At 38.6% G+C, this 72089-nt stretch overlaps 1 pseudogene across 1 annotated transcript; it reads left to right on the top strand.

Annotated features, from left to right (window-relative positions):
* The first annotated feature begins 47096 nt into the window (after nt 1-47096).
* On the top strand, nt 47097-48527 carry LOC308633308 (protein SET-like; annotated as a pseudogene). The gene has a single exon. The product of its transcript is annotated as a protein SET-like (transcript).
* The last annotated feature ends 23562 nt before the right edge of the window (nt 48528-72089 follow it).

The following is a 72089-nucleotide window of genomic DNA, read 5'->3' as shown; positions in this document are numbered from 1 at the left end:
CAGGAATATAAATAATAAAAATGCTGGATAAGATGTTGAGATGGGACTTTGATGGGACTCTAAATTAGTACAACCACTGTGGAAATCAATATGGTGGTTCCTCAAAACACTAGGCTTGGGAACACCATATGATCCAGCTATACTACTCGTCAATATTTATTCTAAATAATTTAAGTCACCATACTGTAATGATACATTCATATCCATGTTTATAGCAGCATAATTCACATTAGCCAAACTATGAAACCAGCTTACATGTCTATCAACAAATGAATGGATAAAGAAAATGTGGCATATATACACAATGGAGTTTTATTCAGCCATAAATAACAATATAATATCATTTGCAGGGAAATAGATGGAACTAGAGATCATTATATTAAACAAAATAAGCCAAACTCAGAAGGTCAAGGGTCATATATTTTCTCTCATATGTGGAAGTGAGTGAGCCAAAAGGAAAAGTAAATGGATCTCACGAAAATCAAAAGATCAGTAGAGGAAAGGGACCAGGTGGAGGGTGAGAGGGAGGGGGACAGTGCTAAGGAATGATAATGGCCAAATTATATTTTTATATTGTTGGGGGCTAGGGCTATGAGGACATTGCTAAGGAGTGATAATGGCCAAATTATATTTTTTATACTATAGGGGGCTAGGGCTATAACTGTAACGCACCAATAAAAAAATGTGGAAAGAGAAAGAGAACTGTTAAACTAAAAATCTACCCAGTGAATATATTCTCAAGGAGTGAAAAAGCAATCAAGAGATCCTCAGTTGAAAGAAAACTGAAAGTATTTGTCACTATGGGCCACACAAAAGGAATGACTGCAGGAAGTTTACTGAACAGAAAGGAAATTATAAAAGAAGGAAGGTTGAGATATCATTAAGGAAAAATAATATAATAAGAAAATGTGCAATAGGCCTTCCTTCTCCACTTGGGTCTTCTAAGTTACACTGGATAGTTGAAACAAAATTCACAACAGTCCAATGGGTCCTACATGTATGCAGAGGACATGATGAAGACAAGTGTACCACAAGTGATGTCATTGGAGGCAGGTCTTCTAGAAGTCATAGAAAATTAATAGTCATGGTACAATAACAGAGCAATAAACTGTGATCAGTTATATAATGTGATAGCTACAAAAAAGCACTTAAAAAGTTATATAATGAAATGTAAAAAAAAAAACACTATAGGGGGCTAAGGCTATAGCTCAGCGGTAATAGCACTTGCTTAGCAAGTGCAAGGCACTGGGTTCAAGCCTCAGCACCACATAAAAATAAATAAGTAAATAAAACAAAGGTATTAAAAAAACACTATAGATAAATGAAAATGGCATTCTAAATAAATGCTCAAGAAACTCACAAGAAAGAAGGAAAAAGAAAAAGGGAAAGCAGAGAACAAAGAAATATCAAAAAAATAACATGACAGACTTAACCTCTAACATGTCAGTAAATACATTAAATAAAAATTATCTAGCTATAATTCAACTATATACTGCCTACAGGAAACTCACTTCAAACATAACCATAAGCAAAAGGATGGGAAAATATACATCATGCAAACCTTCATCAAAAGGATATAGGAATAGCTAGATTAATATCTAATAAGATGACTTAAGAGTAAAGAAAATTACCAGAGACAGAGAAGGACATTATATAATGATAAGGTCAATTCATCGAGAAGGCACAGCAATCCTGATGTATGTGTGCAACAACAACAGAGCCACAAAATCATGTGTGGCAAAAATTAATCAAAACTGACAGGAGAAATAAACTAATCCATAATTATTGTTGGAGATTTTAATATCTCTTTCTCAACAATTGCCAAGACAACTATCGTTAGGGCTAGTGGAATAAACCAACAGCATATTGATGAACAGTTTCTGATCAATAGAAAAATGGGGTTATATTAAACTAAGAATACCCCACACCACAACAGCAGAATATGCTTTGTTTTAAGAGAAAATATACCAAGATAGACCATATCCTGTGCCACACACACACAAAAAAAATCAGCAAACATAATAGAATTAAAATCATACACTCTCTGACCACAGTGAAAACAAACCAGAAATATCCAAATACTTGGAAACAAACAAAAAAAAAAAAAACCTCTCTGAAATATGTCTAAAATTCCAAAGGTCAAAAAAGAAACCTCCAGGGAAATAAAAAATACAATGAGTACTATGAAAATGAAAATATACCAAAATCTGGGGGACACAGCTACAGTAGTGCTAGAAGGGGAATTTAAACTACTAAATGCATGTATTGGGGGGAAAAAAGGCTGTATATCCTAAAATGAAACTAGACCCTTATCTCTCAACATACACAAACATCAACTCAAAATGGATCAAAGATCAAATGTAAGAGCTGAAATATGGAACAACTAAAAGAAAACATGAAGGAGACGCTTCAAGACAGCATATAGATAATATGGGGGGGGGATGTCTTTTTACATTTTTATTTTTTGGAAAAGATTCCAAAAGCTCAAGCAACAAAAGTGAAAATTAAAAAATGGGATTATGTTAAACTAAGAAGCTTCTACACAGCAAAGAAAAAAGTCAACAGAGTGAAGAGACAGCTGAATACAGGGAGAAAATATTTCCAGACTATTCATCTGATAAGGAATTAATATCCAGACTATAAAAGAAACTCAAGGGGCTGGGTTTGTGGCTCAAGGGTCGAGTTCTTGTCAAACAGGTGAGAGGCACTGGGTTCAATCCTCAGTACCACATAAAATATTAAATAAATAAAATAAAGGTATAAAAAATGAACCCAATTACTGTGTAATACTATATGCTCTAATAAAAAATGAAAAATAGTTTTTAAAAAAAACTCAAAAAATTTAACAGAAAAAGCACAATCTAATTTAAATTGGGCAAAAGATCTGAATAGACCTTTTTCAAAAGAAGATATAAGGGCTGGGGATGTGGCTCAAGCAGTAGTGCGCTCGCCTGGCATGCGTGCGGCCCAGGTTCGATCCTCAGCACCACATACAAACAAAGATGTTGTGTCTGCCGAAAACTAAAAAATAAATATTAAATTAAAAAAAGAAGATATAAAACAAAACAGCCAACAAATATATGAAAAATATACTGAACATCACTAACCATCAGGAAAATACAAATCAAAACTCTTATGAAATATCATCTCAAGTCAGTTCAAATGACTATTATCAAGCAAAAAGAAAAAAGAAATATTTGCAAGGATATATAAAAAGGGAAACTCATATGCTGTTGTGAGGACATAAATTAGCACAGTCATTATAGAAAGCAGTGTGGAGGCTCCTTGGAAAACTAGAAACAGAACTACCATACGATCTAACAACTTCACTTCCAGGTATGCGTCCAAAAGAAATCAAATCAATATTTCAAAGAGATACCTGAATACCCATGCTTATTGCAGCACAATTCACAATAACTAAGATATGGAATCAACCAAGATGTCCATCAGCAGATAAATTGATAAAGAAAGTGTTACACATACACACACACAGACACAGGGATATTATTCAGCCACAAAAAGAATGAAATCCTGTCATTTGTGGTGATATGGATGGAACTAGAGGGCATTTAGTGAAATAAGTCAAGCACAAAAAAGATAGGTTGAAACATTTTTCACTCATATATGGAAACTGAAACAATTGATCTCATAAAAGAAGAAAAAGTAGAATAGTGATTATTAGAGGCTAGGAAAGATGGAGGGAGGGGGAATAGAGGGAGGTTGGATAATGCGTGCAAAAAATACAGTTAGATAACAGGAAGAATAATTATAAGGTTCTACTGCACAGTAGAGTGATAACAGTTTGCAACAACTTAATATTTTTTTATAAAGAACTAGCAGGAGTTTGAAGGCTTTAAACACACACAAAAAAGATAGATGTTTAAAGAGATGGAGATGTTAATTACGATGATTTGATCACTGCACTTTATGCCTATGTATTGATTTATGTATTATGCATATGTATTGACTTATCACACTCTACCCCTAAAAATATGTACAATTGCCATCAATTAAAAACAAATAAAAAATAGAATTAGAAAATTTTCAAATCAATAATTTACCCTCCCATCTTAAGAACATAGAGAACAAAGAAAAAATTACCTGAAAGCAAAATAAGTGAGAATATCAATGAAACAAAGAGTTAATACTTTGAAAGCATTAACAAAATTGGCAAACTTTTAGCAAAAGTGACAAAAACTCCAAACAGCAATATTAGGAAGAAAATTGTTGAGACCAATTTCCCTGCATACATCCAAAGGATAATAAGGGAATACAACAAACAATTCTACACATTTAAATTTGGCAAATTAGATTAAATGGAACAATTCCCCAACTTAATCAATACTAAATAATTTGATTAGCCTTATAACTAATAAGACAAATTCATAATTAGCAAACTCCCCAAAAAAAGGCAATATTTAGATCCAGGTGATATCATGGGAAAGTTCTATCAAATTAAAGATTTGAAAATAATTTTATAATAATCATTTCTTAAAACAGAAGAGAACAAAATATTTCTGAGTTCAAAACTAGACATACACAGCACAACAACAGAAAACCACAGGCTAATGTTCCTCATGAATGTGGTATGAAAATCCTTAATAAGTTACTAGCAATTAGAAGTCTGCAAAATGTGCAAAGAATTACACACAATGGCAGGTTGGGTTTTATTTCAGATGCAAATTTGGCTCAGTATTTGAAAATCAAATACTGATTTTTCAAGGGCACTCAACCACAGAGCCACATCCCCAGCTCTATTTTGTATTTTATTTAGAGACAGGGTCTCACTGAGTTGCTTAGAGACAGGGTCTCATTGAGTTGCTCAGCTTTTGCTGAGGCTGGCTTTGAATTCGCAGCCCTCCTGCCTCAGCCTCCTGAGCCGCTGGATTATAGGCACGTGCCACCACACCAGGCTGACATACAAATTAAATACAATTCCTACCATAACTTCAGTAAGGTTTTTTTTATCGATTTAAACAAGTTGCAAAGGAAATTTAATGACATAAAAATAGCCTACCACCAAATAATGCTAGAGCATTGAACACCTATAGGCAAAAGATAAGAAAAAGAACCTACATTTAGGTTGCAAAAGATGTCATGAACTCAAATTTAAAAAATAAAATTAATATACTTCTAGGAAAATCCACAAGAGAAATTTTCATGATCTAGTACTCAGCAAAGAATTCAGCTGTGGTAATTGTTCTATGGCTTTGCAAGATATTACCATTGGCAAAAAAAAAAAATGGGGAAAGGGTACACAACCTCTCTATTCTTTTTTACAACTGCATATGAACCTGTGATTATTTCAAAATATAAAATTTTATTTTTAAAAAGTTAGCAACAACTCATTGGTGCCAAAGCCCAAAAGGAATAAAGAAAAAGGATTCTTGGCAATTTTTATTCCTTCCTATCTCCAATCTCCTGCAATTGAAAAGGGTCCATCTTTTATGAACATTCTGCAAGGCTATGGAACAAATTACTTACTTGGGCATTCAATACCATGTTCTTTCCTCTCAGTAGCATAGAGTGTTCCTTGATACAGAGAACACAAAGGTTTGACTGCAAAAACAGAGACGAGAGACAAACTCTAGCCTGAAGTTGGAAGTGCCTCTAAAATCAGTGACCTGGGACAAGTCATTGACTCTCTTAGATCTTAATTTCTCCACCTACAAACTATATCCAAATGCTGCCATCACATCATAAACCAAATTCGACAGAATTAACATGTCAGGCCACTATAAAGAAATTTCCTCTTCTATGCCTCCTCTTTTATGAATCATTAGTCAGGAAGCAATTAAATGTAGAAGGGAGACCAGTAGAGTAAAGGGAACAGGGGAAAGGGAAAGAGAGGTGCTTGATAAAATTAACCAAAATATGTTACATGCTTGTTCAAATATGTCACAGTGAATCCTACTATTATGTGCAATTATAATATGCACCAATAAAAATTAATTCAAAAAAAGCAAGTAATGCTAATATTCTTTACCCTTTTCCTTAAGTCAAAGTTTGCTCTCTAAGCCACCATCTCTGCCCTTCATTTGAGCCCCACTCCCTCCATCAGCTGGAAGGATTTCAATCTGCTGGGGACGATTCCAACATCCTGATTGTACAGATCCACACATGACAAAATCCAACGTAAATGATTTTGGGTGATAAATGAAGCCAATGGTCTAAGAACAAAAAAACATCTTTGCAACAACAATAATTAGAGTTATAATTTGTGGGGTACTTGTATTAATAAATTCTGCTTTTCAATAGTTTCTTAGACTTCAATCAAATGAAGTTTCTTTCAGCATCCCCACTTCAAAATAAGGACACAAAGACCCAGAGGGGCAAACCGGCTGCTAGCGGTACACCACACATGCACTCAGAATGAAAAGCAGCCACTCGGGCAGCAGAGGCCACACCTGCACTGAACTCACTGAAGGTTGGCGGAGTTCCTGCTTTCCTGAGCTTGAACAGAGAAAGACAGCTCTGGGGCCAAAGAATCCCAGGGTTGAGGCCATGCAGGAAGGACCTGAACCGCACTGACTCACCCAGAGCCACTGACTCCCACAGCCACCACATCTGATTCCAGTGACTTTTTCTTTGAACCCAAGTGTTCATTTAAAAATCAAATATCCACTACTATATTTTTCTTTCTTTCTATGATCCATAATAAACAAAGGCTCACTGTCGGCCTTCAAAGTTGATTATGTCATCCTTTATTATGGGAGATTTTAACCCTGCTGCTCACACTAGTCTGATTTTAAATGACTCCATGGCAGGAGTTTTACTAATGGTCTTTGAAACGTGTGTCCTGTTAGCCAATGTGAAGGAGAACAAGTCGTCCAACTCCTGTCCTCCTGTTGTACCCTTGTTGCAACCACATCCCCTTAGAGTGTAAGACCTGATGGCCAGGCTCACTTTAATGACAGATGAAGACATTCCAAATTTCTCATTTGGCCCATTAGGGCAAGAATCTTGTCCTAGGTTGGGCCCCCTTGGGGGAGCACTGCCCCATGGGTCAACACGGTTCCGGGGCAGAGCAGAAGGCATCTGCTGAGAAGGTTATGCCTCTCCACCATGCCCAAGACTGGGTCTGCAGCACAGCAGCAGCACAGCATGTGCAAAAATAAACAACTAAACCCGAGCTGAGGGAGCAAGAAGGACAGAACTGGCTCGATCACAAATGTGTATACAGTCATCCTGTACATTTACAGTCTGGAAGCTGCAAAATTTGGAATCAAGCTTGTTTTATGGTTCTATAGGAGCCAAATATGACATTTAAATGATCCATTCCATTAATGTTGTATCACTGTGTCAATCTGGAATGCATTTTAATCAAAAGGGCCTCCTTGAAATGGTCTCCTTTGTTGTATTTTCTTGTTGGCTCGTTTTATCAACATCTGCTATGTTTAGACAATATGAATTAAAACTGAGGAATGCTGTTTGTACTCAGCTACTTTTGTTGAGAGTGTAACATCCCAAGATTGGCAGTGTTTATGTAAATCAGTGTGGCTGACACAGCCATCATAAACAAATGAGGAAAATATAACAAACACATTGTTCACGCAGGAAATGTTTGTTTTGAGAGTTGGCTTTGGTCTCCCCAGATTGATGAAGAGCTGCTGATATTGCAGATCTGGACAGCACTGTACACCAGGCCACCTCCACTGGCAGGCCCTGCACGGCCTCCCACCCACAGCCTGCAGCCGGCGGAACAAGGACCCCGAACCTCACCCTGAGGCATCTTCTTGAGGTTCAACCAGCTGAAGCTTAAATGGCCAGACGCATTTTGACACTGGATGCGGCAGAGAGCTGGTAACTGCCCTGCAGCTCCACAGGACAGTTAGAATGGGAAAGGATGCAGCAAGGCCCTGTGACCCTGAGTCCCCATTCTCATTCAGAAAGAAAGGACGACAGAGAAATCATCATGCAAAGACACAGCGACACGTATGTGCAATGATGTTCTGGGTTGTTTATAGGCACAAAAGTCCAGAAACTACCTACACATCCATCCCTGAAGAATTGGTTAGATGGTAGAACTTCTAAACCATGGCACACCACACAGTAAGGCACAAGTTATGTGCTGATCGTCTCCACCTGTCATAGACATGGGAACAAACAGCATGCAAGATGGCATAAAACACATTCCCAGTTGTGTTCTTTTTAAAAAGGATTTGTATACTGCGGCCGTAGCTCAATGACACAATGCTTGCCTAGCATGTTCAAGGCCTTGGGTTCCATTCCCATCAGTGCAAAAAAAAATCATATGTATATATATATTTGTTTATATAGGTTTAAGATATTTTCCAGAAGGATCTTAAACAACTCATAGTTACCTTGGAGAGGTACTGAGAGACCTCAAGTTAAAATCAGAGGGAGACTTGCTTGTCATTTTATACTGCTTTATACTGTTGTATTTTGTTGTTGTTGTTATGTGCAGGACACAAAGCATTTCTTATAAAAACAAGACCCACTAGAATGGCTATGATCAAAAAGACAATAACTATAAATGATGACAAGAATGAGGAAAAATTGGAATCCTCATACACTGCTGGTGAGGGTGGAAATTGATGCAACTTTGGAAAAGACTGGAAGTTTCTCAAAAAGTTAAACATAGAGTTCCCATTAGACCCTGCAATTTCACACTTAAGTATGTATCCAAAAGAAATAAAAACACATTCGCAGAAAAAAATCTTGTCCATGAATGTTCATTACAAGCATTGTTCAAAAGAGCCAAAAAGAAAAAAACACCCTAAAATCCCTTCAACTAATAAAGAGTGGATAAACAAAATGTTCTATGTTCATGCAATATTATTTAGGAATAAAAAGGAATAAAATGTGAATGTGAGTGAACCTTGAAAACATTATGCAAAGTAAAAGAAGCCCGTCACAAAAGGTCACATGTTGTAGATTCCATGTATATGAATGTTCAGAATAGGAACATTCATAAGATTTTGTTGTATTTATTTTTTTCTTTTTTCTTTTTATTTATTTATTTATATATGACAGGGGAATGCATTACAATTCTTATTACACATATAGAGCACCATTTTTCATATCTCTGATCGTATACAAAGTATATTCACACCAATTCGTGTCTTCATACATATTCTTTGGATAATAATGATCATCATGTTCCACCATCATTTCTAACCCCATGCCCCCTCCCTTCCCCTCCCACCCCTCTGCCCTATCTAGAATTCGCCTATTCCTCCCATGCTCCCTCTCCCTATCCCACTATGAATCAGCCTCCTGATATCAAAGAAAACATTCAGCATTTGGTTTTTTGGAATCGGCTAACTTCGTTTAGCATTATCTTCTCTAACTCCATCCATTTACCTGCAAATGCCATGATTTTATTCCTTTTATTGCGGAGTAATATTCCATTATGTATATATGCCACATTTTTTATCGATTCATCTATTAAAGGGCATCTAGTCCTTAATAAGATTCCTTTGGTGCAAGAATTAAAATCAAGAATCAATAAATGGGATGGACTCAAACTAAAAAGTTTCTTCTCAGCAAAAGAAACAACCTGTGAGGTGAATAGAGAGCCTACATCTTGGGAGCAAATTTTCACCCCTCACACATCAGACAGAGCACTGCTCTCTGGGGTATATAAAGAACTCAAAAAAATTAAACACCAAAAAAACAAATAACCCAATCAATAAATGGGCTAAGGAATTGAACAGATACAATCAATCAACAAATACATGAAAAAAATTTTCAGCATCTTTAGCAATTAGAGAAATGAAAATCAAAACCACTCTAAGATTTCATCTCACTCCTGTCAGAATGTCAATCATCAAGAATATGAACAATAAATGTTGGCTAGGATGTGGGGAAAAGGTATACTCATACAGTGCTGGTGGGACTGCAAATTGGTGCAGACAATATGGAAAGCAGTATGGAGATTTCTTGGAAAATTGAGATTTTGTTTTTAAAAAGAAAAGAAAAAAAGGTTCATATTAAAAAAGATCAGGAATGAAATTAAAGAGGAAGTGGTTGCTTTAAAGTTTTCCCTTTTGCATGATGAAAATGTTCTAAAATTGACTTCAGTGATCGTTGTACAATTCTGTGGGCTGAGAATGTAGCTCAGTAAAATAGCATTTGCCAAGAATGTGCAAGGCTCTGAGTTCAATCCTGTACCACCAAAAATAAATAAGTAATGTTTAAAAGTCAGGTGCTGTGATGCACACCTGTGCTTCCAGTGGCTTAGGAAGCCAAGGCAGGAGGATCACAAATTTGAGGCCCGCCTCAGCAACTTAATGAGACCCTGTCTAAAAATTAAGAATAAAAAGGGTTGAGGATGTTGTTCAGTGGGAGAATGTCCCAAGTTTTAATCCCCAGTACTGCAAATAATAATACTAATAGTAATATTAGTAATAATAGTAGTAATAATAACCATTGTATTCTTTAAAGAGGTATATTTTATGATATGTGAATTGTGAATCACATAGAGCTTTTTCTTAAAATAAAAGCAAGCATTAACAGATCTTAACATTTTGAAACAAAAACAAAAATATAAGAAAGTGGTGATGCTTCGCCCTCTTTACTCAAAAGCACCACATCTACCTATCTAAACTTTCTGGACTACACTGCATTGTACTGTACTTTACAATACTGAACTACCCTTTATTACATTGTCCTATACTATACATGCTACATTGTGTATGCCACATTGTATTATACTCTACTGCTTTACACTACATCATAAAACCTCCCTGCATAGCGCAGCTCAGATTAAGCTGAGTAGCTCATTGTTTGCACTTATTTCCTTGGTGAACACTTGCCCTCTTGCTTGACCCCTTGTTCTCTGGCACTGGGATGCCCAGGAGAATCTGTGGTAATTCTTTCCCTCCAGCAAACAGTCTCACCTGCTAACTGCCCTATCCCTGCATCTGCCTGAGTCACTACCACAATGTAGATTTTTTCCAACCATCTAGAAGACTTTGACCTAGACTTACGTTGTAGCAAATTCCTCCAACTCAAAAGTAAACACTGGTCATTCTCCATTTCCTCTGGTTTCTTCCTCCAGTGGAGTAAGGAAAACACCTCTGCATTGCAAAAGATGTGCATAGATCTCAGCACAGAGATATTTCCTACATCCACAAGAGTGGAATCTGGGGCTCAGAGACCCACCAGGGTAGGACCAGTGCTCAATCACTGTGACCTAATGGACTAGAAGCCAAGAGCCCTGGTTGGCCATGTAACTCAGTGGAAGAGCACTGACCTAGCATACAGGGGGCCCTGGGTTCCTCCCCAGTTCCAGAAAAAATACAAAGAAACTTGAGTTATACCTCTCTTTTGCCTCATGGGATCTCCAATTTGTTATCCAAACAGTAAAGAGGTTAATGAGCTTTTGGTGCCCATACTGGCCTCTGAGTGCCTCTTTAGGAGAGACACATGCTGTCCTCTCCCTCCCCCAGTCACCTGAACCCTTGGCTCTGTGCCCATAAATAAACACGAGGCACTGCTTGCCTTGTGAGCTCTGTCGTGTTAGCTTCTCCAAAGGCCAACAGCACCGGGAGAAGAGGTAGTTCATGCAAAGACCAGGCCCATCTTCACATGGCATGGTGGTCACTATTGCCAAGGACCTGAGAAGGAGGTGGAACTTTAATCCTTTAAATTAAGACTCCCCCATTCCCGATTAGCATAGGCCTGACCCCTTTGCTTTTCCACCTACCCCTCATCTACTCTTCTTTCCTGAACAATAATGTGACACCTACAACAAAGGGTTAAGGTGCCTCCACCCTAAATGAAGTTTTTGTTTGAACCAAGAAGCAAACCAAGAGAATGATACCTCAGAAACGAAGGTCTCATGGTAAAATTTCAGTGGTCTATTCTCTGGTTGGAAGAGGACGTACAAAGGCTGATCCGAATAAGCCTAAAATTCCCCCGACAAGGTGGGCAATGAGCTGATGTTCTGAAGCATGAGGTTGAAGCTGCTGTGAGATTGATTCCAGGACTTCAGCCATGTCTCTTGGAACCCTGACTCAGCCTGAGTCCAGCTACTGGGCAGGCCTACAAGCGTGTGTTCAGAGCCCCCTGACATGTTCCCACGCTTGGCCTCATGATGCTACATTGTGGGCATTGCTCACATCCTGGCCCTCTCTAACCCCCCAACTCAAGAGCCCCACATCCATGAGCAATTGGTCCACAGGGAAATCAACAAGTAGGTGGAGGTGAAAAGAGTCCAAGAACGGGAAGCTTCTGTGGCGGCCAAGCAGAGGTCAACAGAGTGGCAGTTCTGGCTCCAAGTCTCGGCACACTGAAGGTCACTGATATTGTGTTGCTCCGGAGCAGAGGCTGGAACATGTGTTGTTGACCACAGCTGTTAACCACAGCTCTGGGCCGCCTGTAGGACATCACCCCTCAAACAGTACCTTCATGACAGTGAGAGGAGAACACACCACCTCTTGTCCTCTATGTCCCCAGGCTCCATTATTTCTGCTCCCTTATTACCCTTACAAATGAAGTCCCTGCATCCCATCCTTTGCTCAGGGGTCAAAACCAAGAGAAAGGAGGCTTTTTTCCATAGATGGCAGAATAGAGAAAGTAGCGGGTGGTGAACTGGCTTTGGATGCTCATAGGCAGGAATATTCACAGTCAGTACATAGAGCAGGAGCTCGTGTAATGCAGGGCTCATGATGGAGGTTTGTGTGAAAGAATGTTATGCCCAAAGACACATAAGAACTGCGAATGATGATTCCAAATGGGAAAAATGATGTCAGGGAAATGCCTGGGATTGCTGTAACCCCAGATTGCAAAATATCCACCAAGATCAATAGCAAGTAGCATCCAATCATTGATATTCCTTGAAAGCTCTTGAGCAGTAACACCATCTCCTTTTCATACATGAGATCCCTATCTACACACAAAGCTCTACTCTTCCTTCTCCTGGGGAGAGAGCAAGAGCTTTCTGCTGTGACTTCAAAAGGATGTTGTGCTGAAAGCCACAGACCTTCTGTGAAGCAATGCAGGAAATCAGAGAAAGGAAGTGGATGAGCTCGATATATTGGGTCATGATGAAAGAGTTAGATGACCATTTGCTGTTGCTTTGTTTGACAGAAGGAAATAATTAGCTGTGAAGCTCACTCTTTGCTTTGCAAGAGAAATAACACCTCCTCTCCAGACCTTGGGAATGTTCTCAGCAATTTTTGGCCACAGAATATTTCTTAGTACCTAGAGTAAGACTGCAATGCTACCATATTTCTGGAATAGAATCTCTTTATTCCAAGAAAACAAAGGAAATAAGTCCCATTGCTCTTAAAATACATTTGTGACTACAGTATTCCGCCTTGTATAAGATGCAACCTTTTTAGCAAAAGAATGCTAAAATAGTATCGTGTTATTAAAGTTGTGAGGATATAAAAGCACAACCATGTCCACTGAGCCATTTCACCCTGACTCTAAGACTTCATTCACCTTTGCTATTTCACATGTAGATTCTTTCATCAATAAACTTGACAAGTATATCAATTAATCAATTTATCAAATATTAATTGAAAATCCAGTATTACAACAGACACTAGTATGGCAGTATGTAAAAACGTGGATGTGTAACTGATGTGATTCTGCAATCTGTATACAGGGTAAAAATGGGAGTTCATAACCCACTTGAATCAAATGTATGAAATATGATATGTCAAGAGCTTTGTAATGTTTTGAACAACTAATAATAAAAAAACATATCCTAAAAAAAGAAAATCCAGTATTAAAGGAATTTATTACTGTCTGAAAGTTATCACAGTCATTCTGTTATTATCAACCTGAAGAGGCCTTAATAAGGATATCTGCCCCAAACCTCCCTAAAAATAGTAACCAAGTCCATTTTTAGTGTTTATGAAGTTTCTTGGCGCATGAGCATTTTTATAACCAAGTCACAGCATAAAACCCTCCTTATCTAAAATATGCATGACTAGGGGGAACAGAATGGTGTTAGACTATCTTATCCACATTGACATTTCTATACCTCAGAAGATCCAGCACCTATGAATAGATGGATGCATGCATATGCATGAAGGCTCTCAGAAAAAAGAAAAAGGTGGGTGGGGGGAGATTAATGAGACTCAGAGTAACAACCTGATACTTTGAAGGTTGTGTTCGTCCGCTTTCCATTGTTTTGTCAAAATACTGGAAATAATCAACTTTTAAGGAGAAAAGGTTTATTTTGGCTCATGGTTTCAGAGGTCTTCATCTATGGTTGGTTGGTTTTATTGATTGGGGGGCCTTTGGTGGTGCAGAATATCATGATGGGAGCACATGGCAGAGGAAACTGTTCACCTCATGGCAGCCAGAAGGCAGAGAGAGAGTGCGGGGCGGGGGCGGGGGGAGGATATGCCAAGATCTTAATATCCCCTTCAAAGAATATCCTCTGTGACCTAACTTCCTTCTGCTAGGCTCCGCCCCTTAAAGGTCCCACCACTTTCCAATAGCACCATGGGCTGGGGACCAAGCTTTTAGTATATGGGCCTTTGGGGGACCCTTATGCAAACCACAGCAAAGGTGGGACAGGAAAAGCAGGAAATAAGCTCCCTCTTCTCTTCAGCAAGAAACATCTAAACTGTATTAGCTGAAGGACACAAAGAAAGGCTAGTGCTACCCCCAATAAATAGACATACACAAACACTTCCCATGTTCAGAGACCCCTATCTTTTTTAGTAAACCATGCAACAATTCATCTTCAGTCTTGGCTGTTTCAACCAGAGGGAGCTGGGTTTGCTGGTAAACACCTATTATTACAATGACTCAGAAGACTGGGGCAGGAGGATGGCGTGTTCAAGGCCAGCCTCAGCAACTTAGTGAGGCCCTAAGCAACTTAGTGAGACCCTGTCTCAAAATAAATAAAAGGAACTGGGAATGTAACTCAGTGGTAAAGTGCCCTGGATTCAATCCCCAGTATCCAAACAAAACCAAAAAAATCGAGCAGAGGAAAAAGGATGAACATTATGTAAACAAGACTTTTATCAGAGGTTCAAGTGTTTGGTGAAGCCACAGAATATACATTCTCCCACTTCTTGCTGATGGGTCCTTATTTTTAAGCCTCTTCTGAAGGAAGATAAGTGGCACCAGCTTACTTGGCACAGGAGCTGGATAAGATCTTTGAACATCAAATCTCCTAAGCATACATTCATGGGAAACAGGACACATCTGAATGCTCTGGAGCTTAGGAGTGGAAGAAATAGTCCTTCTGTGTCATGGCGGTGCTAGAAGATGCCAGTGATGATATCTTACACCATTAGCCACGGCAACAGCAAAGCAGAACACCACACAACAGAGATCTTACTCATCTCTATAACCCTTGCCCTGGAGGAAAGAAAGCACTCAAGGCACTTTGACATTATTACCTTGGAAATAAAGTCAGATGGGTTTTGTGCCTTTACTTCCTGCAAGTGAAACAATAAAGTTCATTTGTAAGTGAATGTGAATGGAATTATCAAATCACATCCTAGGAAAGTAGATTTAGCATGGAAAGGATGCATAAAACAGGTAGGTGTGGATGGATAGAGAGGGAGACTGGTGACAGGACAGAGGGGCTCAAGGACATTTCTACTTCCTCCACCGTTTGCAGGGCCAGTCGTGACACTAAACAGAGGCTCTGTCCACTTGGGAAAGCAGACCTGTTCTGGCTTGGTTCATCACCAGCAGGTGTGCCCACTGAGGATATCAAGTAGTAGGGAAAGTTTTAAACTCCTGGGGATGGAACTTGCAAAAGGAATAACCACCTTTTAGAAATGGTATGATGAAGATGGAAGTCTGAAGCAAGAAAGGAAATCTGTGAGGTTGCACTTCGCAAAGATGTTCTAAACCCAAACACTTGGGAACTGAGGGCTCAATGTGGACCTCAGAGACTGACCTCACCTATGCGCTATTGCAGGACGAGAGAATGAGGCTTAGCTTGGTTCAGAGTCCTCAGCCAAGTCCAAGCAATGAACACCAAGACCTGGATTCCAATCTCTCAATTCACAGTCTAATTGTCTCTCCTTGATTCCAGGAAAAGCCCTAAGGACAGTTTTGAAAGAACATGAAAAGTGTCATTTCTTTTCTGCATATCACACTATGAGAAAGCTTCCAAAAGAGGGCCCTTAATCAAACTCAGAGTTCAGCCTTAAGTGAACTCAGAAGAGCTACTTCAAGCCTCTCATTTTACAAAAGAGAGAGCAGCCCCCAAGTACTTCATTCCATCCTGTCAAGGAGCCACTGAACATCAGAATAAGGACCTGGGCTAGCCTTCCACATCATACCTCTCCATCTGCAACCAGGAAAGACTGGCTTTTTAGCATCATGGACAGGTATGCCTAGTGCTGGGGAACCACAAAAAAAAAGGCCAAGGTCACTGTTCTGCAAAGTCAAGTTCAGAGAAGATAACACATTCTAGAAGATTCAAGAGAGCTTTCTTCCTACTCCAGGTTGCTGTGGCTATCCCTTCAAGAGCACTCTGGCTGTTTGAGCGCAGCCAAGGGCTGCTGCTTATAAGCATCATCATCTTTCCTGGGCAACTGGCCATCTTACACAGAGTGAACACTGTCAGTCATAATCACTTGTATATAAATCAGACCCTATGAACATCTGTTTATCAAGAATGATGAAATGCAGACCGTCTGAATCTCAAAAAAAAATTCACATCTTCATATCTGTGCTGGAAAAGTTCTCAAATATGTACACAAAAGGAGTTTCAAGATATTCATAGCAGCAATATTTGTAGTATGACCAATCAGGAAAACCTAAGAATGTGTCAAAATATGTGTCATTAGTGAAAAGAGCTAAATTAACTATGTATTATAAGACAGCTGCTAAACAGATGCAGAAAGATCCTAAGATTAAAATGTCAAGTATGAAAGCCAGTTTGCAGAACAACATGTATAACATGATACCATACGTGGTTTTCCATCAGTACACATGATGTTCTGATGTACACATGTAATGCGTACACACACACACACACTACAAAGAAAATTGAGTTTAGTTTTGGAAAAAGGATAGAATTGTAAATGAGAGTGGTTACAAATCTTTTGCCTTTTTTATAATTTGTATTGTTACTTTATTCATGTCAGGCATTTTTCTGCAGCTGGTGATACAAATTTCCATTTGTTTTCTAGAATGAACATAAACATTTTCATTTGTTTGCTATCATGAACAGCATAAATAATAGTGAAATAAATATCCCATGTCACTTCTTTATAAAAACACGTGAGGAGTGAAACTGATGATTCATGGGGTATGGGCATTTTTTTGTATTTTATTTTCTATCTTTCAGAGTTTTTATGTAAAATTGTGCATATTTATGGAGTCTCATATGATGTTTTCTTTTTGGTTTTGTTTTCATTTTGGTACAGGGGATGGCACCCAAAGCCTGGCTTATGCCAGGCAAGTATTGCTTATGATGTTCTGATATATGTACACATTGTGTAAACATTCAAATCAGGGTAAACATCTCTCTCTCTCTCTCTCTCTCTCTCTCTCTCTCTCTCTCTCTCTCTCTCTCTCTCTCTCTCTCTTTCTCCAAACATTTATCCCTTCTTTGTGGCAAAAACATCCCAGATCCATTCTCCTAGGCTTTTGAAATAGACAATACATTGTTATTATCTCAGTAACCATCCTGTTTGATAGCACACCAGAGCCTCTTGCTCTTATCCAACTGTACCTCAGTACCCTTGATCAACTGTTCCTCCTCCCTCCCTGCCCCCCCACTCTTCCCAGACTCTGGAAACCACCATTCTGCTCTCAGCTTTCAGGTAGTCTGCTTTTTTAGATTTCACATATGAGTGACAGCATATAGTAAGACTCCTTTTTGTGTTTGGTTTATTTCACTTAACATAATGCCCTCCAGTTCCATCCACAAATGACAGTGTTTCATCCTTTTTCAAGGCCGAATTTCATCATGCATATATATATACCACATTTTCTTTATCCATTCTTCCGTTGATGAACACTCAGATTGTTTCCGATCACTGTGAACAGTGAAGGTGAACAGCAATGCAATGAACGTGGGAATGCAGATGTCGTCTTGACACACTGGTCACATCATCTTTGAATATACATTCACCCAATAATGGGATCACTGGATCATGTGGGAGTTCTATTCCCAGTTTTTTGAGGATGGTATATTTTATATATATATATACTGGAATGTATCACCAATGTAATTAAAAATAAATTCAACAGAATAAAATAAAAACAAGCAAAGTGCTAGATGTTGGAATCAAGGCATAGGAAGCAAGATGTCAACTTGGAGAGAGGCAGAGGTGTCTACTCAGTCAGAGACCTGGTCTCACACCAAAAATGTGCATGAAGACAAAGTTAGGCCTTAGGGGGAACCTGCCACGCTCCATGCCAGTCCCTTACCCTTCTTGTCACGTTCTCTCTGTCCTCTTCCCCCAGGCTCTGCATTTTGCCTGCTGGTCTTTACCCCATGCTCTGACCGCCCCCTTTGGACATGTTTCTTCAACTTAACCCCAGCATGATCGGTTGATTCCAAGGTGGTACCTGCCCTCCAGCCCAGGACACTTCACACTGTCACTGAAGGGGCACAACTGTTCACTTTCACCCCAGCCCAGTAGATTCTCCCAGACTAATGAGAAGAATCACGTCTACAGTCCTCAGAAACCAGAGTGAAGATGGATAGCTGAAAATGGCGCTGGCTGAAGCATACAGGAGTCAATTCCCAAACTAGATTAAGTATGCAACTCATAAACAAAGTTAAAAACATGAAACTCCTATACTGAGTTAAAGGCCCAACCTTTCCTTGTTTGTGCACTGCTTCTTGTTTTCATCCAGGTCTTGCACCTTCCTGACTCAAGGATTCACTGGATACTAAACCTTCACAATTCGTATGTCTGGTATCGACAACTAATTATAAAAATGTTCCATCCATACCCATAAACATATGCTGGCATTCTCTCTAGGGAGAAGTCCCTGAACCACCAGATCCTGGTCAGACCCACTAGGTACCCCTAACACAACCCAGTTTGCACAGCTTGCCCCAGAAAGGAATAGCCACTGCCAGAGCTCTGTCTGTCAGCCCCCCTGATATAGTTCTTGATGGCTTTCTGTCACAGGGCAATACAGCTGTGGTAAGTGGGGGAAAACGGGAGGAAAAGCAATAATGACCAATCTGAAGGGACCGTTTTCCACTCTTACATCTTTCTTGGTCAGTGGTTCTGCTGATGGAAGTAGTTGGCTTTATAGTGTATTTTATGTGGTTTCTTTTTATCATCTCTGTAATGTTGGGCCATGATGTTCCTGGGACTCTCCTACCACCCGACTTTGAAGAAGCAGAGCGTTAGAGACCTGCCAGCATTCAGGAATCAGACAGTGCCAGGCCTTACCATGCAGCCCTGCAGAGTCCCAGCCTTCAGAGTGTGGGGCCAAGCAAAGCCCTGATGGAGCAGAGCTCAATCCTTGGGGAGCCTTGCAGTGCTAGGCCCCTGACATGCTGTAGCTGTTGCTCATGCCTGACTCCCCCACCCAGGATGTACAGGGAGGAGGCCAAGTGCTTCTGAATTCCTCAGAAGTCTTCATGAAGATGGCCTGCCTGGGATGGATACACAGGAGGACCTTTAATCACAAACTAGAATTATGTCTTAGCCTCAAGTTAAAAAAAAATCACAAAATATTAGTTTAACCTTTTCCAAATAGAAAGTGAAAACATTTCTACAGAATCCTAAAAAGCACCTTTGTTCCTGCTTCCATTACCAATGCAAAGAAAATGCCTAAAGACTGACTTGTCCTAAAATGTCTATCCAACTTCTTTTATAATTAAAATGCACTATATTATGTTCTGTATTTTTTTTTTTGGCAGGGAGGTGGTTACCAAGGATTGAACTCAGGGCCACTTGACCACTGAGCCACATCCCCAGCCCTATTTTGTATTTTATTTAGAGACAGGGTCTCACTGAGTTGCTTAGTGCCTTGCCATTGATGAGAATGGCTTTGAACTCATGATCCTCCTCCCTCAGCCTCCCGAGCTGCTGGGATTACAGGCGTGTGCCCCAACACCTGGCTTATATTCTATATTTCTGATGGCAGGCTCCCCAGTCAAGCTGACCAAGTCTCTTACTGAAGGTCAGCATCTCAAAGTGAGCACAGAAAGGTCTCTTTATGCTGATTCCTTGCCCAAGACTCGGTAACAATGATAGTAGTGTCTGTAGAGTGAGAACGAGAACTGGGGACACAGTCACAGATCTGCTACTTCAGTAAGCTCCTTGGGTTTTGAGACTACGTCTCCTCTCTAAAAGAGGGCCGATGGTAACACGTTTTCATATGGCACCAGGAGAGCCAGAGGGGTGACGTGCTCTCCTAATAGATTTTCACTGAATCCACCATCCCAGACATCACCTGACAGACCTGTCCTTCTGCCAATGGCCACATAGTCTGTTCTGTGGAAATGTCTCCTCCCCAACCCCAAATTTCCCTTTGTGCACCCATTGTGCACGTGAGCTCCCTTCCCCAGGCACCAATAGACTCCGCACATAGGTAGAGACATCACCTGAGCCCCTCACACATTCTTTTTCTATTATTTTAATTTTTGACTTTTTTATCTGTTCTTTTTAGATCTACATGACAGTAGAGTGTATTTTGACATATTGTACATACATGGAGTATAGCTTATTCTAATTAGGGTCCCCTTCTTGTGGTTGTGCATGATGTGGAGTTTCACTGGTCATGTCTTCATATTATGAACATAGGAAATTCATTCTATTGTCTTTTCTATTCCCATCCACCCTCCATTCCCTTCATTCTCCTTTGCTCTTACACATTCTTCTCATAGTCCTGCCTAAGCCCTTCCCACCCCTCCCCTATTCCATGCTCCTCCACTCACACACTCACATACTAACAAGCACATGCACACCCGTTCACACACCCACTCAGACACACGAATAGGCATACACACATTATCAACAAACACACTCACACTGGATATCCACACACTCTCTCAAACATGTATACACACTCAGACACACACTCGGATACACAGTAACACACTCTTACACTCGATATCCATACACTGACATATACACATGCACACACAAACATGCAACACATAAATCCATACACTCTCATACTCACACCTACTGATATACACATATAAACATGCACACATACACACACACACACTCTGGAACACACACTGAACTACTCAAAGCGTGGCACACAGAATGAGATCCATCCACTCACTGTTCTTGCATTGAGACAAGTATGGGAATTAGGAGCAAGCACTTAGAAACCATCATGTTTATTGACTCTAAGAATAAACTATTGAACTTGTACTTTGCATGTCTACTTTTCAAATTTTATTTTTTAATTATTCATTTTATTGTAATTTATAAAATTACAGGCCTGTGATAGATAGAAAATTGGCAAAGGGTGGGGGGAGAAATTGATCCTTCATCCCAGACAGTGTAAGGGGCTCTGAGCGTGCCTCTGGTCCATCTAGATGCCAGCCTCGGGGTCATTGCTCACCCCTGGAGCTAAGCCTTGGATGTCTGGATCCCTGAAAGAATTGCCTTTCTGTCCCCTACAAGGTCACCCTCTGTGACCTTCCCCTAGGACTCAGGCCTCTGGGACTGAGCAGCCAGCGGGGACCCACTAGCAGGAGAGGTGACCCCATAGTAGGGATACACAGGCCAGATTTCCCAAGGGAAGGGAGAAAGAAGCCAGCCACCAGGTCCCATTCATGAGCACTGGGAGGCCCGACTTGGCAGCTAGCAATGGATGGCCCAGCTCTGAGCTCCAGCCAGCAAAGAGTCACTTAGACTGGATTTGAACAGTGTGAGAAAAATCTGGCAACTCAGAAAAGGGGACAACACACAGAGGGAAGGAAGCTGTTAGCCTGCAGCTGATAAAACTCCAGACTTGTAAAACCTCCTGTCACAGGGGAAACAGCCAGGCGCTGTCTGCCGGGCATTCAGCGCCCAGAAGACCTGGCCAGCCCCTTTGATGTCGCTGCTTCCCCTGGCCACTTCACGGAGGGGGCTCCAGCTCTGCCCCAGGCCTGGCAGGAAGCACTGTGCGGTGATGGCTCACTTGCTCTGTATTTACATCTGAAAGGAGAAAGCCCTTCTTCAGTCCCGATTTCACTACAGATTGCCCGGCAAGGACAGCCCTGACACTGGCCCTCACAGACAAGCGGCTTCAAGACAGCTTGAACACATCCACCAAATGAAGTGTCCTTGTCAGGAATGACAAGGACCAACAGCAGTTTCTTTTTCAATCAAAAAAAAAAAAGTACATTAACTTGAGAAACTGAAGTTCACAATGTTGGGAACCTGATTGAGGGGGTGGAGGAGGGTATCAGAAATACTGGTCTCTCCCCGCCTCCAAACTTGAGCAAATTCACTCAGGACATGAGTCACTCTTGGAGTATGACAGGGGTTTACAGTGCATAGCATGTTTGGTTTAAAGGAGAAATATATTCCCTATCTTTAAAAAAAAAAGAAACACAGTTTTTTGCATCTTAAGCACATGCTTAAAATACATTCAAGGTGCAAAACAGTCACTCAAAATGGAGCTTTTCTTCCCCCAAAGTTAGTCACTAACCCACTTCCCAGAGCAAAGGGAGTATCTGTTTGCTTGGACCCTCCTTTTTGCAGAACAAGGAAGTTTCTTACGCCAGGCAGAGCAAGGTCTATGTCCATAAGCCCTTAAGTGCTGCTTGCAGGGACCCACCAGACAGCGCCACTGTGCTCCACAATTCTGGTCACCTTACTGGAGAAAACCGCCTGGTGTGTTTCAGACTTTAACGTTGGTCCTAAAACTTTGTATGATGCCTTTTGAAGAATTCAGTGATTTGGTGAGACGTAAGCTCCCTTCTGCACCACTCCACCGATGACTTTGGGACTGATGATTTTGGAAGGTCCAGAAACAGCATGATGGGCTTATGTTGCTCAGGTGTCACGGTTCCACTTGCCCAGTCTTTGTGCTCCACGTGGTATGGGGGTGCCTGTTTTCAGGAAGAAAAAGGTCGTGCACTGAACTCTTCCTTTTCTCCTTCCCAATCTAGTAGCCTGGGAAATGGGATTGGTTGGTGCTGTCCTGTATTGTGATTTGAATGTGTTGCCCCCCCCATGTTCATGTGGCCCTAAATTCATATCTTGATAGTATTTGAAGGTGAGATCTCTGGGAGGAAATTAGGTTTGATGAGTTCATGAGGTTAAGGGCCCACAATGGGACTCGTGACTCTGTAAGAAGAGGGAGCAAGGACCAAGCTAGCACATACTCTTGCCCTCTCACCTTAATGAGGCAACAAGAAGGCCCTCACCAGACGCCAACAGAGGCTGATGCTCTCGGACTTCCCAAACTCCAGAACCATGAATAAGATAAACTTTTATTCTTCACAAATTGCAGAGTCTCAGGTATTTTGCTACAGCAACAGAAGCCAGACCTGACACCCGCTAAGTGTATCATGGAGTGCCAATTGGGAATTGTCAACCTAGTCTCCAGCATTGATCCATCTGAGATGGTCTGAGGTGGTAACCCCATCTCAGGTGGAGCTCTATTCTGAGGTCCTGATCCAGTCTGACAGTGACCTAGTCTGGGAAAGTGATTCCCCAGTCCTCACACCTTTAAAACTGCTGATTTTCAGAACCCACCCAAACCTATGAAATTAGACCTCTCTGGGTGGAGCTCAACACCTTTAATTTAACATGTCCCCGTGATCCTTCTTGTAACCAGGCTGGACCACCTGAGGTCCCAGCATGGGACAGCAGTCAGTCAGTGTTCTTATAATCCAGGAGCCAGAACACACCAGGCACCAGAGGCAGACCTCCGTGGGCCCAGGCAATGCCCACTGCACCAGAGCACCAGGCAGTCATGAAGGCAGCTGGGGGGGGGGGGGGGGCGTGGAGACTGTAGGCAAGAGGGCACCTCAAGCTGTGCAGGCCAGTCCCCCAGCAGGCACACTCTGCCTGTCACATTACTCTTTGAAACACAGCACAGCGTAATCCCCCAGTTCACACCTAGCACGGCTTCATATCTCCTTGCACAAATGAAGCATGGAACAGTTCACCTTCAATACACTGGCACGGCCAGCACGTGGGCCTACAAACCAGCAGACCCCACCCAACTGGAGCCCCCTGCAGCCGAGCCGCCTCTTCCCCAAATGAGCTCTCTCATTTGCTCAAACTTTGAACAGGAACCAAGGATTCTGAAATCAAACAAGACCATGCATGTCCTTTTTCTGGGGAACTGTGTTGCATGCTGTTTGGGTCCATTCGAAAGCCAAGCTACAGAAGTTTTTAATTTATTGATGGCTCCAGTGGAAGAGTAGGAGCCACTGGGGCAGCCAGATGCTGGTCTGTTTAAAAAAGGGTCCTGCTGAGCAGTTTCCCAGGCCAAAATCTGGCAGAATTGAGTTCCTGCTTTTGTATTTTCTGCCTGCATCTGCCAGTGACCGGCACCAGACACAGGTGAAGGCAAGACAGGATGGAACGCTCAGGCTCTCTGGGCACTCGGTTGGCGGAAAGGCAGCTGTACCCACACATTTCATCCCCTCGGAGCATCCACGCACCCTCTTAAAAGCTTTCCTACAGCACACACCTGCACCATTTGAGGTTTGCACACTCTTTAAAGTTGTTACATCATAATGGAAAAAGTTACCACATCCACTGGATGCCAGATAAAAGTCTTTAAATCCGTAACATGTGGCACATTGGCTCCCTTTCCTATGTGCCACGTCCTTAAAGGAACAGGCCTCATGGACTGATACTGACCTTCGAAGGACCTTCCCAGCCTGGGGCTCTGCTGGGCTTCCTCTCCTCCAGGCTCCTGAATACCCTGAGTCCCCTGTGACCCATTGCAGGGTATACGCTGCCTATACCAAGGGCCAGTCGTGGCTCTCTCTAGACCTGTTTTCCAACCCATAAAATGAGATTTTAAACTAGATGGTATCTTGGGTTTGTGCAAATTCCAACAACTAGCACCTCTGTTTCTATGTGCAATCTTTTTAATTGTAATGAACACATAAGGTACTATGTAGATGGCACCTGGCTCCCACATAAGCTCACTTCCCTTTCCCCATCATCAGTGCCAGAGGTGGGTCCTGCATGGGGAACTGAAGCCTCACCCAGTCCTTCCCACCCACCCGCAGCTGCGTGCTTTGCACAGAAGCTATCAGCTGTCGCATGGACGCCCACATACTGCAGGAAATGCTGCCCACAGCCACTCCAACTCCTCATCCTCCACACCTGTTTCCTAAAGCGGGAAGCACCTTGCACAGCTTAGGAAGAGATTCAGGAAGTTTCTCTTCTGTGCTGCAAACGCTGGCTGACATCTACTATGTGTGGCCACCTGCCTCTGGATGACATGCTCTGCCAGGAGCAGGTGACAAAGTTGAGCAGGTGACAAAGTTGTGCAGGTGTTGACAGAGAGCTCCCTGGGAACATCTCCTCTGAATATTAGAGATTTCAGGAATGGCATTTGCCAAAACTCACAGCACCAGGCCCTCGGTTCTGTGGGGTCCAAACAACGTGCAATAATGAATACAAAGCTGCAGACAATATTAAAACCAAAAGAGAAACCACAACAACTTAAATGGGTTTTGAGAGAATCCGATTCTTTCTTCTAAAGGCTCTTTAACTAACCGGGAAGACTTACACTGGATAGATTACTGGCAGAAACCTGCCTCCTTGCTCCTCACCTAGAACATTTCCTACCTCACAGCATCTCCCATCAAGCCTAGGCAAGAAGCCCTGAAACCTGAGCTTAATTAACTCCATTGTAAACCTGCCTCTGCTGCCAGGAGAGACTGAGTACTTCCACTGAGATTTTTCTGAGCACCGCAGACCCTGGGCCCTTCCCCCGGAGCCTGCACTGGCCTTTGTGAAATCGAACTCCATTGCACCGTGTTTACAGACTGCTCAGTGAGTTTCCAATCCACAAGAAAAACAGGGAATGAGAGCATGTAAATATCAGGGTTGCTCAGCTCCATGTATGGTGTCTGATGTCAATCTGAAACAAACACTGAAAGAAAGCAGGCACATGGAATGTTCTCAGGGTCTGCGCATCCCTCCAGCCTGTCGCCACGCGTCCCCTTCCCAACAGTGACGTGAGAGTGTTCCCACTCCACTAACTGCTGCCCGAGGCACTTCTGACTCACATCCACCAGGCTCAATTTTCGGACTAGGGAAGTCTCCAAACTAATAAACTGCTTTGGAAATATATATACACTCCCTCGTATCAGTTGTTTTCCTTCCAGAGGATGTTACTGCGTGATACAGCTTTAAGTTTTCAACTCTGTCATATTTTCTAAACTATGATCTCTTCCATTTACTTTAGGGGCTGTGGCATTCCCCCTTTACTGGGGTGAAAGCTAAACAATGTGGTTTGGATTTAGTGTTCCCATGCATCACCATGAAAATGTTTGTCTCAGCAATCGTGTCGTTATTGTTACTGGTCACAGCTGCTCTGCCCCCTTGGTTTGTGAACCACACTTCACTGCACCCCCATTCAAGTGGGAAAGGTGGCTCTGTGCCAATGAGATAAGAGACTTGTGATGGAATAGGCCAGGATCTGGTGAAAGTACCTCTCAAACCAGCCAGGGACCAGTCAAAGAAAAACTAGTTCTGATCAGCAGAGGAGCAGGCTCTACAGAGCTGACTTGGAGCAAAATATGGGATGGATGAAACCCAGGGTCCTGTGCCATGGGTCTGCAAAAACCAGACATGGCTTGTCCACTCAGAATGATATCCTGAAGGAGCGGGGACCAGGGGACATCTCACCTCTACACTGAAGTATGTTAGGGCTCTGGATCTGTTCTTTCACTGACCTAACTTTGTAGACACTGCGTTCTCACAAGAACAGTGTCCTGGGTAGAGATTTGCTTGAGGAGCAGTTCATGATGGCTTTGTGGGTTTCTGTCACAGGCAGGAGATAAACCTGCCTTGTGGTTCATATGCTGTCTATGGTAACAGGTTCCAGATGCCCGGGTCTCTTGGGGCTCTCCACCCTGCTCTCATCAGGCTCAGCTGAAGCCAAAGCCTTGCACCAAATACTTGCAAGATAAGAAAACGCTCCGAATTCTAGGCTTTAGGCCAGTTCCTTCCACACAGACACCTGGCATGATGCCTACCATCCTCTGGGCTGGGCCCTGCTGGGCCACAGAGACCTGGCCTGCCTAGATTTGCTTTTTTAAAAAAAATAGGAAATAAGATAGATAGATAGATAGATAGATAGATAGATAGATAGATAGATATTAACTAGGGACTCCTTAATTAAATTATGGAATACAACCAACCAATAATCATGCAGAATTAGTTTTATTGACATGGAAAGAAGTCCACAACATTGTTGTATGAAATATCAGGACACCAGACTATGTAAAATGGTAAATATCTAGCTACATATGTTTGCATAATTGAATATATGCCCAGGAATATTCTAGAACAGTGTGAAACCAGCCAATTAAGACAGTGATTATTTTTAATTTCTGGAATCTTATCTAACTTTGATTTCTTTATTTGGACTTTTATCTTTATCTATATAGATATAAAAATATATAGTACACATGAATTACATAACCTTTATAATGAGCAGTCATTGTAAACCTTAAACAAAGAAAGTTTTTTTTTCTTTGTTTTGCTTTGTTTTGTTTTTAAAAGGAATGAAGTATGTTAAGACAAAGGCAGCAGGAAAACATTGGTAGAGGCTGGTGGAAGGACTCAGGGTGACCAGGCAAGGTAAAGCTCACAGCCCCAGACAGAGTACCCCCTTCCATCCTGTGGAATATCCTGAGCCAAAGTGGGGTGGAAACTTTCAGAAGCGTGGTTCAATGAAGACTCCAAACCTACTTAAATTCTAGAAGTTCAATTACTTGTGTCAAGTGTTCAAGTTAAAATTTCACAATTTGCATTCAACATTGGCCTCCCAGGATTCTATAACTATGGCAGGAGACCAGCAAGTTCTTAACTGTGGAGTTTCAGCTTGTGGATATTCTTCATTCATTCCCAGGGGCCTCCAATAAGTCTAGTTATGATTGCAACTTGTGCTGAACGTCTACAGCTAAAGACCCAGTAGAAAACCAACTGTTTTAACTGATCCAATCCCTAATGCACACCAATCCTCTTTCCCAGAAACACCACACACTTTGATCCACAGCTAGATTTTGAGTGCAAGATTCTAGATGGGGATGGAGGGGACAAAGCAGGCCACACTGAGGAGGTCTCAGACAGCTAGATCTCCTTGACTGTCAATGCACACCTTGTCTGCAAAGGAACATATTAGTTCCAAGCTAAAATGTTTCAAGAAAAGGAAAGAGGAAACTGATCCCCCTCTTAAAGTCCAGGCCCAGAATTGGCACACCTCACCTGCAATCTATTTTGTGTGTCAGGGACGGGGAATACCAGGGATTGAACTCAGAGGCACTGGACCACTGAGCCATATCCCCAGCCCTATTTTGTATTTTATTTAGAGACAGGGTCTCACTGAGTTGCTTAGTGCCTTGCTTTTGCTGAGGCTGGCTTTGAACTCATTTGTGATCCTCCAGTCTTAGCCTCCTGAGCTGCTGGGATTACAGGTGTACACCACCAAGTCCGGCTGTCACCTTTCATCTATTTTATTGATCAAAGGAGTCAGTACAGACTCAAAGAGGTCAAAAAATGGTAGTACCTCTTGAAAGAGAGGGAAAGAGATTCCCAGGAGGGAAGACATGGAAGGCTGCCATCATGAGATGAGCTACCACACATAGAGGCTCCAGTTCTCAGGGCCCTGAGTTACCCCAGGTGTCTTAAATGACTCATCTGCAGTAATCAGATGTTTGGAACAAATTTTGCCAGCAACCCTAGAAGACTCAAGTTGGTGAATCACTATTTCTCTAATTCTAAACAGTCATTCGTGTTTTCTAGCCCACAGATAATTGGCGTAAACCCTAGTAACCATGATACTTTTGCAGATGTGAGCAATTATTGACTTAATAGAAATTATAGACCACTTGCTCAGCAATTTTTTTCTATGCTCCATAACAACTTTTCCAAGTATTGCTTTCTTTGCTATCAGTTGTCCCTAAATCTGCTTCTATGTGCATAATAATTCCCACATTAGGCAAAATAGCATTTATTATTTTTACAGTTTTCTAGGCATTATCAGTCAATAGCCAAGCCCTTCCCTTCAATTTTCTCATTCCGTCCTCAGAGCATCCCTTTAAAGGGGCCATTGTTGTCTATATTTAGCAGATGACGGATCAGAAGTGCATGGTGGTAGAAACATTTAACCCAAATCCTGCAGTTCCTCGAATATTAAGCCAGGGTTTGGGTCCACACTCTTGCCTCCAGCATATGCAGCTCCCCCAAAGAATAGCTATTTTTTTTTTTGCCTTTGTACCCGGGGGGAGGGGGAATGGGAAGGCCAAAGTAGTAAACCAATCGCTCCTACCTCTCTGAGGTCAATGTGTCACCATCACTGATTTATGGTGGACACAGCTATAACTTCCAGAGTCTTCTTTGGCCCTCTGTCTACCTGAATCCCTGCCCAGGCAGTGCAAAGAGACCTATGGCCTCAGCTTTTGGAATGGCACATCCCCCCCCCCCCCCCCCCCCCGCGCCAAGTCTTGGAGCTGGTTCCCTCCAGCTCCAGACTGCTCCTGGCACATCTCTGGTCACCCTGCTAGGGAATGTGCTCATCAACTTAAAAGAGGAAAGACTTATTTGGGCTCTTAGTTTCAGAGCTCTTAGTCCATGGTCATTTGGCTCCATTGTTTCTGGGCTTGAGGGAGGCAGAAATCACAATGGGGAGCTCAAGGTGGAGCAAAGCTTCTCACCTCATGACAGCTGGGAAGCAGAAAGAATATGATAGAGCCTTCAAGAGAATGCCCCAAAGAATCTCCTTCCTCCAATTAAGCCCCACTCCCTACATTTCCACCACCTCCCAATAACATGAAATTATGAATCCATCAATGGATTAATCTATTGACGAGGTCAGTACTCATTATACAATCACCTTCCAAAGTCCCCACCTCTGAACACTACCGCCTTGGGGACCAAGTTTTTAACCCACGAGCTTTGGGGGTACTTTTCAGATTCAAACCATAACAAGCTCAAATCTCACTACAATAGCTGTCTTCTCCTGGGCAGGTTGCTGCCAGGGTCAGCTGGACCACTGCAGATCAGAACAGTCTCCAGGTCCAGTAGTCTTCCACTAGTGAGATCTCCAGGGGATTCCTAATAAACTTGGTCCTGAGGCCAGATGGCTACAGCATCGTCATGGCACATAGCCTGCTAAAACACTTCCCTTTCTCACGATGAGTTGCTCTGTTTCTCAGAGGTAACTTTGCAAAAGTTACCAATCACCTTTCCTTATAAGCAGCAAAGGAATTAAAACAGTTTAAAAGAAACTATGCTAACCTGATATTCCATGCCGCCAGTCCTTGAGCATGATATGGAGGGAAGTCACCCCTCTTCTTTTAGAATGATTCAAACAACTAACATTGGATTAGAATGTACTCCTGGTAAACATAACCAGGACTCTGAAAAGGTTGAGTATCATCTACAGATCACAAGGACCAAGAATGTTACCATCTAGAAAAGATTTTTTTTTTTCAAGGAGTCAATCAATAAAATTGCAAGTGCTCTAGCCCCACTTGTCCACTGAGAGGAATGGAGGACCCTGCTGGCTTGGAACACCTCCCAAGACACGGAGTTCAGGAATGAGCCCATGCAAGAGCAAATGCCAAAGGAATAAGGGTCATTTAGAAAGTCAAGGGAGTCAGTCAAAGGCTGGCTTTGCTGATTCAGAAAACCCTAAATAACTGAGAAGAGATGTCCACCACCCGCCACCTCGTGTCCTTATTTTTGGATGTGATCAGTATGAAAAATTACTTAAGGGGAGTATGAAATTAATGACATATTCTTCACTGGAGAAAATAGGATTTATTTGAAAATGAGTACCTAGTGTCCCTCATTTGGGTAATGAAGATTTGACACAAGGTAATTTTCAAAAAGGCAATTTCATTTGTAGACAACATTTAGGACCTACTAGAGCCTCTACCCACAAGCTCTAGGCAAGCCCAAAGGTGAAAAATATTTTCCCAGTGGATGAGATAAAGGCTATAAAGCACTTTCATCAATTTCAGCAATTACTTCTAAGTTATGTAATATATATCCCCAAATATGCTTAGTACTAGAGGTACATAAGCCACCTTCTCACCATGTCTTTGCAATCTTACCTGCCAGCAAGAAGAGTCCTCTCATTGATGTATGTGCTGCCTGGTTGTCCACACAGGGCCCTAGCAGGCTCCTAGAACCCAGCAGCAGAAGTACTGAAGGTATCCACCAAACCATGGCAGGCATCAACACCACAGGCTCTGTGACATCCCTGGCAGGGAACAAGTCCAGGCTTGCTTGACCTTCATGTCACAGAGCATAGAGTCAAAGGCCATTCAGCAAATAGGTAACAGAGCAAAGTGTCTCATGCTGCCATTTTATAAAGTGTCAATAAAGTACTTCAAGTTGAAAACCAATCTATTTTCTTCATAAATGAAAAAAAAAAATACTAACAAAATTGCTTATCAACTTCTGTGTGGGTCTGTGTTGTATTCTCTCACACACATAGGCTAGCAAAATACAAGATAAATTTAACCAAATGTGCAGCTTGGTTTCCTAAATGGGTGTTGTAAGAGCCATCAATCAGCCCTCATAACTTCCCCTCTTCATTCTATCTTTCACGGACTAGCTGGGACCATACATCCAGGGGTACCATAGTAAAGAAAAATGTCAACTAATTCTCAAATGAAAAAAAAAATCATCCTTTTTCTACCACTCTCAACCCCTTGATCTTCAAGGACTGTGGAAATGATTGTTTGTAGGGGTTTGTATTATATTCTGATAATCCACATTTTTTTTCAGACATATCCTCAAAAAAGTTTTAAGTTGACTCTAGACAATAATGTCTGATCATTTAACATAAGTTAGGGTAAACTCTTGGAGCACAATATTCATCTCTGCTCTCTTAGTGAAGGGAATTAGAGTGGACTGAAGGGAAATTCCGCTGAACACATGAACGTGACTTGGCCTCTTACCCAACGGAAACACAGCTCCCACCAGGGATCCCATCAAAGCCACTGTCCAGAGCTAACTTAGCTCACCGTCCACGTTTAAACTGAGGTCCCATTGTTTTATGCCTTCTCCAAGAACATTGTTTCAACAAAATTTGAGAACCCCACTTTCTCAGATGTGAAATAGATTGGCTTCACTAACAACCCCTGACCTCAATGGATCCATCACTATCACCTTCGCCAGACCTCCTCCATGTTTGTGGCTTTTAAATCAGGTTGCTTAATATGTGTCTCTAAAACATCAAAACCAAGCTTCTGGGCAAAAGAGTAGACACAGTTCCAAGTGCTGTATGTGCATACCTTTATTGATTATTACAGCAATACCATGAGGTGGATCTGGGTGGCATGTGGCCCCAGAACCAGGCACGTTCACCCTAACATTGTGCTGTGTTCCCTCCACACTATGCCAACTCAGCAGCTGCTTAAATACCATCATAATGCTCAGCGGAATGTCCCTTCAGTCCACTCTAATTCCCTTCACTAGGAGAGCAGAGATGAACATTGTGTTCCAAGAGTTTTCCCTAATTTATGTTAAATGATCAGACATGATTGTCTAGAGTCAATTTAAAACTTTTTTGAGGATATGCCTGGAAAAAAATGTGGATTATCATAATAATGATGGTATTTAATACGTTTTTAGTTGCATTAAGAAAGATTTTGGACACATAAAAAAGCAACTGAATCACCATCCATTTTACAAAAGAAAATCATGCACACAGCAAGAGCTCATGCATACTTCCTGTAACCCCCTTCTGTCAGAGAGGTAGTTTACCTCCTGCTTTAGATTTTGATTATTGCCATGTATATTCTTTTAATTCATAGATAAGTAGATAGTTGATTAATTGATAGATGATGTATATACAGAGTAGATTAATATATGGATAGAGAGATTAAAGACAGAAAGAGTTGCTCTTATATAGAATATGGATATATATATATATATATACCCTGAATACATTTATACCATTCTTTCAGCACATTGAAAAGTTTATACCAATGACTCGACTATAAATACCCTGTGATTTTTTTTTGTTTTGCTCAATGTACTTTTCAGAATTATCCATGTTACCATAACTATAGTCTAATCATTTTTATTACTCATTTCACTCCACTGCATATATATATATATATATATATATATATATATATATATATAGTATAAAAATATTATTTATTTTTAAATAAATAATATTTTAAATAAATAGAAATAGAATATATTCATCCTTTGTTTCATAGTCTTTTTTTTCTTGTCAAATGAAAGAACCTTTTAAAACACCTTCAATTTATTTTAATTTGTGGAAATTAAGTACTAGAATTCTCTCGTGTATGCACATTCACAGTGCAAATGGCTTTGGTGTGGTGAACATACAGAGGGTCCAGATCCTTTCTAACATGCCTAGCTGCATACTAAACTCCTTTCTGCTATGCCCATCTGATTGTGGATGTCTACATGACTGTCTCCACCTTGTCTCCACTACTGTTGTGGCTGTGATCTGTGAATAGACTGGGTCTGGGAAGCAGGAATTTCCTTGGCATCACAAATCTCTTTTTATTTGTTCTTTTTAGGTATACCTAATAGTAGGGTGTATTTCGACATAGTATACATGCATACATGGGGTATAACTTATCCTAATTAGGATCCCATTCTTGTGGTTGTACATGATGTGGAGTTTCACTGGTTGTGTATTCATATAGGAACATAGGAAAGTTATGTCCAGTTCCACTCTCTTTCCTATTCTTATCTCTTCTCCCTTCCCTTCATTCCCTTTTGTCTAATGCACTGAACTTCTACCCCCACCCCCTGCAACTTAGAATTTACATATCAGAAAGAACATTCAGCCTTTGGTTTGGGGGATTAGTTTATTTCACATAGCATGATAGCCTCCAGATCCATCCATTGACTGGCAAAAGTCATAAAGTAAGTATTTTTTTATGGCTGAATGTGTATACCACATTTTCTTTATCCAGTCATTTATTGTAGCACACCTAAGTTGTTTCCATAGTTTAGCTATTATGAGTTAGGCTGCTGTAAACATAGATGTGGCCACAGGACTGCAGCACACTGATTGTAACTCCTTTGGATATGTACCAAGGATGGTATAACAGATGAAAGGGCGGTTCTTTTCCTAGTATTTGGAAGAATCTCCATATTGCTTTTCAGAATGTTGCAACAATATGCAGTCCCACTAGCAATGTATGAGTGTACCCTTCTCCCCACATCCTCGCCAACATTTATTGTTACTTGTATTTTTGATAATTGCCATTCTGACTGGAATGAGATGGAATCTCAGTGTAATTTAATTAGCATTTCTCTAATTGCTAGAGATGTTGAACTCTTCTTCATATATTGGCTGACCATTCATAATTCTTCTTTTGTGAAGTGCCTGTTCAGTTCCTTTGCCCATTTATTGATTGGGTTATTTGGGGGAGGGTTGGTGTTAAGTTTCTTGAGTTCTTTATATATCCTGAAAATTAATGTTCTATTGGTGGTACAGGTAGCAAAGATTTTCTCCCATTCTGTAGACTCTCTCTTCACATTCCTGATTGTTTCCTTTGCTATGAAGAAGCTTTTTAGCTTAAAACTACCTCATTTATTGGTTCTTAATTTTATTTCTTGCACCTTAGGAGTCTTGCTAAAGAAATCAGTTCCTAAGCCTACATAATAGAGTTGGATCTACTTTTTTCTTCTAGTAGGCACAGGGTCTCTGGCCTAAGGCATAGGTCTTTGATCCACTTTGAGTTGATTTTTGTGCAGGGTGAGAGATAGGAGTTTAATTTCACTTTGTTGCATATGAATTTCCAGTTTTCCCAGCACAATTTGTTGAAGAGGCTATCTTTTCTCCAATGTATGCTTTTGGCACCTTTGTCCAGTATGAGATAACTCTATTTGTGTGGGTTTGTCTCAGTGTCTTCTATTCTATTCCATTCATCTTCATGTCCATTTTCGTGCCAATACCATGCATTTTTGTTACTATGACTCTGTAGTATAATTTAAGGTCTGGTATTGCAATGCCTTCTGTTTAACTTTTCTCACTACAGATTGTTTTGGCTATTCTGGGTCTCTTATTTTTCCAAATGAATTTCATGACTGCTTTTCTATTTCTATGAAGAACATCATTCCTCTTAGAACTGCCTTCATGGTGTCTCAGAGATTTGATACATTGTTTTACTGTTCTCATTTATCACTAAGTACTTTTTTATTTCACCCCGATTTCTTCTGTTATTCATTGGTCATTGAATAGCATATTATTTCATCTTCATGTGTTAGAGTAACTTCTATTTCTTATTTTATTGTTTATTTCTAGTTTCATTCCATTATGATATGATAAAATGCCAGGTAGTATCTCTATTTTTTTGTACTTGCTAAGAGTTGCATTGTGGCCTATGATATGTTCTATTTAGAGAATGATTTGTGTGCTGCTGAGAAGAAAGTGTATTATGTTCAATGGATAAAATATTCTATATATGTCTGAATTATTAATTATATTCTTTAGTTCTATAGTTTGTTTAGTTTTAGTTTTGCTTGGATGATCCATCCAATAATGAGAGAGGCATGTTAAAGTCAACCAGTACTATTGTGCTGTGACCTATTTGATTCTTGAAATTGAGAAGGGTTTGCTTGATCTACATAGATGCTCCATTGTTTGGGACATAAATATTTACAATTGCTATGTCTTGTTGGTATATAATTCCCTTGAGCAGTATGAAATGACCTTCTTTGCCCCTTTTGATTAACTTTGGCTTGAAGTCCACTTTATCTGAGGATAGAAACTCCTGCTTTTTATGAGATCCATGTGAATGATATGTTTTCTCCCATCCTTTTGCCTTCAGTCTGTGGATGTATTTGCATATGAGGTGAGTCTCTTAGAGACAGCATATTTTTGGGTCTTGTTTTTTGTTTGTTTTTAATTTTTTAAAAAACCTTTATTTTATTTACTTATTTTTATGTGGTGCCAAGGATTGAACCCAGTGTCTCACATGTGCGAGGTGAGCACTCTACCACTGAGCCACAACCGCAGCCAGGGTCTTATTTTTTAGTTCAATCTGTCAGTCTTTTGGTTGATGAATTTAGGCCATTCACATTCAACGTTGTTATTGAGAAATGGTTTTTATTCCCTGTCATTTTTATTTATTTCTGGTTTTTAATTTGAATTGTTTCTCCTTTGATTGACTATTCTTCTACTGTAGTTCTTCCCTATGCAGATTTTCACTCTAATTTTTTTATTTATTCTTCATGAAATATTTATTGAGTATATTTTCTAGTGTAGGCTTTTTACTTGTGAATTCTTTTATTTCATGGAAGATTATTTTTTCATCATCAAATCTGAAGCTTAATTTTTCTTGGTATACTATTCTTGGCTGGCATCCATTTTCTTTCAAGCTTTGTATATATTATTCCAAGACCTCCTAGCTTTGAGGGTCTGGCTTGAGAAATCAACTGAGATTGGTTGCCCTCTAAAAGTTACCTGTCATTTTTCTCTGGCAGCCTTTAAAATTCTATCCTTTTCTGTATGTATATTATTTTAATAATAATGTGCCTTGGTGTGCGCCTGTCGTAATTTTGTGCATTTGGGGTCCTGTAAGCCTCTTGTATTTGATTTTCCACTTCTTTTGTAAGGTTTTGGAAATTTCCTAATATAATTTCATTGGAAAGAGTGTGCATTTCTTTGGTTTGTATCTCTGAGTCTCCATCTGTCCTGATAAATCTTAAGTTTGGTGTTTTCCCATGTTTCTCGGAAGTTCTGTGCATGATCTCTTAACGTTGTTTCTCCATGGTCAACTTTATTTTCTAGATTAAATATTTTGTCTTCATTTCCTGAAACTCTATCTTCCTGTGAGCCACTCTGTTGGTGATGCTGTTCACTATATTTTTTAAGTTGGTTTTTTGATTTCTTCATTTCAAGGATTTCCACTTGACTTTTTTCAGAATCTCATCTCTTTATTGAACTAATCTTTCACTTTCTGTATTTTCTCTCTGATTTCACTCCTTACATTCTCCTTTACCTTGCAGATTAGGTTTTTTAAATTACTTGTTCTGTTCAGATATATATGACAGTAAAATGTATTTCATCACAGATCAGTTTAACTTGATGAACGTTCTAAACTTCTTTGATATTTTCTCCACTGTGTTGTCAATGGATTATTGAAGCATTTTGGTTTGTTTGGGGTAAGTTTGTTTCCTTGCTTTATCATGTTGTTTGTATATCTACCCATCTACCACTATGGATCTGGGGCAGTAGTTTCTACTCTGTGGACTTATCGTGTCCCCAAAGGTTTTCAATTCCTCATGGTTTATGGGGAGACAAATAATAACGACAACCAATTCAAACAATATACAGCACTAAACCAAATAGTTTATGCTCTGACAACTACAATGTTAATTTTCACAATTAATGGAAGTGACCTGATCAATTATTTTCCACAGGAAAAACAGTAAGTTTGCAAAAGGGTTTATAATTTTGGTGAATAGGCAGAGAACAGAAGTGGTATAGTATGTGATTATTATGAAGGAGAAGCAGAGAAAATATAAGTAAAAAACTAAAGGAAGGATGAAAAAATAGTAGAGTTTGGCTGTTAGAAGAAGAAAAGAGAAAGAGAATCAAAGGAAACTAATAAGTGAAAGGAAATATATACACATGAAATAAAAGTATAAAATAAAAAAATAAGCAAATACAAAACACAACCAAAATATACTAATCAAACATCCCAGCCCTTAAAAGCCTAAGCCATGAAAATTAACTGTCTTCAAAAAATGCTACAAATGAGAAAAAGAGAGACAAATGTGTGTATGTGTAAGTATCCCTGGACTGTACAACTCACAGTTAAACAGAGACATGTTTGTGAGTTTCATCAGCTCTTGATGAAAGGTTAAAGAATTGTTTCCTTCAGAGTTCAAAAAATTCTTGGCTTTCCTTCTCAGCAGTGCTAGGTGAAGTGAGCTGGAGTGTAGTGTCTGCTCTACCCTCAGGGTGGTGTTACCAGAGTATTCTTTGAGAGGAGATCCCATAGGCAGGGTAGGCTGCAGGTTCTTTGTTGAATGGTGATTGGCCTAGATATTTTAAATCGGCAGTTGCCAGTCCACACTGGAACACTGTACCCCAGGAATTTCCCCTGGGTTCCACTCATGTGGCAGAGGAGCCAATCCTTTGTTTCCTTCATCATCCACAGACCCCACATTTCCTGGAGTCTCTGATTTACTCTCCAAACTCAATCACTCCCACCCAGGCATTTCCAATTCCTGAAGGGTTACAACCCTCCCAGCTGATCCTGAGAGTTGCTTGAGCCCCTGGGGGAGGGAAGAGCAGGTGGTTTTCCATGGCCCATTTCCCCTGTGTAAACCCCTCTCCTCCTCTGATTTTCGCCTGGTCACTTAGGCACACTCTGTGTTGTGAGATGTGAGTTGGTCAGGCCTATATTTCAGACCAAGCTCAGGTTTGCAGGAATCAGCTCCCACAGCTGCTGGCCCCCACTGCATGGCTACAAAGTGGCTTCTTCCTCTGTTCTCCATGGACAGCTAGGAGAGACGCAGCTTCTTTCCCACAGGAGGACATTGTGCAGCCTGTCAGGTTAATCCAGGTTGATCTCTGATCTCACTGCACCCTCCAGACATACCACAAGCCTCCTAAAAATTCTGGTTCCTTTAATTCCCTTATCCCTCCACTTTGTTTGCTGGGGATGGGGTGGGAACAGCTCAGGCTGGTACTGGTGAGCCTCCTGAGCTCCCAATCTGCTTTGAATGTCCAGGATTAATTCCCAGAAAAGTCCCCCTTTTTTTCCACCTACCTGATGGAGAAGCTGTCTATCTGCTTTCTTCATTTTATACCATGGAGCAGCCAGAAAAGCAATCTCCTCTGTTCTGCCATCTTCCCAATTCCTAGTGTTTGCTTTTTGTGTCTCAAAAATATTACCCTAAAAATTTTTTTTTAAAAAAATTTAATTCTCGATTCTGCTATCTGCATTTGGGGTAAAATTGGGGGTTCATAACCCACTTCAATCTAATGTATGAAATATCATATGTCAAGAGCTTTGTAATGTTATGAACAACCAATAAAAAAATAATAAAATAAAATAAAATAAAATTAAAAAAAAAAAAAGACCTGAGTTGGGTGTCAACATATTCTATATACAGAGATACAAAAATTGTGGTGTATATGCGTATTAAGAATTGTAATGCAAAAAAAAAAATAGCAGTGTTACCTTAGATCAGGTAGAGGGAAGTGAAAGGAGGGGAAGGCAGGGATGTGGGGATAAGAAAGATAGTAGAATGAAACGGACATTATTACTTTATGTGTGTATGTGACTGTATGACCAATGTGATTTTACAATATGTATACTCAGAAAAATGAGAAATTATAGCCCATCTATGTATGATATACCAAAGTATATAAGTGCATTCTACTGTCCTGTATAACTAATTAAAACAAATAAAAATTTTAATAAAAAAAAATTTAATTCTCTTGTATTTTCTGTGAAAGTTTTAAATTTAGATTTTGTGAGTGGTAGAAACTAAAATTTTTCATTTTTATAACCAAATTTTCTACTACCACACCTGGTTTGTGATACTCCCACTATTTCATATATCTGGTTTTCTTATTTGTATACACTTGTTTCTGGACTCTGTGGTCTTACTCATCAGTCTATTTGTCCATATCTATCTATAGTGCCCTAATTATTTTTTTAATTTTTTTTGTAGTTATAGATGGACATGGATGTTTTATTTATCTTTATGTGGTGCTGAGGATCGAACCCAGGGTCTCACACATGTGAGACAAGTGCTCTACCACTGAGCCACAATCCCAGCCCTTATAATGCCCTAATTATTAAAGCTCTATTAGAAATCTTAATATCTCATATGGCAAATCCCTCTAATTTGCTTTTTCTTTAAAAATTACTTTGGCTATTGTATCAGTAAACTACTGTTCCAAAACGAATCATCCCAAAGATTAGACAGTTAATGCAATCACTGTCTAATAATTTATTTAGTTCTCCAAGTCTACAGGCCAGTTATTTAACCTAGGAAGCTATTTTACCGGCTGTTTAACTAACCTGAACTCAACTGGATGGTTCTGATCCTTCCTGGGCTAGCTCACATGTATGGCCATTGGCTGGGGCAAAGGGGGTAACTAGGCAACTTGTCTTTCATCACCCAGCTGGCTTGGCCATGTAAAGCAAGGGAGCTCTAGAGTAATCAAGCACATACATAGTCTCTTGAGTCCACACTCTACTGGCCAAAGCAAGTTCTGAGGCCAGCCTAGGTCAAGGAAAGAACCTCTTCTTGCTGTGAGAGCTGGGAGAGCAGGAACTGAAATCATGTTGAAAAGCAACCTACTGTGGCTTCATTGGACCTTTGCTCTTCCAAGGAAATTTTAGAAGCATTCATTGAGATCATAATAATGAAGCCACTCTCATATGTCACACCTAAGTCCTTATCATTACCCAAATCTTCTCCAATAAGATGACGAATTCAGGGGGACCTCCCTATAACCAAATCCTATACTCCCTCCAGCTTGCTTCTTCAGCTATTTTATCTCCCCTGAGTTTCTTATCATGGAAATCTATAATTTCTCTCCATCATCTCTTCTGTATTTAAGAAGCTCAATCAGGTCACAGGTACTGCCCTGCTTTTCCATGGCCAAGCCAGCTGGGTGATGAAAGACAAGGTCACAAGTCTGTTCTGTTTGAAGGTCAGTAAGAATGAAGATTTGAACCAGGTTCACATAGGAGTCTTTTGAGATTTTCTGCCAAACCAGAAAGAAGACCTATATTTTGTAATAGAAATGAATGAGCAGATGCAGCTCCCTCATTCGTCCCCAAACTCAGTGATCAATGATGACATATTCTCACTTGCTATGCATCCACTTAGGTGGCTGAGCCCTGCTGAAGAAAATCACACACTCAAGACAATTAGGTCCATCCCACGTTGATGATCACTAACTTAATGTGAACTTCAACACTGCCTGAAAATAATACTGTGTTTCTCTGGGAAAATTTCTCCTCCTACATTTCCCAGTAATTGTTTCTACCTTCTCCAGCCCTCAAAACCCACTACCAACTTCCTTCCTGTTCTACTCACACGTCTTCATAACTGTTAGAGAAGGAAAAATAGAGTCCCCCTTAGGAGGATCCCATGATTTCCAATCACCAAATCCCAGCCCTGCCAACATGTGTCCTCATCCTTATTCATCCTTTCTCCTTTCAAAATTGTCATCTTTCATCTGTGGACTGAATCTCATTTCTCCCCCATCTCTCATATAATCAATTATCTTCTCTCTCTCTTGAATTCCAACTCTCTCTCTCTCTCTCTCTCTCTCTCTCTCTCTCTCAGCTACTTGCCATTGACCTTTTAATATGTTCTCAAAACAAATCAGACCCAGTTTATCCCCACTCCACCATCTACTGATTCTCCCAAATGCTCAATGCTCAAAGTCTGCCTTTGCTGTCTTCTCTCACATTTCTGCATCCTCCAACTACAGCGTCCGCTCTTCACAAAAGCATCCCTCAATAATGTCTCCATTACCACCTCCATGTGCTTATGTCAGCGGGTATTTAACATTAACAGGTATTAACATTCAACAGATGAGTTTCCCCTATTTCTGAAAGACTCTCTTCCCTCATCTCTTCTGGTTGACAGTTTAAACTGTCTAAAAAGGTAAGTCAGGCACCTGCCTGCAATCCCAGCAGCTCAGGAGTCTGAGGCAGGAGGATCACAAGCTCAAAGCCAGCCTCAGCAACTTACCAAGAACCTGAATGACTTAGTGAGATCCCGTCTCAAAATAAAAATTAAAGGGCTGGGGATGTGGCTCTGGCTCGGTAGTTGAGATCTCCTGGATTCAATACCTGGTACAAAAAAAAAGTCAGAACAGATTTATGTTAAACAAATTAAGAAAAGAGGCATATACTCTAGAATAGTTGATATTCTTGCTATTGCTATGTTTACATTTTCCTTCTGAATCTATTTATGCCTAATAAATTCATCTACTCATTTAAGTTTTGTAACATATAAATGTTTCTCTGTTTTGCATGTAAATATCACTCTGGTATTTCTTTCAAACTCTCAGTTTTTCATTCCTAAAATTATACCTGGCCCTTTAATAAAAGTGGCCCACAAATCACTTGATGGTAATCACTAGAATTAAGGGTGTGATCCACAGATAAACTGAAAGTCCAATTTTAGGATCTGTCCCAAAATTTCAAGAAGCAGTTGTGAAACATATCCATCCTTCAAAAGAATGGACTCCAGTGTTAGAAATCTCAGATACATGATAAGGAGTGTTTGGAAACACATCCTGCCTACCCAGGCACTACCAATACACATTCATCCAGGATCTACACTGGACCATATGGGTGGGTCCCATGGGTCAAAATTCAGTTGTGTAACAGTGGGAGTGGTGGAGGGGGCAGATAATCCACAAAGGACAATGTGGGATTTTTTTTTTTTGTCACAAGTAATTCTTTTTTTTTTAATTGGTTGTTCACAACATTACAAAGCTCTTGACAAATCATATTTCATACATTAGAATCAAGTGGGAGACAATGTGGGATTTAAAGTGACTTTTATGATACCTTTCCTCAGAGTCAACAGAGATCAAAATATTAATCTTCTCCCAATTTCCAAGCCCATCCAGAAAGAAATCTTCAAAACAAAATGTGTGCTTCAAAGCATTTTGAGTTCTTCTGAGGAAAGGCACCCCTAAATTCAAATTATAGAATTTCACCTCTGATGAATTCTTTCTGCTAAGTTGCTTAGATATTGTGGGTTGTCCATTAGTCAGCACTAGACTCCTGTATCTTAAGACTAGACTCCCACTTCTTAAGAAGTGCCCATTTTAGGGCTGGGGATGTGGCTCAAGCGGTAGCGCACTCGCCTGGCAAGCGTGCGGCCCGGGTTCGATCCTCAGCACCACATACCAACAAAGATGTTGTGTCCACCTATAACTAAAAAATAAATATTAAAATTCTCTCTCTCTCCTCTCTCTCTCTCTCTCTCTCTCTCTCTCTCTCTCTCTCTCTCCCCTCTCTCACTCTCTCTTTAAAAAAAAAAAAAAAGAAGTGCCTATTTTAAAAATTTGCATATAACCTCACCAGGGAACCATTATATGTAAAAGGATAAAAGCTGACTCCTTGGACAAAAGAAGTCACATAGACCAATTCCATGATAAAGAAACCTACGGCTGGGCAGGGGTGAAATTCAGTGGAAACTTGCTTATCTAACACATGAAAGTCCCTGGGTACGATCCACATGGGGGGAGGGGGAGTGTTAGGTTTACTACTCTATTTAAAATCTGAAGTAAATCAGTTCACCAAAGAAAAAGATGGAAAATTGGAGTGAGGGGAATGGATAGCAATTTTTCTATGTAAAGTTTTGTTTTTACTGTAATATGGTATAATAGGAAAATAAAAATATATCTAACATCCTGCCAGGTTTCTCGCACTAGGGCAGGCCAATATCTATGTTTCAGAGACTTACCTAGATCTAACTAAACTCAGCACACTGGTTCCTGTCCTCTCCACTGGCAAATTGTCCTCAGTGTAACAATCTTGACTATAGAAAATTTGTCGCTGAATTCCTAGTGAATAGTGGAAAAATACTAGAAAATTAGTAAATATTTACTGAGTTAAACAAATGAGTATTTTACTATCACACAATTAAATTTCATTTTTTTGTGTGTGGTTTTTTAAATTTGTTTTGTTTTGGTCTCTCAGTAACACCCAGATTTCCTAAATTAAAGTGAACCATAAGAAAATGGAATGAGAAAGTTGCAATTTTTTGGATCTTTAATGTCCCCCAAAGGTTGATATGTTAAAGATTTGGTCCCCTGGGAAGGCTATTGGGAGATGATAAAACCGTTAAGGTAAGAGGCTACTGGGAGATCTTCAGATCATGGAGGGTATGCCATTGAAGGAAACAATAGGTGCCCATCACCCTTTTTGCCCTCTTTGGCTTCCAAGAATGAGGTAAGGGGTTTGTTTCACCACACACTTCCTGCCCTGATGTGTTGTCTCAACTACAGGCCAGGAACAATAGGATCATGGACTGTGACCTCCAAAACTATGATCCAAAATAACCATTTCTCTTTCCCAGTTGATTTGTGTTTCGGGTATTCTGTTGTAGTGACGGAAAACTGACTAACATGAAAGTGTAATGTTCCACCTGCGGCTTCATGATCTCATGCTTCTTCACTTCCTAGGAGATTTCTGTGTGTAGGAATGAGTTAGTACAGTTGTCAGGGAGGATATTTTGCATCTTTAAACCTCTCCAATTTCTTCTCTGTGGAATTAGGTTTAGCTACATATCTAGTTTAGCTTCCCAAAGCAAGTTCTGCAGAATATGTGTACCACAATCTTTTGTAAAATAAATAAATAATAAGGTTTATTTGATTAGTTGGTTTTTTGAGAAGATAAAAGAGTCTAGATAAACCCTTACTCAAACTAACCCAAAGAAAGAAAACCAAAATTAATGAAATTAGAGATGAAAAGGGAGAAATTATGACAGACATCATAGAAATACAGAAAATCATTAGGGGCCAAATTTGAAAACTTATATTCCAATAATTGGAAAATGTGAAAAAAATGGATACAATTCTAGGCTCATAAAACCTGCCAAAATTTAAACAGACCAATAACAAGCAATGAGACAGAGCAGTGATTAAAAAATAAATAAATAAAAACTGAGAATCAGATGAACTCTCAACTGAATTCTACTAGAGCTTTAAAGACTAACTAATGCCAATACCCCTCAAATTATTCCATGAAATAAAAAGCGGTGGAATACTTCCAAATTCATTCTGTGAAGCCAGTATAACCCTGATACCAAAACCAGATAAGGACCCATCAAGGAAAGAAAACTATAGACCAATATCTGTCAATGAACTTAGATGCAAAAATCCTTAATAAAACAAAAAATGCAAATACAAAATAATATATATAAAAAGAACAATAACAAATCATATTGAACAACATATTAAGAATATTATGAATCATAACCAAGTTGGTTTCTTTTCAAAAATGCAAGAATAGCTTAACATAAACAAATAAATATGTGTAACTCATCACATAAATAGAATTGAGGACAAAAATATATTGTCATCTCAATATATGCAAAGAAAGTTCTCTGGCAAAATTCAGCACCTATGTATAATAAGAAACACTGAAGGAACTTATCTCAACATCATTAAGGTTATATATGACAAACCCAAAACCCCAACATCATAGTGAATGCGGAAAACAGAAAATATTTTCTTTGAAATTTGTAACAAATTCTTACTCTATTCAATATAGTACTAGAAATTCTAGCCAGAGAAATTAGGCAGGAGAAGGAAATAAATCAATTAAAACTATGAAAGGAAGAATTCAAACAATCACTATTTGCAGAGTATATGATCCTGCACTTAGAAGATCCAAAAAGCTTCACCATAAGACTGTTAAAATTAATAAATTCAACAAAGTACAAAATCAAAGGTTACAAAATCAAATACAATAATCAAACCTGTTCTGTGTACCAACAAAGAACCAGCTGAGAATGAAAGCAAGAAAACAATCTTACTCACAATAACCTCAAAAAAACAAAATACTTGAGAATAAATCTAACCAAGGAGGTAAAAGACCTCATAATAAAAACTTCAGAACACTGAAGAAAGAAATTGGAAAAAAAACTAAAAAAAGAAAGAAAGAAAAAACCTCAGAAGATTGAAAGTCATCTCACGTTCAGGGATAGGCAGAATTAAAGTTGTTAAACAATGGTCATATAACCAAAAGCAATATACAGCTTCAGTGCAATCTCCATCAAAATATCAAAGACATTTCTCAAAGAACTAGAAAAAAATGCAGTCCTAAGATTCATCTGAATGAACAAAAGACCCAGAATAGCCAAAGAAATTCTGAACCCAAAAGCAATGATGGCAGCATCACAATGCTGGTTTTCAAATTATACTACAGAGCTATAGTAACAAAAGCTATAGTAACAAAACTATAAGTTTTATGGCATAAAAACAGACACATAGACCAATGGGACATAATAGAAGATACAGAGACAAATCCACATAGATACAGTCATCCGATCCTTGACAAAGGTGGCCAAAGCATACATTGGAGAAAGATAGCCTTTTTAACAAATAGTAGTGGGAAAACTGGATATCCATATTTAGAAGAATAAAATTAGATCCCCATCTCTCACCCTGCACAAAAGTCACCTCAAAGTGTATTCAAGACCCAGAAATTAGTCCAGAAATTGTGCAACTCCTAGAAGATCAAGTATCTAATGTATTGGTACAGGCAATCACTTCCCTAACAAGCTTTAGGGGTAAAGCTCAAGAACTAAAACCAAAAATCAGTAAGCACAACAGCACCAAAGTAAAAATCTGACTAAAAAGAACAAATAATAAATAAAAGCTATTATGATGAGAAAAAAAAAAAGCTTCTGCATAGAAAGAAACAAACAAGAGCATGAAGAAAGAACTTCCACAACAGGAAAAAAATCTTTGCCAGTTACTCTTTTACAAGGAATTAATAACCAAAATACACAAAGAACTGAAAAAAAAAAACTTAACCTCCATAAACAAATTACCCAATAAATGGACAAATAATCTAGAGACATTTCTCATAAGAAGAAATAAAAATGGCCAGCAAATACATGAAAAAATGTTCAGCATCCATGGCCATCAAGGGCATGTAAGTCAAAACTACACTGAGATTTTATCTCACTCCAGTTAAAATGGAATTCATCAAGAATACCAATGACAATAATTACTGGTGAGAATGTGGGTTAGGGGTGTACCTATACATCGCTGGTGAAATCAGTATGAAGCTTCTTCAAAAGACTAGGAATTGAATCACCCTAAGATTCAGCTATTCCACTCCTTGGTATTTATCCCAAAGAACTAAAATCAGCATACTATAGTGATATATGCATACTGCTGTTTATGGCAGTGCAATTCATAATAGCCCAGTTAAGGGACCAGCCTAAGTGCCCATCAACAGACAAACAGATAAAGAAAATGTGGGTCTCTGCACTTCTCCCTGGTGAGCTGTGAGACCTGTGGGTCTGCTCCTTGAGTTCCCTCACAGGATGGCCCCCAAACGCCAATCTCCGCTCCAGTCTCAAACAAAAAAACCCAAACTGCCTGCCGCCCCTGAGCAGGCGAATTCATCGGCCTCTCTGGGTTTGCCGAAGGGAGAAAAAGAACAACAAGAAGCAATTGAACATATCCATGAAGTACAAAATGAAATAGACAGACTTAATGAACAAGCCAGTGAGGAGATATTGAAAGTAGAACAGAAATATAACAAACTCCGCCAACCATTTTTTTTCAGAAGAGGTCAGAATTGATCGCCAAAATCCCAAATTTTGGGGTAACAACATTTGTCAACCACCCACAAGTGTCCAAACTGCTTAGGGAGGAAGATGAAGAGACGCTGCATTATTTGACCAGAGTTGAAGTGACAGAATTTGAAGATATCAAATCAGGTTACAGAATAGATTTTTATTTTGATGAAAATCCTTACTTCGAAAATAAAGTTCTCTCCAAAGAATTTCATCTGAATGAGAGTGGTGATCCATCTTCAAAGTCCACTGAAATCAAATGGAAATCTGGAAAGGATTTGACCAAACGTTCAAGTCAAACGCAGAATAAAGCCAGCAGGAAGAGGCAGCATGAAGAACCAGAGAGCTTCTTTATCTGGTTTACTGACCATTCTGATGCAGGTGCAGATGAGTTAGGAGAGGTCATCAAAGATGATATTTGGCCAAATCCATTGCAGTACTATTTGGTTCCTGATATGGATGATGAAGAAGGGGAAGGAGAAGAAGATGATGATGATGAAGAAGAAGAAGAAGGATTGGAAGATACTGATGAAGAAGGGGATGAGGATGAAGGTGAAGAAGATGAAGATGATGATGAAGGGGAGGAAGGAGAGGAGGATGAAGGAGAAGATGACTAATTGAACACTGATAGATTCCAACCTTTTTCTTTCTTTCTTTTGTTTTTTGGGTTTTTTTCTTTTTTTTTTTTTTTAATTCAGTCCCTGGGAGAAAGTTGCAGTCTTTTTCTCCCTCCTTCCCCCCCCCCCACCTCCTTGTGCTCAGTCACCCTGTTCTTGAGGTCTCTTTTCTCAAACCATGCTTCTCAACTTATTTTGGGGGGAAATACCTTGAGCAGAGTACAATGGGAAAAGAATCTCTACACCCTTCTGTTCTAAATTCATTTTTATCCCTTCCTGTCTCAAAACAAAAAAACTGTTATGGAATCAACACCACCATGCTCTGTGGGAAAAAAGAAAAACCTTCTGCTCCCTTCACTCTGCTGGAAGCTGGAGGGTGCTAGGCCCCTGTGGAGTAGTGCATAGAATTCTAGCTTTTTTCCTCCTTTCTCTGTATATTGGACTCAGAGATTACACTGTGTCTCTATGTGAATATGGACAGTTAGCATTTACCAACATGTATCTTTCTACTTTTTCTTGTTTAAAAAAAGAAAAAAAAAAACTTTAAAAAATGGGGTTATAGAAGGTCAGCAAAGGGTGGGTTTGAGATGTTTGGGTGGGTTAAGTGGGCATTTTGACAGCATGGCTTCTCCTTTGGCATGTTTAATTGTGATGTTTAATGGACATCCTTGCAGTTGAAGATGACACTTTTAAAATAAAATTCTCTCCTAATGATGACTTGAGCCCTGCCACTCAATGGGAGAATCGGCAGAACCTGTAGGATTTTATTTGGAATTGACATTCTCTATTGTAATTTTGTTTGTTTATTTTTAAATTTTCTTTTTTGTTTTCCCTGGAAAGGAAACATGATGCTCAGTTTTAAACGTTAAAAGTGTGCAAGTTGCTTTGTTACAATAAAACTAAATGTGTACACAAAGGATTTGATGCTTTTCTCTCAGAATAGATATACTTTTAATATGACCTTTCAAGTTTGACTTGTATAATAACATCATCGTCAAACTTTGTCACCCTAACTTCGTATATTTTGATACGCACTTTGCAGGATGACCTCAGGGCAATGTGGATTGACTAAAGGGATTTGAATCAATGTCTTAATGTCTCTGTAGCTGGGAAACATGGGTACAATTTGTTATTGGTTTCTGAACATGTCATTTGGGATAGTAGAAACTCAAAACTGAGTTATGAGTGATACCCTTGATTTTTATCTCAAATTGGCAGTTTTTAAAGTAGGTCTTCAATTACCTGGTTATAGTAGTGCTTTGCAGCCACCATCAAACAGACCTGGTGCTCTAATGTCAAGTTGTTCGTGGGACAGTTGCTGGTATGTCTTCATTGGCTCTATAAAGTGTGGCCAAGAAGATGGGCTCTCAGAGTAAAAAGTCCGTGCTGGTGGTCAGGAAGAACTTTTTGTCTCTCTTAAGTCCCTGGTATCTGGCATAAATCTCTCCAACGCCAATGTGTGGATCTGGGTGGGATGATGGACTCTGCTCTGTCTGCTCAATGCTGCTGTGCAGAGAGTAGCATTTTGAAAAGCTACCTAATGCATAAGCTTTTTAATGCTGTAAAATATAGCTGAAATTAAATGCCACTTTTTCAAAGGTGAATTAATAGACAGCCTGGTCAAATTCAAAGCTTTTTGTTGTATAAAACTTTATATATGGAACTATTCCATCAATAGGCAAAGTGTAACCAAAACCTGTCTAGATGGATAGTATGTAATTTCTGCACAGGTCTCTGTTTAGTAAATACATCACTGTATACTGGTCAGGAAATCTTGCTCCAATAAAGGAACATAAAGATTTTTTTTAAAAAAAAAGAAAATGTGGAATATATACACAATGAAGTTTTACTTATCCATAAAGAAGAATGAAATTATGTCATTTTCTGGTAAATAGATGGGACTGGAGAACAACACGCTAAGAAAGTCAAGGATTGAATGTTTTCTCTCATATGCAGAAACCAGAGAGATAGAGGAGGCAAAAAAAGGAATTAAAAAAAATGCTTTCTCACTAGTGCTCAGAGGATAAAAATATACGGCTGCTATTGGAATTTTGTCTGCAAACAGATCAAAGGAAACCTCACTCAAAGGATCATCACAATGGGGCTGACCATGCCTCGCAGCAGACAGTTACTGGCCATGGCAGCATCTGCAAAGGCAGTACCTCATACTTTTTACAAGTGTGTATCTTGCAATTTTGTAAGTACATAAGTACTTCATAGCCTTGCAAACTGTGAGGAGTTTTTTGGGGGTTTTTTGGTGTTTTTTTTTTTTGTTTTGTTTTGTTTTTTTACCTATTATACTTTGCAATTGATCTGGAAACTGAAGATGGGATAGAACTAAATCCTGGAAGAAAAAGGAGAAGCAACCAGGCTGTAGGGTGGCCTCAATTTCAGCAATTTTACTTTGTGATTGCAATTGCTTTAGTCCCTGGGACACCAATGAAGACAACTGTTAAGTTTACTTCTTTACAGAAAGGACTATTAAATGCAAAAAAAAAAAACTGCCTCCCTTCCCACTAGGAGGAAAGCATCTCACCAAGGCGATGGTGGCCCCAAGAGTCCAGGCATGGTTAGAACTAGAGAGAGGAACACATGGCACAGAGAAGCATTTACTGGTGGGCCTCTCCATAACAGGAATATGACAAATTTCCCCTTTATCAAACCTAGTTACAGAAGATGATTATAGAAGAGAATGTGGCTAATATGAAATAGTCCTTCAAGTAAGCAAAGATGGCAATCAAATCTTTTCTCAATATTGAAGACGTCTGGTTCTTTCAATCACCCCTGAGGCACCTACTCCTCACCTGGTTTCCCGAGTGTAGTCACCAGGGTTTCTCCCCTCTAACTCCTAAAGCATGCCCTTCTAGCATGTTGTCCTGTTATATAAGGTTTACTTGTCTCTCTCGCCATCCAGAGAACTGGTTCTTAGGCATTTTTAGATCAAAGATATCTTTGAGAATGTGATGAAAGTTATGAGATTGCTACAGGAAAAAAAAAAAAAGCCTTTCATGGAATTTTAGGAGGTAGACAAACTCCCTCGAATCTGTTCACAAACAGATGCTAAATTAAAAACTCTAGGCTGTGAATTACAGGAAGAGTTTTTTTTTTCTTCACATCTCACAATCTACCACTATTGCTAGATCAGGTAACTTGTTTGGGAAAAAAAGGATGGATGAATTACTTTATTGTAGTATGGTTGGATCTGTGCATCATAGGTTGAAAACAAGTCTACAGAAAGCAATCACAAAATTCATTTGGAAAAATAAGAGATCCAGAATAGCCAAAGCAATCCTTAGAAATAAAAGTGAAGCATGAAGCACCACAATACCAGACCTTAAATTATATTACAGACCCATAGTAACAAAAACAGCATGGTATTGGCACCAAAACAGACATATAAACCAATGGTATAGAATAGAAGACACAGAGACAAACCCACATAAATGCAGATATCTCATAATAGATAAAGGCACCAAAAATATGCATTGAAGAAAAGATAGCCTCTTCAACAAATTGTACTGGGAAAACTGGAAGTCCATATAGAGTAGAATAAAATTGAACCCCTGTAAAGAAAATAAAAAGAGAGACAGAGACAAGATGCGGAGGCAGGAAAGATGGCTGCTCCTTCAAGCAGCCACATTTATTTATACCAATAGATTACATTAGGTCATTAGTGCCATAACTACATTATTGTTTGTTGTCTCAGTAAATTGCTTACTCCATAATTATATTCTACAGTTACAGTATGCAATGTTAGTAGCTTTGTGCAGCTCTCAAGAAAGTCCATTGTCTGAAGTTACCATTAGGTGGGCAGGTCCAGGGGCCTGGTGAAACATTGCGGTTACCTGGCAAGTAAGTTCCTTAATCCCAGGAGCTATGTGCCTGAGATCAAGGTCCAGGCTGACAAGACTAACACAGAGCCTCCTCATGCAGGGCATTGCCACAGCAGCTAGATATTGCGCATGCATTAGTTTTCTTACTAGTTCTCCTAGGAGAAACCGCAGAGCATTCTAAGTGTGGGAAACATAGTACCTGTTACCCCCCCCCAGGAGTTTGCTCACCAGAGGAACACTTCCCTGCATATTTCCATGGTCAGAATCCCTACAAACCCCTATCTCTCACCCTACACAAAAGTCAACTCAAAGTGGATCAAAGACTTAGGCACTAGAACAGGGATCTTGTGCCTAATAGAAGAAAAAGTTGGTCCAAATCTCCACCATGTCGGCTTAGGAAGTGACTTCCTTAACAAGACTCCTAAAGCACAAGAAGCAAAATCAAGAATCAATAAATTAGTATCCAACTAAAAAGCTCCTTCACCACAAAGGAAATAATTAATAATGTAAAGAGAGAGCCTACAGAATGGGAGAGAATCTTTACCATATCCACCTTGGATACAGCATTAATCTCCAGGATACATAAAGAACTCAAAAAAAAAAAAAACAAATAACCCAATCAATAAATGGGCAAAGGAACTGAACAGATACTTCACAGAAGAAGAAATACAATCTATCAACAAATATATGAAAAAATGCTCAACATCTCTTCAGTCAGAATGGCAATAATCAACAATACAAGGAATAATAAATGTTGGCAAGGATGCGAGGTACAACTCATACAATGCTGATGGGGCTGCAAATTGGTGTAACCACTATGGAAGCAGGATGGAGATTCCTCAGAAAATTGGAATGGAACCACAATTTGACCCAGTTATCCCATTCAGAGGACTTAAAATCAGCATACTACAGTAACCCATCCACATCAATGTTTAAAGCAGCTCAATTCACAATAGCTAAACTGTGGAATCAACCAACAGATGAATGGATAAAGAAACTGTGGTATATATACAGAATGGAATATTACTCAGCCTTAAAAAAGAATGAAATTATGACATTTGCTGGCAAATGGATGGAACTGTAAAATATCATGATAGGTGAAATAAATCAATCCCAAATAAACAAAGGCTGAATGTTTTCTCTGATATATGGATGCTAATTCACAATAAGAGGGCAGGGGTGGCTAGGGAAGAATAGAATTACTTTGGATTAGACAGAAGGGAGTGAAGGGAGGGTAGCGGTATTGGGGGTAGGAATGATAGTAGAATGAATTAGACATTATTATCCGATATGCATTACACAACCTGTGTAACTCTACGTCATACACAACCAGAACAATAAAAAGTGATACTCCATATGTTGTGTCACAAGCATTCTTCTATCATGCATAACTAATTAAAACAAAGGAAAAAAAGAGATGAGGCACTTAAGAAAAATGTAGATTCTACTATTATTGAGGGGAAGGAGTTACTCATGTCTATTACATATAATTGATTTACAAAGTTCTTTTCAAGTCCTCCATTTCCTTATCTTATTTCTCATTGTTCTATTCACTATTAAAAATCAAATACTGGGGCTGGGGATGTGGCTCAAGCGGTAGCGCGCTCGCCTGGCATGCGTGCGGCCCGGGTTCAATCCTCAGCACCACATACAAACAAAGATGTTGTGTCCACTGAAAACTTAAAAATAAATAAATAAATATTAAAAACTCTCTCTCTCTCTCTCTCTCTCTCTCTCTCTTTAAAAAAAAATCAAATACTACCATACATGGCAATGCGTACCTACAATCCTAAAGACTCAGGAGTTTGAGGCAGGAGGATCACAAGTTGGATGCCAGCCTCAGCAATTTAGCATGACCCTATCTCAAAATAAAATAAAATAAAGGACAGGGGAACATAGCTCTGCACTGGCCTGTCATATGAATAGCCCTGGGTTTAAAACTCAGTATCACAAAAAAAAAAGTTCTGATACTAAAGTCTTCAAAGTTATTGTAGAAATGTCTATTACTCTATTAAATTTTGCTTTATATAATTTATAATATTTATGTGTGTAATCTGTGTATGTAATTTGCATACCTTTTAATATATTGACCCTTTTAGCAATATTATTAAAATCTACTTTGTCATATATTGGTAGGGCTACCCAGTTCCCTGTTGCTTATGGCTGGCTTGGAACATCTTTTTTCATGCTTTCACTTTCAATGTATATGTCCTTATATCTAACACGTGTCTCTTGTACAAAGCATATGTACGGTTGAGGCATTCTTGGATCCAGTGCTAGAGATCAAACCCAGGAGCCTGCACATGCTAGGCAAACGCTCTACCACTGAGGTAGATTCCCAGCCCAAGTTGGCTCATGTTTTTTTAATCCACTCTGCTGATCTCGACCTTTTGATTGCAGAGTTTAATCCATTTGAATTTAAAGTAATTTCTTTTAAGAAAGAACTTACCTCTGCCATTTTTAATTCATTTTCTAGTGTCTTAGATCATTTTTTTTTTGTCTTCCAATTCCTCCATTACTTCCTTCTTTTATGTTTAATTGATTTTTTTGTAGTGGTACGTTTTGATTCCCTTCTCATTTTATGTGAACATTCTATAAATATTTTCTTTGTTTTGCTAGGGGAATGACATAGAACACAATAACATTAAGACAGTTAAATCTGAGTTGATATCAATTTAATTTCAGTCACACACACAAATCCTATTCCTATCCAACTGTTCCTACCTACTTTATATTATTGATATCACAGATGGCATCTTTATACATTGTGTGACAAATCATATATATTTTCATGGTAGAATATGATGGACATCATTATCCAAAGTACATGTATGATGACACGAATTGGGTATCAACCTACTTTATATACAGAGATATGAAAAACTGTGGTATATATGTGTAATAAGAATTGTATTGCAAAAATGTACATGTATAAAGATATGAATTGGCATGAACATACTTTATATACAAAGATATGAAAAACTGTGCTGTATATGTGTAATAAGAATTGTAAAGTATTCCACTGTTGTGTATTTAAAAAAATAAAATCAATTTAAAAATAATAATAATAATATAAATTTTCATAATTTTATGTATGTCTTTGAAGTCCAGTAGAAAATTAAAATATAGTCCCAAAACAAAATTACAATACTATTAATTTTTATATTTGCTCATGCACTTAACCTTTACTGAGGATCTTTCTATCTTCATAGAACTAATTACCAATTACATATAATATTTTTTCATTTCAACTAAAGGGAATCCTTTAGCATTTCTTGTAGCATGTCCAATGGTAATAAACATCCTCAATAAGATGGGGGATGTCTTAATTTCACCTTTTTTTTTTTTTTTGGTCCTGGGGATTGAACTCAGAGGCACTTACCCACTGAGCCACATCCCCAGGCCTTTTTACTTTTTTAATTTTGAGACAAAGTCTCCTAAGTTGCTTAGGGTCTCACTAAGTTGCTGAGACTGGCCTCAAACTTGTGATCCTCCAGCCTCCTGGGTCATTGGGATTACAAATATGCACCACTGTGCCCAGTCAATCCTCATTTTTGGAAGGATGGTTTTGCTAAATAAAGAACTTTCCATTGACAATTTCTTACTTTCAGTATTTTAAAATTATTCCACTGACTTCTGGCTGCCAATATTTCTGCTAAGAAATAAGCCGATAACCTTATTAAGGATACTTTGCATGTAATCATTCACTTTTCTCTGACTGCCTTCAAAATTCTTTGTCTTCAGCTTTTGATGGTTTTATTATAATGTATCTACATGTGAGTCTTTCTGTTTGGTCATTATTATAATTTCTATCTCTTTTTTCATAGTTTCATTTTGTATATATATAGTTTTCCTGGTTTTCTTTGAATTTGTTGTCCATGTTCTCCTTTAGTTCTTTAAGCACACTGAAGACAGTTGTTTTGATGTCTTAACAAGTAAGGCCCATGCTTGATCTTCCTTGGGAGTGGTTTCTATCAACTTACTTTATTCCTTTGAATCGGCCATAGTTTCCTGTTTCTTTTTATGTGATCTGTGACTCTTTTCTTCAAAATTGAGCTTCTAAGCTTACACGGTGACATTGTTAAAAATCAGATTGTCTCCCCTCTAAGGAGTTGTAGATCAGTTGACCATGAAGTCGATGATAGTCCCTTGTTTTGAGACGGGTTCTTGTCCCAGGTAATCACTGAAGCTTTGGTCTTTTCAGCTTATATGTTTAATCAAGGTTTATGTGAATGTCTAGAGCTATCCGAGACTCTGCAGGTTGACTCTGGGCAGGAAAAGTCCTTTAACATTTAGGCTTGAGATGAGCCTAGGGACAAGCCCAAGATAAAAGCTTAGTGGCTTCTCCAATCTTTTCTGAGCATGTTCTTACCTGAATATGTGTGTGACTTTCTGAACCTCCCCGTGTATGTGGCTGCTTTTGAATGCCCTAATTTCCGGAGTCTTGCCCCAGATTCTCCCCCAGGCCTTAAATTTTCCATTATAGGTCTCCCCATGCCCCATAATCTCTTCTTCTCCCTCACAGATATCATAAGCCCCATGAGTTCTGAGGAAGGTGAAACATAATTGGATAATTTGTGTCAATCCTTCAGGTATTGTCCCAGAAAGTTGAGGACTGACATCCACAGTGACTTGCTATGAAGTCTGCTCTGATTCCTTTGGAGGAAACTGGTAAACGGGCCGCTGCTATCAACTGAAACCCAAGACTGCTGCACACCCAGGAATGAGTGAGGCAAAGTTGAGTAAAAACACCCCAAACTTACTGACCATTTTGAGGATTTTTCTTCTTGATGGGGCATTTCACTGGTTGCTGTAAATCTTCACCTTCTTTCCAGCATTCTGACCCAAGTTAATAATGACCATTTTAGCTTGTTTCTTCCAATGTGTCTATAAGGGAATGAGAGCTTGCAACATTTTAGTTCACTGTTCTGCTAACCCTCACCCTCCTCACCCTCCTCTTTTTTCTTATTTACTGCTTTCCTAACAGTGATCTTTTGAACCTAAGTGCAAAAATCTACAAATCACCTCATTATTGCCACCTACGGGGTTTTCCTCAGCTCTCAGATGATCTCATCCAGCACATTCTCTGCTCCCACCAGCTTCCTGTCTTCCACATTCAATAGGCAAAAATCTTTACTGCTCTCCGGTTCTCTATTTTAAGCTTTGTAAACATCCCATGATGAATTCCAGTGCAATTTCAGTTTTCTCGGTCCTGCCTTCTTCATGCTCTCCACAACATCTATCCTATAACCAAAACCCTAGCTACGCTCACTGTCAATAAATCACAAACTAAGATTCCCAATCCCTGAAACCTCCTCATGGAACGCAGTCAACAGACATCTCAGTCTTCCAGATGCCAGAAGCATAAAGACTCAAAAGAGGTGGTTACTGGTGGCTTTTAAGTCACGTGGGTCCCTTCATTCTCCAATTCCATTACAGGGAAGAATTTTGACCTAGTTTGAAATTTTCAAATGAAATTTTGCTTGAGGAAGTAAAAACCAGAAGATGGTTTACCCAAGAGAACAAAGGCTTTAAAATCCAACAGACTAATATTCAAATGTTGGTGTTAGCACTCATCAACTTCTAAAACAAAAATCTCTGGTTTTTTTTTTATCTGAAAAAAAGTAGAAAACACAACTGCCCTGTAAATATACTGAGGAAAATCAAGTAAGATAACACATATAGGGTTCAAACACTGAATACAAAAGTCCCCTTCACTAGACAATAAAGGAAAATAACCTAGGCTGTGATCCTTTTCCCCAAGCTATTAATTTTGGTTAATTTTAAGAAATGTTACATGAGTGCCAACTGGTAGTCTTATATACACTAACATATCATATAAATGTGACAGAGCCGTACCAGGCAGTTCTAGGGTGAATGCTTAGGATATTTTTGGAAGACAGATAGTAAGTCCCCCTGGAGTTTATTAGCATGAAAAGTCAAGAAGCATCCTAGGAAAGACTTCTTTATAAGGGAAGAGAAAAGTTCACAGACGTGGCCCGATCCTGTGAGGAAAAGTCAAGGTGTAAGGGATTCCGCAAGCACAGCACACTGGTATATGCTACTTCATTTGTCCTCCACCCAGCTCCCTGGGATCACACTGAATCCTAGAGAGGAAAGGAATGCAATAAAGAACAGGTAGAAACAAAATCCATTCCATTGATTTCCCCTGGACATTAAGGGCACATGCCAACTCTCTTTTATACTTGAAATAATACACAGCCCAAAACAAGGAAATTCTTATAAGACCCACAGCTTAGGACCTAAACTAGGCAAAAGGAACGATGTATATCACACACAACAAGCAAAAGAAATCACAAAGTGATATAACATCCCAAGGCACATCTTTCACCTGAGACCCGGTGCCCTGCTGACACTGCTTGACCCATTCTCATGATACATCACTCCTAGATCCAAGCACCAAGACATTCCTCTATGCAAAAGCTGACTAGATCCAAATGCTACAAAAGTCTGTGGGTTATATCACCACCCATAACTGGGACAAACATTGCTATTGCATGCCAGGAGGAACTTATAAAGAGAATGCTTAGTTATGAGAAAAAAAAAACATAAAATTTATACAAATATGAAAAACTGGGCTGGGGATGTGGCTCAAGCGGTAGCGCGCTCGCCTGGCATGCGTGCGGCCGGGGTTCGATCCTCAGCACCACATACCAACAAAGATGTTGTGTCCACCGAGAACTAAAAAATAAATATTAAAAATTCTCTCTCTCTCTCTCTCTCTCTCTCTCTCTCTCTCTCTCTCTCTCCTCTCTCACTCTCTCTTTAAAAAAAAAAAACAAATATGAAAAACTAATTTACCTTTTTAATCTGTCCTCAGCACAAATGCCACAGATTTCTTGCATAGAAAAGTCTCCGTTCCCAGTAGCAGCGCCACATTGCAATAGTCTGTTTCCTTGCTTTCTTGGTGTGCTGATTCATGGTTCCTTTGGGAGCCACATGGAGCACAGTATTCGCCACAGATGCTGAGAAACCACATGGTGCCTGAGAAATATTTTGTAACATTAAACAATTTTTATTACTCTTAAATCTATACAGGTCAGTCTAGACATCATGCACATAAAACATAATACAACTCTTACATCAACAACTAGATGAACTTGGAATGGTAGTGCTGCAAATTTTTGCATGGTTATAAAAATATAAATATAATAAAAAAATTATGTGAGACATAATTAAATTTTTTGGAAAAACCAAATTTAGATTTTGCAGCTTTACTTAATTTTGATTTAAATTAGATATTCATTTTTACACTTGGATATTGAATTTCAACTCTTAATTTTTAACATTTTAGAAGAAAATTAATTTTTCAAAAACATGAAAATAATGTTAACTTAAAATTTGCACTTATGGGGGTGTTTATAATCTTTATACAAATGAAGTTTTCTACCATGGTTCTAAGCTCTGAGGGGTACGTTTATACAGCCTCACAAATGAGGGGACTGGAAATTTGTGTGGGATCTCTCTGCAAATGAAGATCAAGGTCAAAAAGGAAAAAAACAATTCATTTTATTTTAAAGATGTTTTTCATACAGGAGGTATGCATCACAAAGTAAGCTTTCATAGAAAATGTTTAAATCCATTATAAGTTAACTTATTAAATAAGTATTTGATATACATGATGATCTTATTAGATTGGTCATTCTCTATCCATCCATCATAATATGACAGAATACAAGAGACTAAAAATGATTTATCATAATTTATGTTAAAATGTGCAGTTTTTTATTTTTTAAATAACTGACTAAAAAGTTAACAGACAACTACAAAAGTGTCCCCCTGGCTCCTATTTTATAAAAAGATTTCACCTCTCCTGCTTGGCCCTGTCACTCTGTATAGGTACAAAGTTTACAAAAAGAAGGCAATCACAAATAACATTTTGGCTTTTTTTTACATGCAATGTGCAAGCTTATTTTGAGCTATTTACAAGCTACTTCTCTATTTTTCTTAAAATATACTTCAACATTATCCCAGACGTGGTGGCTCATGCCTGTAATCCCAGTGGTTGACACAGGAAGATCATGAGTTCAAAGCCAGCCTCAGCAACTTAGCAAAGCTCTAAAAAACTTAGAAAGACCCAGTCTCAAAATAAAATATAAAAAATGCTGGGGATGTGGCTCAGTAGTAAAGCAACCTTGGGTCCAATCCACAGCCACCCCCCCAAAAAAATATATATACATATATATATATACACACACACACACACACACACACATACACACACATATATATATCATCCTTTTACAAAGATAGAAAAAATGTAATGAAAATGTAAAGTTAGAGGCAATTCCATTAAATAGCAACTTCCCTTAATGGAATTTTAAAGTATATTTTCATAACTTGTTTTAATTTTCATTTTAATAACGAAATTTCCATTTTAATCATTTGGATTATCAACTAAACACAAACTACGTAAAAAGTGTTATTACATCTATAAAGTCACTGATTTAGCTAAAATGAAGGCAAGAAAAATAAATTTTGTCTGATAAGTATATAATATGTAAATTGTATATATTGTATTTTATATACATCTACATATATTTCAGATATGTGAAATAATAATTAAATCCATCTTTGATACTTTGTCATATAAAATTAGAGTGTCATACATATTTTTATTTTGTCATTTGTTAATTGTTAGCCTGATTTATAACTTGAAATATCCCACAGATGATAGGTAGATTCTGGTTATTAGGGGCAGCATGGACCAAAGAACCCACACACTCCAAGGCCAGGGGATCAGGGCTCAGACACCAGCCACCAACATGGGAGAAATCACCCCTAAGGGCAGAGTGGAACACGGAATGAAAGACATGGAATCCGTACCCAGGTACATTGGAGAAAACTCCTAGAGAAGCCATAAACATCTGGGAGAAATTAAAGGATGAACTGGAGTTCCTAAATTGTATGAGGAGATACCCACAGAAAAATATTCTTGAACTTCCCTCCCCATGGCCTTATTACTACCCCAAGACCATGCTGCCTAAAAACTAGAACTACATAAATAAATAGAAAATCATACCCGCATCTAAAACTTCCAAAATAATATCCTTCACAAACATCTAAACACATTTTAACTCCAAGGTAATAAGCCACTGAATATGCAGAGAGCCACAAAATGAAATCCACTAGAAAAAAAAACAACTTCACTGATCCACACAAACTATAAGAAAGGAAGCTTAAGTGTCAACACGAAAGACCAGAGATTAAAACTCTTGGGTTCCTGGTATGATAGGTGACCCACCTACCTGTGTATCTTCTCCATCTACCACCTAAGCCCCTCGAAGGTGGTCAGTCATTCCAAATACAAAGCAAAACCAGAATGTACTCCTGGGAATTATTTATGTCATGCCCCATGGCTACTAAGGATAATAAAACAAGAGTTCATATTACATATAAATATATAATAAATAATATGTATTTATTACATTTATTCTGAACAGAATCCAATGGCACCCAAAGCAAGATATATTGTGGAGAGTGTGTAGGCAAATATCCCCTCCGCACTAGACATCTGTGGGTTTGATGGTTGCTAATAAGTCAAAGGCAAACCCAAGAAATGAAGGTGAGCAACAGGCAGCTTACTGTTTTAAATAGCCCACAGCAATGAAAGGGTGAGCAGGCATTCCACATCAAGAATCAGAAAGCTCACCAATAATATTTTTTAAAAATAGAGAAACCATTAAAAAAAAGGAACCAGAAAGCTCATTCCCTCTCTCTGCCACACGCTCTCTTATTATATTGAACAGTGGTGAGGAAATGCTATCGATGACCTTGACTGACCATGGAATGTTGTATTGAGTTTGAAATAATCTCTACTTTTTTGTGAATAAGGCCTAACTGAGCCAAAAGTGCATTAAAAATGTCAATAGACAAAATCAATAATACCTCCCATGGTGGCTTTCTCAATTATCTGATTCCTATAGAGATAAATGCCATTGAATATCCCATTCTGTGCCCTTTCTGCTCATGCTTTTTTATTTTTTTTTTCTTTTGGGGGGCTGAGAAACATGAGCAGCTGCAACTAATGAGGTGATTGTAATTCTATAGAAATTAACTTCACCAAATCAATTGAAAGAGAAATGAGGAGAACTACCCCATTTACAATAGGCTCAGAAAAAATAAATACTTAGGAATCAATCTAACAGAAGAGGTGAAAGACGTCTACAATGAAAACTACAGAGCCCTAAAGAGAGAAAGACCTTAGACGAAGACCTTAGAAGACGGAAAGACTCCCATGTTCTTAGCTAGGCAGAATCAGTATAACCAAAATGGCCCTACTACCAAAAGCGCTATACAGATTTAATGCATTTCCATTAAAATTCCAATGATGTTCTTCATAGAAATAGAAAAGGCACTAGTGAAATTCATTTGAAAAACAAGAGGACCCAGAAGAGCCAAGACAATTCACAGCAAGAAAAGTGAAGCAGGAGGCATCACAATACCAGACCTTAAATTATACTACAGAGCTATAGTATCCAAAACAGCACAGTATTGGCCAAAACAGACATGAAGATGAACCAAACAGAATAGAAGACACAGAGACAAGCCCACAGAAGTATGATTATCATATACGACACCAAGACACCATAAACATACACTAAAGAAAAGATAGCCTCTTCAACAAGTGGTACTAGGAAAACTGGAAATCCATAAGTGGTAGATTGCAATTGAATTGTTATTTCTCACTCTGCACAAAATTCATCTGAAAGTAGATCAAGGACCTAGGCACTAGGCCAGGCACTGTGCATACTAGAAGAAAAATGTAGGCTCAACTCTCCAATATGTAGACATAGGGACAGACAGCCTCAACAAGATTCCTAAAGTGCAAGAAGTAAAATCAAAAATCAAATTGGATGATATCAAGCTAAAAGCTTTCTTCACAGCAAAGGAAACAATCAAGAATGTGAAGAGAGAGCCTACAGAATGGGAGAAAATCTTTGCCACCTGCATCTCAGAGAATTAATCTCCAAGATATACAAAGAATTCAAAAAACTTAACACCCCAAACCCAAATAACCCAATAAATAAATTGTCAAAGGAACTGAACAGGGACTTCACAGAAGAAGAAATATGATCGATCAACAAACATATGAAAAAGTGTTCAACATCTGTAGCAATTAAAGAAATGCAAATTAAAACTACACTGAGATTCCATCTCACTCCAGTCAGAAAATAAATGGATCAGATAAATGGTATATATACACAATGGAATATTACTCAGTCATAAAGAAGAATTAAATTATGGCATTTTCTGGTAAATGGATGGAACTAGAGACTATAATGCTAAGTGAAATAAGCCAATCCCCTAAACCAAAGGCCAAATATTCTCCCTGAAATGTGGATGCTAACACACAATGGGCGGGTGGGGGGAGGTGGCAATAGAAGTTCATTGTATTAGACAAAGAGGAATAAGGAGAAGAGAGAGAGGGGAGTGGAAAAGACAGGAGAATAAATCAGACCTGGTTTTCCTGTGTTCATATATGAATACATGTCCAGTGTAACTCCACATCATGTTCAACTACAAGAATAGAATCCTAGTTAGAATAAGTTATACTCCATTTTTGTACAATGTGTTAAAATATAATCTGTTGCCATTTATATATAAAAATAGCAAATAAAAAATAAAAAGAAAATAACTTCATAATATCTAGGTGTCATGTGCCCAAAATGAATTCAGAAAGTTGTTTCTTTATGACACCTCTGACCTCAGAGCAAGGAGTGGTTTTTTTTTAAATATATTTTCATGACATAATAACTGTACAAATTTGTTGAGTACAGTGTGATATTTTAATACACCTAGGAGTGAAATTCAAATAATGTCCTCAAAGCTTGGCAACCATAGAAACCATTCACAGAGCAATCTCATAAAACAATAGCTCAAGTTTTAAGCTTAAAAGGATGCTAAATTTATATCCAAAACTAGGTAACAAGAATAAAGGAAGAGATGGAAGTAGGCAAGAGAGAAGAAAAATGAAGAATTTCAATGCAAAAATCTTGGCTAAAGCAAATTTTTCACAGAAACAAAATTTCCATTAAAATGCCATATATAGTAACAGATGACAGAATCTGACAGTTTAGATTTTTAAAAGCCATTTGAAATAATAGGCTTGAAAAGGATGGAGACATAATTTTAAAGCAGATTAAAATTAAATTAAAATGATGACCAGAGGCTGAAAAATTACAGAGCAGACAAAATTAGTCAGGCCTCAAAATTAATGGACCTCAACCTTGCTGAAGTTTCCCAGTTCATGAATCTCTCACTGTTCAACGTTTGATGGTGCCTCTGTTTACTTTTTTATCACCGTGACCAAAACAAACAAACAAAAAGGGCAGTAAAGTACTGGAGATGTAGCCTAGAGGTAACGCATTTGCCTAATATGCATGAAACCTTGGGTTATTTGGGTTTGGGGTGTTGACCACCAAAAGAAATGAAGTGGAGTAAAGCAAAGACATCATCATTTTTTTTACAAGCATGATCATAGAAACTAGGGCTCAGAAAACTATTTTGTAAAGAGCCATCATAGTAAACAATGTGAGGATCCAGGGTCATTTGGTCTCCACAGTAAATATTCATCTGTGAAAGCAGCCTTAGACAATACAAAAATGAATCAAAGTGACTCTGCTGCAATACAGCTTTGATTTTTTGACACTGGAATTGTAATTTTACATGACTTTCATGTATCACAAGATAGTATTTTTCTTTTGATTTTTTAAAACATTTAAAATGTAAAATTCATGAGTGGGCTGTGGGCAATAAAAATGCAGCAAGTGATGACATGATTTTTTAATTATTTTTAGATATACAAGACAGTAGGATATATTTTGACATATTATACACATATGAGGTGCAACCATTCCAATTAGGATCCCATTCTTGTAGTTGTACATGATGTAGAGTTACAATGGTCATGTATTCTTATATGATCATAAGAAATCTATGTCTAACTCATTCTACTGTCTTTCCTATTCCCATACCCCCCTCCATTCCCTTCATTCCCCTTTAAATTCCCTTAATTCCCCTTTAATCCAATAAACTTCTATACTTACCTTCCCTACACTCCCTTGTTACAGGTTAGCTTCCACATATCAGAAAGAACATTCAGACTTTGGAATTGGGGGATTGTCTTATTTTACTTAGCATGATATTCTCCAGTTCCACACATTTATCAGCAAATGCCATAATTGTGTTCTTCTGTAAGGATGAGTAATATTCCATTGTGTATATATACCACATTTTCTTGATTCATTCATCTGTTTAAGAGCACGTAGGCTGGTTCGATACCTTGGCTATTGTGAATTGAGCTGCTATAACCATTGAGTGTGGATGGGTCACTATAGTATGGTGATTTTAAGACCTTTGGATATAAGCCAAGAAGTGGAATAACTGGGTCAAAAGATGGTTTCATCCCAAGTTTTCTGAGGAATCTCAATACTCCTTTCTAGAATAATTGCAACAATTTGCAGTCCCACGAGCATTGTATGAGTGAATCTTTTCCCCCTCATCCTTGCCAATATTTATGGTTTCTTGTATTGTTGATAATTGCCATTCTGACTAGAATGAGATGTTTTAGTTTACATTTTAACTTACATTTCTATAATTGCTAGAGATGTTGAACACTTTTTCACTAATTTTTCACTAAAAAAATTAGTTGACTGATCATATTTCTTCTTCTGTGAAGTCCCTGTTCAGTTCCTTTGCCAATTTATTATTGGGTTATTTGGGTTTGGGGTGTTAAGTTTTTTGAGTTCTTTATATATCCTGGAAATTAATGCTCTATCTGAGGTGCAAGTAGCAAAGATTTTCTCCCACTTTGTAGGCTCTCTCTTCACATTCTTGATTGTTTCCTTTGCTGTGAAGAAGCTTATAGTTTGATGTCATCCAATTTTGATTTCTTGATTTTACTTCTTGCACTTTAAGAATCTTGTTGAGGAAGTCTGTTCCTATGCCAACATAATGGAGGGTTGGGTCTACATTTTCTTCTAGGAAGCACAGGGTCTATGGTTTAATGCCAAGGTCCTTGGTCCATTATGAATTTTGTACATGGTAAGAGATATCAGTTCAATTTCAATCTACCATATATGGATTTCCAGTTCTCCCAGGACCACTTGTTGAAGAGGCTATCTTTTCTCCAAGGTATGTTTATGGTAACTTTGTCTAGTATGAGATAATTCTACTACGTGGGTTTGCCTCTATTCTGTACCATTGGTAATGATGTTTATTTTGGTACCAATACCCTGCCATTTTTGGTGCCAATACCATAGCTCCATAGTATAATTTAATTTCTGGTATTGTGAAACCTCCTGCTTCACTTTTCTCGCTGAGTATTGTTTGGGCTATTCTGGGCCTCTTATTTTTCCAAATGAATTTCATGACTGTTATTTTTATTTCTATAAAGACCACCATCAGAATTTTAATGGGAATTTCATTAAATCTGTATAACACTTTTGGTAGTATGGTCATTTTGACAATATTAATTCTGCCTACCCAAGAACATGGGAGGTCTTTCCATTTTCAAAGATCTTCTTCAATTTCTTTCTTTAGGGTTCTGTAGTTTTCATTATAGTGGTCTTTCACTTCTTTTGTTAGATTGATTCCCAAGTTGGTTGTGTTGTTGTTGTTGTTGTTGTTGTTGTTTTGGTTTGGTTTTGGTTTTGGTTTTGGTTTAATTTTTGATGTTCATATCAATGAAATAGTTTTCCTGATTTCTCTTTCAGCTGAATTGTCATTGGTGTATAGGAACACATTTGAGTTATGAGTGTTAATTTTATATCCTGCTACTTTACTGAATTTCTTTATGAGTTCAAGAAGCTTTTCGGTAGATTTTTTGGGGTCTTCTAAACATATAATCATGTCATCAGCAAATAGGGTTAGTTTGAGCTCTTTTTTTCCTATTCATATCCCTTTAATTTATTTCTTTTGTCTAATTGCTCTGGCCAGGATTCCGAGGACTATGTTGAATAGAAGATAGATGGCATCCTTGTCTTATTATTTTGGAGGGAATGCTTTCAATTTTCCTCATTCAAGATGATATTGGCCTTGGGTTTAGCATATACAGCTTTTACAATGTTGAGATATGTTTCTACTATCCCTAGATTTTATAGTGTTTTGAGTATAAATAGATGTATTGAGATAATCTTTTCTGAATGTATTGAGATAATCCTATGATTGTCTTTAAGTATATTGATGTGATGAATCACATTTATTGATATCACCAGGATGGACCCCACTTGATCATGGTGCACTATCTTTTTAATATGTTTTGTATGTGATTTGCTGGTATTTCATTAAGAATTTTTTCATCTATGTTCATCAGGGATATTGATCTGAAGTTTTCTTTCCTTCATGTGTCTTTGTCTGGTTTTGGCTGAATGAGTTTGGGAGGGTTCCCTCCTCTTGTATTTTACGGAATTATTTGTGGTATGTTGGTGTAAGTTCTTCTTTGGAGGTCTGGCAGAACTTAGCTGAGAATCCATCTGGTCTTGGTCTTTTTGTTTATTGGTGGGCTTTTGATGGCATCTTCAATTTCTTTGCTTGAAATTTGTCTGTTTAAATTTTCTGTCTTCCTGTCTCAATTTGGGTAAGTCATATGTCTCTAGAAATTCTCAAAGTCATCACGATTCTCTATTTTATTGGAGTATAGATTCTCAAAATATTTTCTGGTTATCATCCGTAGTTCAGTAGTATCCACGGTGCTATTGCTTTTTTCATTGTGAGTTCAGTGCTTTGAGCTTTCTCTTTTTCTTTATTAGCTTAGCTAAAAGTTTATTCATCTTATTTTTTCAAAGAAACAACTTTTTGGTTTTTTTCTATTTTTGAGTTTTTGTTTGTTTGTTTCATTGACTTTGGCTCTGATTTTAATTGTTTCCTGGCTCCTTCTGCTTTTAGTGTTGATTTGTTCTTTTTCGAGGGCTTTGAGATGTAATGTTAGGTATTTATTTGGTGACTTTCTATTCTCTAAAAGAATGCACTCAGTGCAATGAACTTTCCTCTTAGAACTGCCTTCGTAGTGTCCTAGAGATTTTAATAAGTTGTATTGTGATTCTCATTTACCTCTAAGTATTTTTTATTTCATCCCTGATTTCTCCTACTACATTGGTCATTCAATTGTGTATGATTTAGTCTCCACATGTTAGAGTAGCTTTTATTTTTTTATTGTATTATTGATTTCTATTTTCATTTCATTATGATCTGATAGAATGCAAGATATTATCTCTCTATGTATATTTTTTGTATTCTCTAGAAGTTGATTTGTGGCCTAAGATATGATCTATTTTGGAGAAGAATCCATGTGCTGCTGAAAAGAAAGTGTATTCAGTCATTAATAGATGAAATATTAGATGAAATATTATATATATATATGTATGTGTGTGTATTTATGTATATACATACATATATATGTTAAGTCTAAGTTATTAATTGTATTTATTAGTTCTACAGATTCTTCATTTCATTTTTGTTTGGAAGATCTATCTAGGAATGAGTGACAAGTATTAAAGTCACCTGATATTGTGGTGTTGTAATCTATTTAATTCTTGAAATTGAGAAGGGTTTGTTTGATGTACATTGGTGCTTCACTGTTTGGAGAATAAATATTTATGATTGCTATGTCTTGTTGACGTATAATTCCCTTAAGCACTATGAAATGACTTTCTGAATAACTTTGGCTGGAAGTCCACTTTATCTGATATGAGGATAAACCCCTCCTTGATTATGAGATCCATGTGAATGATATGTTTCTTCCCATCCTGTTACCTTCAGTCTGTGGATGTCTTTGCTTGTGAGGTGAGTCTCTTGGATACAGCATATTGATGGGTATTGTTTTTTAATCCAATCTGCCAGTCTATATCTGTTGATTGGTGAGTTTAGGCCATTTACATTCAATGTTATTATTGAGAAACAGCTTTTATTCCCTGTCATTTGATTTATTTCTGGTTTTTAATTTAAATTAGTTTCTCCTTTGGTTGACTATTATTCTAGTGTAGTTCTTCCCCTTTGCTGGTTTTCACTTTTATTTTTCATTTCTTCTTCATGAAATATTTTATTGAGTATATTCTGTAGTGCAAGCTTTCTAGTTGTGAATTGTTTTAATTTTTGTTTATCATGGAAGGTTTTTATTTCATCATCAAATCTGAAGCTTAATTTTGCTGGGTATAGTGTTCTTGGTTGGCATCCATTTTCTTTCAGAGCTTGGTATATATTATTTCAAGACCTCCTAACTTTGAGGGTCTGGCTTGAGAAATCAGCTGAGATCTGGATTGGTTTCCCACTAAATGTTACCTCTCACTCTTCTCTGACAGGCTTTAAATTTCTATCCTTATTCTATATGTTAGGCATTTTCATAATAATGTGCCTTGGTGTGGGTCTGTTGTAATTTCATATATTTTGTGTCCTATAATCCTCTTGTATATGGTCTTTCATTTTGTTCTTAAGGTCTGGGAAATTTCCTGATATAATTTCATTGAAAAGAGTGTGCATTCCATTGTTTGTATCTCTGAGCCTTCATCTATCCTGATAAATCTTCAGTTTGGTGTTTTCATGTCATCCCATATTTCTTGGTATTTCTCTTCATGATCTCTTAATATTGTTTCTCCATGGTCAACTTTATTTTCTAGATTATATATTTCATCTTTGTTTCCTGAAACTCTGTCTTCCAAGTGCTGTAGTCTGTTGGTGATGCTTTCCATTGTTTTTTTTTTATTTTTTATTGGTTGTTCACAACATTACAAAGCTCTTGACATATCATATTTCATACATTAGATTGAAGTGGGTTATGAACTCCCAATTTTACCCCAAATGCAGATTGCAGAATCACGTCGGTTACACATCCACAATTTTACATAATGCCCTATTAGTAATTGTTGTATTCTGCTACCTTTCCTATCCCCTACTATCCCCCTCCATTGGTTTTTAAATTGATTTATTGATTCCTTCATTTTGAGGATCTCCAACTTATTCTTCTTCAGAATCTCTAACTCCCCATTGAATGATCTTTCACTTCTTGAATTTTCTCTCTGACTTTATTTCTTACAGTGATAACCATATTTAGCCCAGGGACTAGAGGAGCTAGGGTATCCACAAAGTAGGACAAAATTGAAATACTCACTGTGTGGGAAAGAGAAAGAAGGTGGGAATTCTGCTGAGGCAGTATGCAGCCATGCCCTTCATACCAGGAGGTGCTGGCCTGGGTGGAGCACTGGGAATTAGGGAATTGTCTCTGACTAATGGCAATACATTAGTCCCTCATTATCCACAGGATATTTGTTCCAAAACTCACAGATACCAAAATCTGAGAATGAATAAGTTCCTTATCTAAAGTGACATAGTATTTGCATATAACCCATCCACATCCTCCTGGAGACTTTAAATCATTTCTAAATTATGTATAATACCTAATACAATGTAAATTCTAGGTTAAAAGTTATCATACTGCCTTGTTTAGAGAATAATGTTAGAATTATGACAAGGATAAATGTTTTGCACCTGTACATGTTCAGTACAAACAAAAAATTTTTTGAATATCTGAATTCAGTTAAATTCAAGGATGCAGAATGTGTGAAATGAGAAGACTGATTATTCTTCCAGCTTCTTCATTCCATTGTTGTTCAGAAGATCTGTCTAGGAATGAGTGAGAAGTATTAAAGTCACTTGATACTGTGGTGCTGCAGGTGGGTAATAAGAAGGGCCTTCAGTTTTAAATGGCAGAGACCCCAGAAGCTCAAGACACAGGGGTTGGAGACCCAAGCAAACCTGGACTAGAGGACTGACAAGGTGATAATGACACAGTCCAAGAGGCTGGCAACACAGAGGATTCAAATCCCACCGGAGTAATCAAGGAAGCAATTCAGTTATAAGGCATTCTCAGGCCATATGTCACTTAGTGCCCCTCCTACTGACATGAATGGACTTAAGCAAGACAAACACTCTCCCTGCCTTCTAGTAGGCATGATGCTCCTTATGACCTCCCAGAGTTTCTCAGATTGGATCAAAATTTGAATAAGACTCTTTATGCAACTGAGTACAGCAACAGGAGGCATGGACTGGCAGGTGTGATTTGATTGTGGATTCTATTAAGCAACAACAATTAAGAGAATAGCTTACAAGACAGATAATTCAAAGATACCTGGCATCATACTAGCTTTCTGGATCCTTAGGGAATCCAGATTTGGGGAATTCCAAAGTGATGAGATGAATAATACAAAGTGTCCAGCTGCAGGTGCAAGTCAGACAAGTCACTGGGTTCTAACCATATCCAGGAGGGGATACATTATGAAAGAAAAAGGGATGGGAAGCCCATTTTCCCTGGAAGTCCCTCTAAATACACTGGGAGAGCAATATGGGAGGGACCTAGAAAGTTTAAGTGTATGAATTGGTCTTCAGATCTCTGAAACACAGGGTTGAAACAGGTGTTATGGAACTTAAAAGCAAATTCATATTCCAGCATGACTTGGAGTCCTGTCTACAGTTAGAAAATAGGAAGTGATACCCTCAAGTAACTGAAAGTATAATGCACAGCTCACCAAGCTGACAAGTGATGCATCAGTGTAACTTCCAGCACTTGAGAGAGTAAAATGTTGAGATACATAAACATCCTTCTAGGAGTTGTGCCTTGCTGTGTAATTACAAGATAGAGTATTTACAGAAGAAACAGTTGTGAGGATTCATTAAGAGGAAAATAATCTAAATCAAAAGAGATAGATAATTGGCACTGGGAAGTAGCAAAATGACATCTAGTGGACCAAAAGTAATTTTTACAGCAAAAAAAAAAAATTCTATTTATGGAAAAGGGAAAAAGTATAAGGTCAGAATAAAGTAGAAACAGAAAAATAGAGATATGTTAGAGGCATAATATCACAAAGAAAATGTCTCTTTATGTATGAATAGAAAAGTTACCAAATGATGGCAGAAAGGCCAAAAGGAATAACATCTAAAAGAGAGGTACAAATTCAGAAAACCAACCCATCTCTAGAGAGAGCAAACTGTTGGGTGGAAATCCCATTCACAAAGGCTCCAAAAAGTAAAATATCTAGGAATGAATCTAATCAAGGAGGTGAAAGTTCTCTACAATTAAAAAAAAAACATAGAATACTGAAGAAAGAAATTGAAAAAGACCTCAGAAAATGGAAAGACCTCTCTTGTTCATGGATAGGCAGAACCCATAATTAAAATGGCCATATTTGAAAGCAATATGCAGCTTTGATGCAATCCCCATCAAAACACCAATGACATTACTCACAGATATAGGGGAAAAAATCCTAAAATTCATT

This window comes from Spermophilus citellus (assembly GCF_964194105.1).
Source record: "Spermophilus citellus genome assembly, chromosome: 14".
Taxonomy (NCBI): Eukaryota; Metazoa; Chordata; class Mammalia; order Rodentia; family Sciuridae; genus Spermophilus; species Spermophilus citellus.
The sequence above is the reverse complement of the archived record's forward strand: the minus strand, read 5'-3'. Positions and strand labels throughout refer to the sequence as shown.